The following is a 71,127-nucleotide window of genomic DNA, read 5'->3' on the forward strand; positions in this document are numbered from 1 at the left end:
TTAGTTATGATGGGTTACAACCAGTAGCGCACGCACCTGTTAGCTTTGCTATTGGCTGTGCCTAAAAAAGCATTATTTTCTATCTGCGAAACTAAATGTCAGCTTCTCACACTCCCTTTTCCTTTTTATCAGCATTCTTCCTCTTTATCGGTGTTTCCTGACTTCATCAAGAACACAGGCTGAAATCATCAAGGTCAAACCCCAACTGTAACTGTGTATATGATTCCACATAGGAGGGGTCAGGGGGCTCTAGGAGGGGTCAGGGGGCTCTAGGAGGGGACAGGATGGCTATAGAATGGGTCTGTGGGATCTGGGGGTCTCTAGGATGCATCTGGGGGCTTTAAGAGAGATCTGAGGTCTATAGGATGGGCCTGGGGGGATCTAGGGGTCTCTAGGATGGGTCTGTGGGCTCTAGGAGGGGTCTGAGAGCTGTAAGCGGGCCCTGCAGGCTCTAGTATAGGCCTGGAGGGATGATAAGTAAGTCTGGGGTGATCTGGGGGGCTCTAAGAGAGGTCTGGGGGCTCTAGGTGGGGTCTGTGGGGATATGAATGTCTCTAGAATAAGTCTGAGAGTTTTAAGAGTGGTTTGGGGGCGCTAGGATTAGGCTTGGGGGGTGTAGAATGAGTCTGGGAGGATCTGGGACTCTCTAGGATGGACATGGGACTCTAAGATGGGTCTGGAAGCTCTAGGATGGATTTGGGAGCTGTAGGAGGGGTCTGCTAGGCCTGAGGGGGGTGTAGACTGGGTGTGGGAGGATCTGGGGGTCTCTAGAATGGGTCTGGGAACACTAGGAAGGGACCGGGGTCTGTAGGAGGGGTCTGGTGGCTCTAGGATATGCCTGGGGGTTGTAGAAAGAGTCTGGGAGGATCTGTGGGTCTCTAGGATGGATCTGGGGGCTTTAAGACTGGTCTTGGAGATCTAGGATAAGTCTAGGGGGATGTGAAATAAGTCTGTGGAGATCTGGGGGTCTCTAGGATGCATATGGGGGCTTTAAGTGGAGTCTTGGGTCTCTAGGATAGGCCTGAGGGTGTGTAGTATGGGCCTGGGGGGATCTAGGAGTCTCTCGGAGGGATCTGGGGGCTCTAGGAGGGGTCTAGGTTCTCTAGGAGGGGGCTGGGGGCTCCAGGAGGGGTCTGCATGGGTATTGAATAAGTCTGGGGAGAACCAGGGGTTTCTAGGATGGGTCTGGAGGCTGTAGAATAGGCCTGGGAGGGAGTAGAATGGCTCTGGGGACATCTAGGGGTCTCTTAGAGGGGTCTGGGGACTGTAGGAGGGGTCTGGGAGCATGTAGAATGGGTCTGGGGGGATCTTGGGGTCTCTAGGATGGGTCTGGCAGCTGTAGGAGGGTTCTGGAAGCTCTAGGGTAGGCCTGGAATGTTCTAGAATGGGTCGGGGGGGATCTGGGGGTGTCTAGTATGGGTCTCAGGACTGTAGGAGGGGTCTGGGGGCTCTAGAATAGGCCTGGGGGATGCAGAATCAGTCAAGGGGGGATCTGGGAGTCTCTAGGAAAGGTCTGGGGCCTCCAGGATGGGTCTGGGGGCTATAGGAGGTGTCTAGATATGTGTAGAATAGGTCTGTGTGAATCTGGGGGTCTCTAGGCTAGGTCTAGGGGCTCTAGGAGAGATGTAGGGGTTCCAGGATAGGCCTGGATGGGTGTAGAATGGGTCTTGGAGGATCTGGGAGTCTCTAAGATCAGTGTGGGGCTCTAGGAGGAGTCTGTAGGATGGGCCTGGGGGGTTGTAGGATGGGTCTGGGGGGATCTGGGGGTCTCTAGGAGGAGTCTGGGAGCTCTAGGAGTGGTCTAGTGTTGCAGAGCCCTTCTGTGGACGGCCCAGAGTCATGACCATACACCAATATGGTTAGAAAATCATGCTCCGTTTATTACAAACAACACACAGGTTATATAGCGGAATGTGGCGTGACACGACTACATTCTACAATTGGCTTGCTCAGCGTAAACACACTCTCGTGGGCTATAGTGATAGGGCAGCGCTAGCAGACCACAGGTAATAAGCTCATCCCTTTAGTCTCCTCATTGCGGCCATCGGAGAGGCATCCAGGAGGCGTGCATCTTGGCAGGCTATCAGTCTACATTTCCTTTTAAGGCCATTGAGATAACTTGGAGGACAAAAGTAATCTAGTTGGTAACCTTGTGCTCTGGGGCCCAAACAGGGATTGTCCATACCCGAGAGAATATTATGGCCAGTCTCGGAAAGGAATTCCTCCACAGTCTAGGGGGGTGTAGAATGAGTCTGGGTAGATCTGGAGGTCTCTAGGACGGGTCTGCGGGGGGTGCAGGACGGGTCTGCGGGGGGTGCAGGACGGATCTGCGGGGGTGTAGGACGGGTCTGCGGGGATGTGGATGTCTCTAGGATGGGTCTGGGGGCTTTAAGAGTGCTCTGGGGGGCTCTAGGATAGGCTTGGGTGTGTAGAATGGATCTGGGGGGATCTTGGAGTCTCTAGGAGGAGTCTGGGGGTGTGTAGAATGAGTCTGGGTAGATCTGGAGGTCTCTAGGATCGGTCTTGGGGGTGTAGGATGTGTCTGCGGGGGTGTAGGGCAGGTCTTGGGGGGTGTGGGACGGGTCTGTGGGGGTGTAGGACGAGTCTCAGGGGTGTAGGATGGGTCTGCTGGGATGTGGATGTCTCTAAGATAAGTCTGGGGGCTTTAAGTGTGGTCTGGGGGCTCTAGGATAGGCCTGGGGGAGTGTAGAATGGTTCTGGGGGGATCTCGGAGTCTCTAGGAGGGGTCGTGGGGGGGGTGTAGGACGGATGGGTCTGCAGGGGGTGTAGGACGGGTCTGCGGGGGGTCTAGGACAGGTCTGGGGGCGTCTAGGACGGGTCTGCGGGGGGTGTAGGACGAGTCTTGGGGGTATGTAGATGTCTAGGATAAGTCGGGGGGCTTTCAGAGTGGTCTGGGAGCTCTGGGGTAGGCTTTGGGGTGTAGAATGTGTCTGGGGGGGATCTCGGAGTCTCTAGAAGGAGTCTGGGGGCTCTAGGAGGGGTCTGGGGGGCTGTAGAATGAGTCTGGGAGGATCTGGAGGTCTCTAGGATGGGTCTTAGGGGGTGTAGGATGGATCTGTGGGTATGTAGATGTCTCTAGGATAAGGCTGGGGGCTTTCAGAGTGGTCTGGGAGCTCTAGGATAGGCCTGGGGGAGTGTAGAATGGGTTTGGAATGATGTGAGGGTCTCTAGGATGGGTTTGGGAGACGTAAGAGGGGCCTGGGATCTTTAGGATAGGCGTGGGTGGCTGTAGAATGGGTCTGGGGCGATCTGGGGGTCTCTAGGAGTGATCCGGGGGCTCTTGGAGGGGTCTGGGGTGATCTAGGCATCTTTAGGATGGGTCTGAGCACTGTGAGGAGGGATTTGGGGGCTCTTGGATAGGCCTGGGCAATTGTATAATTGGTCTGAGTAGATCTGGGGGTGTCTAGGAGGGGTCTGGAGGCTCTAGGAGGGACCTGATGAGGTCTAGAATGGGTCTGAGGGGATCTTGGTGTCTCTAGGATGAATCTGGAGCTTCTAGGAGGGGTCTGGGGTATGTGAGGGTCTTCAGGATGGGTTTGGAAGCTTTATGAGTGGTCTTGGGGCTCTAGGATAGGCCTGGAAGGTTGTAGAATGGGTCTGGGGGGATCTGGAGGTCTCTAGAATGGGTCTGGGGGCTCCAAGATAGGCCTGAGACAGTGTAGAATGCATCTGGACAAATGTGGGAGTCTTTAGGAAGGGTCTGGGGGCTCTAGGAGGGGTCTAGGCAAGTGTAGAATGGGTCTCGAAGGATGTCTCCTGAACAATTTATTCAGCCAGTCCCATCCACCATCTGCTTGCAACTCCATCTTTCAGGAGCAGTATGCTCCTGTGTATTCATACAGCACATTCCTTCAAAATCTTCGCCTCCATGTCCCTGCACCAACAATAACAAATCAATCGCAGCTCTATTTTGCAGTGTAGCATGCCCAACACTTCCAACACCAGTTAATAAATCGCTCAGTGCTGTTGGTGTAGCACTGGTTTGCTCACTCAGCCAACATCCCGGATTTGTTAACTTCCTTAAGGCCGCTGCTGCTGCAACCCCAGGTGCTAATGCTGATGCTGCTGTAATTTCTCCAGGCCCCCAAAAGGTGACCTGGTCATCACAACCAAATTCAAATTAATGGCTATTTCGTTTTACTCGCTCCTTTTTATTGTGAATCATCGTGAGGTTGGGAGTTGGCAACGTAAGCCTTCCAAGGCTTCATGGTCCACCGCTGAGTTTCGATGGAAGCCCACCCCATGCTCTATCCCCACAAATCAAAAATATTCCTTCAGGCAAAGCAACTGGCATGTTAAAGGACCTTGAAACGTTAGTAGAAGTGTTAGTTACACCAAGCAGTAGCGTTTCTATGGACAGGTAACATGGCATTCACATTTTGACCCGTCCTTGCGGTATTATATGTATAGTTAAACATTACACAAGCACCCGTAACAACAGATCCCAATAGCTCCAGTTCCTGTGGTTCCTGTGTTACTTGAGGCAATGTGCATGCACCGCATCCCAGTTACCAACATTCACTGAGGGAGCAGACCTATTACAGGGTCCTGGTGTAATCGGACATGGCCACACGTCCAAGGGCAGCCCCACCAAACAGGTAGAGAAAGGGTTTTCAGGGTTCACAACAGAAAGGCATAGAGTTTCCTGCTGCATTACATTTGCCAAGGTTACCCATACATTCTGCTTTGGTTGCGGGATCGTCCATCCTTCAACGAGGTAAACTTTCTACCACAGACCGGACACAACGAGCAGGAACCCACGGGGGGCCACCATCTGTCGATACACAAGCATACCCTCGTGCCCAGGTTATCAGATCACAGGGTTCAGACCACGGACCTGTCTGTAGATCCCAAACCCTAACCTTGACTCCTGGGGACATCCCACAGGTGGTGGTTAATAAGCCAAAAGTATGTATTATCGGGGGTTCCTGAGAATCATCAGAAACCTGTAAGAAATTCAAGACATACATAGCTTTGTTCAATTGAGCCTCTGGAGGGTCCCCTGCCATTCCCCCTTTTTGTTTTTGCAGAAGCCGTTTCAATGTGCCATGAGCACCTTTGACAATACCTTGTCCAGTGGGAGAATGAGGGATACCAGTAACATGAGTCACACCCCACAGCTGTAAAAATGAATTAACCTTTTGAGATACATAAGCTGGACCATTATCCGTTCTTATCTGATGCAGGACTCCAGCAGTAGAAAAAGCCCGTTGCCAATGGCGAATGGCATCTTTGGCAGTTTCTCCCACGTGAGCAGTACCCATGATGACCGAGGAAAACGTGTCAATAGATACATGAACAAATCTTTATCTGCCGAATTCAGCAATATGAGTAACATCTGTTTGCCAGATCTGGAGGGCCCACAACCCTCTAGGGTTGGTCCCATAGTAGTGAGGGACATGTTGGCCTTGGCAGTCAGGACATGCAGCAACAATAGCACGAGCCTCAGCATTGGACAAGCAAAATTGTCATCTCAGGGCACGACAACTCTGATGAAAAAATTGATGAGAAGCAATAGCTTGTTGTTTAATATTTGGAGTGGGTCCCATTGCTACAGCTGATACTAGTGCATCTGCTCTTGCATTTCCTTCCACCAAAAAAAGAGGAAGGGTTGTATGACTCTTAATATGTAATACTTAATAAGGAGAGTGTCACTTTTGAATTTCAGTCCATAATAGTTTTAAAATTCCAGAAAATTTTTCCTGAGTGACATGGCCAAGGACAGCCTTGTCTAACCGTTGCACTAACCCAGCCACTTAGGCCGAATCAGTAACAACGTTAACAGGAGAAGAAAATTATTGAAATACCATAGTCATGGCTCTCAATTCAACAATCTGAGGAGAGCCTTCCTGGTGTTCCACTCTGTTCTGCCATTGATGTCCATCATACCAGGCAATGGCAGCCTTTCCTGTTTTTCCTGAACCGTCAGTGAACACCGTGGGACCAGGCACAGGGTCAGATTGGCTTAATTGCTTTTGTGGCAATCAAATCTGGCCACCCATTTTTATTAATGGCTGTGAGGGCAGGTGATAACTAATTTGACCTGTATAATTTGTCATTGCTGCTTGAAGTGCTGAACTGTTGGCAAGGCACCCTTCAAAATATCCACTTTGTACCGGTATCACAATGTTCTCAGCATCTCTTGCCAACAATTCCACACAACGAGCTTTAGTTTTCATAATAATTTGAGCTAAAAGTTCAAAAAGGCCAGGAGCAGTTTTCTTAGTTTTAAAGGGCAGAAAGGCCCATTCCAAAACATGCAAGGAATCTTGCTGTCATGGTTTGATGTTGGGGGGTGGGGGTTCTGGTGGCAGGAGAGGGGCTTTGCTCCCTGCAACTTCCCTGGTTTTGGAACCGGGTTAGACTTGGTTCTGGCCACCAGATCAGATTCCCATCCCCCTCGGGGTTGAGCCAATAGGGCGCCTCTGCGAATTGCCCTATTTAAGTCGGGACAAAGGAACCGGAAAAGGTGCTTCGCCCAGGATCGAGCAGAGAAGGGAGGAGGGCACTGCCCCCGCTCCCTGGCTCCCGGCCGGGCGGCTGCCTGCGTCGGGCCGGCGCCGCCCACGGAGAATGGCGGCGGCGGAGCCAGCTGGGGAACTCGGGGGCACCCCACTCCCGGGGTGCCCACTGGGCTGAGTTCACCCGGAGAGGACTGAGATCTGAGAGAAACAGCCGCATCGACAGCAGGTCAGTGAGGATGGAGTGGGAGAAGTTTGCCCTGCAGCTGGTGGTGAGATGGCAGGCAGCCCCCCTGCAACCAGGACGGCCTCGGTGGAGCAGAGACCCACTCGCAGCCCGTGGGGAGAAGATGCCTGAGCCTGAGGACGGTTGTGTTGGGGTGCACGACAAGGTAGAGAGGCATCTGGAGTCTGCGTGACGACCCACGCTGGAGCAAGTGGCTACAACTCCCTAAGAATCCAAGACTGTGCTAAAGCCCACACTGGGGCAACCGTGGGGAAGGATTGCATCCTGTGGGCTGGACTCACGCTGGAGAAGTTTGTGGATTTTTCCTCGTGGGTAGGGGATCCACTGGAGCAGGGGGAAAGGGTGTAAGGACTCCTTCTCCTTTAAGAAAGAAGCAGCAGTAACAGCACGGAATGAACTGACCTGCACTCCCCCAGTCCCTGCCCCCTGTGCTGCTGGGGGGAGGAGGTAGAGCCGGGAGGAAAAGGAAAGGGGGGGGCTGTGGGAAGGAAGGTGTCGGTTTTAAGATCTGGCTTTGTTTCTTTTTATCCTCTCAAGTAACCGGTTTTGTTTCCCTTTGTCCTTTTAAGTAACCATTAATAAACTCTTTTGGTTTGAGAAAGCCAAGTCTGTTTTGCCTGGGACCGTGGTTGGTGGGTGTTCCCTCTGTTCTTGTCTCAACCCTCAGTCCCTTTATTTTTTTTTTTTTTATTATAATTTTCTCCTCTCCACTTTACTGGAGAAGGAGCAACTGTGTGAGTTTTAGTTGCTGGATCGGCCTAAAACCACGACACTTGCCAATCAGAATTCCATTGTGCAAGCATTGCAAATGTGTCAGATCATCTATCAGAACAAACACGTGCACTGATACAGTTAAATCAATTCTCCATACATGTTTTTGCATGATTGCCTGTTCCACCTCTTCAATTACTTGTTTTGATTCGGAGTTAGAACTCATGGTGCAGAAATGTTCCCTTTTAACAACTCCAAAAGTGGTTGTAATTTGGAAGACGTCAACCCCAAATAAGGTCGGACCCAGTTAATCATCCCTGCTAGTTTTTGCACATCATTCAGGGTTTTTACGTCTATTTGCAACTGAATTGGTTGTGGCATTACCGTTTGATCTAACACCTTCATACCCAGGTACAACCATGGCTGCTGGTTGCACTTTTTCTGGGGCAGTCACCAATCCATGGTATTGTAATGACTTTCGTGCTTCAGCCTCCATTTCAGCCAGCATTACCTGCGAAGGCGCGGCTAGAAAGATGTCATCCATGTAGTGATAACAATACCCTGATGGAAACGCAGCTCCAACAGGGCTCAAGGCTTTCGCTACAAACCACTGACAAATAGTGGGTGAATTTTTCATACCTTGTGGTAAAACTTTCCAATGAGACCTTTTGGCTGGTTCACTGTTATTCACTGAAGGCATGTGAATGCAAATTTCTCCATGTCCTGGTTAGCAAGAGGAATAGTAAAAAAACAATCCTTTAAATCCATGACTACAATTTCCCATTGCATTGGAATCATAGTTGGTGAGGGCAGCCCTGGTTGCAAGACCCCCATTGTTGCCATCACCTCATTGATCTTTCTTAAATCATGCAACAAATGCCATTTTCCTGATTTCTTTTTGATCACAAACACAGGCGTGTTCCAAGGGCTGTGAGAGGCTTCTATATGTCCTGCAGCCAATTGCTCTTTAACCAGAAGGTGCAGGGCTGTGAGTTTTTCTTGATTGAGGGGCCACTGGTCCACCCAAACAGGCTTTTCTGTTAACCATGTTAATGCCAGTGTGGGCTGTGTTACGCCCTGCAGCACAGTGACCCCTATTAAAAATCCGTTGTAATTTTCACCCCCATTGTCCAAGACAGTCCCTCCCCCACAAATTCAAGGGCGCTGTGGTCACATATGATCTAATAGTGGCCTTCTGTCCCTCAGGGTTACTAATAAGGACAGGCTTGGCGGCCATAAAACTATTAGCAACCCCCCCCAAGACCCATTACTCCCATATTATTTGACACTAAAGGCCAGGTATGAGGCCAGTCATGTTGCGCGATGATGGTGACATCAGCTCCTGTATCCAACAAACCCATTAGTTTTATCTGCGATGGGGTTGCATGATCAAAGTGTGCAAGTAAGTGTGCAAATCATTTGTGGTCTCTTGTTGGTGACAGTCTGGGACCAAAAACCGGATGGTTTCCCCGTAGATCCAAATCTGTTGTTGCTGTGAACAGTCTGCTCTGTTCTAGGAACACAACTCACAAAAGGCATAAGTTGAGCAATTCAAGTCTCTTTAGTAATGGTTACTGGTGATGTTGCAGTAGATACCATAGCACAGATCTGTGCTGTATAACCTTCCATGACCATCCCACGTGTTTATTGGGCTGATTAGAACCCAGGAGGGCTAACTCCACAGGGAATGCACTAGGTCCTCCTCTATTTCCATCACAGGCGGATTCTTATTTACCAGTGCCCCCAGTGCTTTGGTCAAGTCCCCAGTCTCCAACCTCCATTGCTTTTTTCCTAACCACATCCCAAAAACGTATTGCATTCTGTGGCTGAACCATCACTGTAGCAGGTGGCAGCTCCCATGACCGGGATAAGGGAGGCTGACACGGTAGACCCCCCTGTTTTCCCGCCCGCTTTGCAGAAATAGTGGGCATCTCAGCAAAATCTCTCATAGGATCATCCTCCCCGTCACTCTCCGGTAAAGGGGGATATACCTGATCCTGTATTTGTTCGTCCTCTGTCTCCTCAATATCAGAGGAATTCAATGGAGAAGGGAGAGAGCATGTTTCAACCTTAGAAGCTGCATATTTTTCTTTTGCCTCTTGTAGCTGCTGCCAAGGCAACTTGTAGGGTGTAAATTTTTCCGCTGCTTTTAGCTGTTCTGCAGGGGACACATACGTTCCTGAGGATTTTTCTGCCACCTTTAGCTGCTCTGCAGGGGATATGTACGTTCCCAGGGAGTCCGGCTCCACTAAACGAGCAGGTTTCAGCACTCTTTTTCTCGGCTGAGCCACAGGCGGTAACCTCCCAGCTGAGCTGTCAGTCACTTCTGAAGTCTCTCCCACTGATAGGGGGATAGGTATAGGTGTAGGCATAAGACCATATAAAACTATATTAGCTGTTATTTCTATGGATAGGTATGGCAACCAGTCATTATTAGCCCAGCTGGATTGAGTTGAGATAATGAACTAACTAATTAAGTAATCAACTCAAGGTACCGACCCTGCCCACAAGAGGCAGGCCATTTCCTCCTGGCTGCGGAGGATGCTATAGCGTCCTTGGTGCCGCAGCCCAGGCTGGTGAGCAACAACTGGTGACCCCGACGTGATACATCCGTGAGACCCTGGGAAGCCCCGACTCTCTCGCCGAGCCGAGAGCCCTGGCTGCAAAGGAGCCCGAGCCAAAAGAGCCGGAGCCAGAGCCGGAGCCGGGAGCTCGAGCGAGAGTCCTTCGGAGAAGAAGGTAAAGCCGCAAGCCCCGACGTGGTATTCGCGGGAGGGAAGCGTGCTGGAGTTGGATGAATGGGCCGGGTCTCTGCTCACCCATAAAGCCTTTGTGAAAACAAAAAATACTAAAACAAAAAGGGGGAATTATGGCATCAATCATTCTTACCCAGCTGGACTGAGTTGAGATAATGAACTACTAATTAACTACTCAACTCAAGGTACCTATCCTGCCTACAAGAGGCAGGCCATTTCCTCCTGGCTGCGGAGGATGCAACAGCATCCTTGGTGCTGCAGCCCAGGCTGGTGAGCAACAGATAGGTATAAGAATAGGCCTAAGATTACATAGCTCTGTGAAATAGCTCTTTGAAGTGTTGGAAGTTATCAAATACTAATCCCTGCTTTGGAACACTAACTACCCGAAAAGAATGCCGGTAAGAGAGACAAAACAAATGCTAGCAAGGTTGTAACTCGTGACCCGTAGGGAGGAAGAAAAGCCAAAGAGGAGAGATAAGGACTAACAAGAACTGACATTTGCCTTCAAACAATAACAAGTAGGAGACAACCAGGTGTCCACTCAAGGCCAGGCCAGGCTGGAACCGGTTTGGCTCTGCAAGCTCAGCCAAAACAGGAATTCTAGGGAAGAATTGAAAAATACACAGTGAGGAAAACCTACGGCCTTCATCCTGAAGACCCCTGCCCACGACCACCAGGAGGCATGTCGAGGAGGAGCCTGAGGCGGGGGCTATGGAAATGATCTCCTGGGAGAGACTGCCCTTTCGGGGAGGGGGTTATGAGTATGTCGGTATAAATACAAGAAAAACTGCTATGACGGGTGTGCACATTTGTGGTGGAGCGATCCCCCGTGCACCCAGCGCTGCAATAAACACACCGACTGTGCAACTTTCCAAGTTGTGGAGTCGATTTCTGCACGTCAGTTTTGGCGAGCCAGGCAGGAGACTCTCTGCTCGACTGAGGAACCGACTGCGGAGCGGACACTCCTGGGCGTGCCCAGAGAATTTTCCTCGGAGGAGCCTCCTCTCCCAGCCGATTACCCAGAGGCAGACAAGGACTTCCTGAGCCGCGGACAAATGTACGTTCGGGTAAGAAATGTGCGGAGACGTCCGGCATGTGGGGCTGCTGGTAAAATGCGTGGAGATGTCTGGCGTGCAGCGTTGTCGCTGGGCAGGGCAGGGTGGCCTGTGGTAAGGTAAGGGCCCTGGGGAGTTTGCTGCCTTAGAGGACCAGAGACCGGTGAGCTGGAATTCAGATCTGGAGACTGGGCCAGCAAGAACTAGAGACTGGCAGGCCACTAGCGATCTTGCGAGCGGATGGAGCAAACTCCGAGGCTGCCGCTACTTCCCTGAAGGGCGAGATGCCGTTTCGCCGCTTCACTCGGACGCCCGAACACTGAGCCCAACACAGAGGGGTGGGTAAGTAGCGCAACCTCACAGTCATATGGCTTATGGAATATTGGCAGCTGCAGGAGGGTCAATAGCTGGGTTGGTAATTGTCTGTTATCTGCTGTGCAAATGTTCTGTTGTTCCTGTTGTTCCATGTTCTGTGTAAGTAACAAGAGAGGATATTTCATTCCAGCCGCACCTGGCCCTGCACCCCGAAAAGGGTGAGAGGTGTCAGAAAGCAGGGGCGGACGATATGAAATCTCTATATACTGCTATCTATTGTAAAATCTGGTACCGTGTATTTCGTAAAGTTTATACCATTCAAAGTTTATACCATCTAACATCAGCGCATGTGATAAGGCCTTTGATTTTTGTATAAGTTTGCTGGGCCAGCCCTGCAATGTGTGATTGTGTGATTAATCACTGAGTGAGTGTGTAAGCGAGTGAGACGCAGCCTGGCTGCGGGGCGACTGCGGAGTTCTGATCCGCGGTTCTGTGTTCTCCGCGAGGAGAGCGGACGGAGACGAACGAAGCGTGTGGCAAACAAAAATTGTATTATTATTTGCACGAGCAATAGACAGAATATTAGGGTGCAGTTAGAAGTAAAATGGAGGGAGGAAAAAGTAAACCCTATGAAAATACCCCCCTGGAGTGCATACTGAAGCACTGGAATGATATAGTGGGACCAGGGAGTACGGAGAATACAAAGTAACTAATCAAATATTGCAGCCAATGGTGGCCACTTTGTAAGCTAGAAAATGAAGCTAAATGGCCCAGTGAGGGTGGAACACTAAATTATGATACGCTTCTACAATTAATGTTGTTCCTAAGAAGGGAAGAAAAAGGGGATGAAGTTAAATACGCAGATATGTTCTTTGTTCTCTGAGACAACCCTGAATGGCAAAAAGCGGACTGAGACCGCGCCCACAAGATCCTATGGTTTTAGCATTAGAAAAAGAAAATAGAAAGGGGAACAAAAATTTTAAGTTAAAGAGATGTTGTTCTGTCTGTAGTATTGGACAGAGGTGCACCAGAATAAGCAAAATCCACGTAGAAAAATCAGAACAAGATCTGACTGATATTTTTAAGCTCCCTCCTTGGTCACAGAGACCTCCTGCTCCTCCTCCTCCTTCTCCTCCTCCTCCTGATAGCCCAATATCCTCTCGTACTGGGCAGAAACAGACCATAAAAGTAGAACAGGTGGAGCAGCCGGCAGCACAAATTATACAAGCGCCCTCCAGGAAGCCATAGGACCAGAGGTGGAAACAAGAAGGATTAAAGTACCATTTTCTTGTACTGAACCGAAAGAATGGAAAGAAGCTGCTCGGGGATACTGTATACTACTCAGATTCTTAAACTTATAATAAAGCAGCACAACCCTGATTGGGATGGTATGCAATTAATGATAGACTGCTTAACTGTAACAGAGAAACAATTAGTCATAAAAACTGCCAGGGATCTTGCAAAAGATCACTATGAGGCACAAGGGGTGGATGTTAAAGAATATTTCCCCTTGCAAGATCCAAAGTGGGATCCAAATCAATCAGCTGCTGTGGACAGGTTATGGGCATATTGGGAGTGGATTTTAAAAGGAATGGAGACAGCTATTCTCAAAACCATATATTGGGCAAGGCTATATGCAATCAAACAAGATGCCTCTAAATCACCATCAGAGGTGATAGATAGACTGAGAGATGTAATGCGCCGAAATACACCGAGGGGTCTTGAATCAGAAGGGATACAGCAATTGGTATCCCTGTTTTTAGGGCAGGCACAAGGAGATATTAGGTGCAAATTACAAAAGATACGTCCCCCAGATCACAGGAATTTAGAAGTATTATTAGAAGTAGCATGGAGGGTATATATTAATAGAGAAAACAACTACAAGCGCAACCAAAGGAGACTGATAGCAGTGGTCAGAGAGGACGGGGAATGGAAACCCAAACCTAAACTCAAGCATCGACCAGCCCCTCTTGGCAGAGATCAATGTGCTATATGTAAAAGACCGGTCACTGGAAAAAGGAGTGTCCAGAACGACAGCGCCAAGGGAACGCCAGGTGGCACAATAGCCAAGGAAAAGTGATTGCACATGTAAAAGAAGATTGACTAGCAGATCCACTGGTTGTAATGAGGCTAGGGGAGGAACAAAAGGAAATGGAATTTTAATAGATACGGGGGCAACGCATTCAGTTTTAAATCAGGCCTTGATTCCTTTAGGAAATGATTACATTGTAGTAAAAGGAGCAACTGGCCAGAGTGAAAAGGCTTACTTTTTTGAACCTTTAAAATGCAAACTGGGTAAGCAAGTGGGCATTCATAAATTCTTGTATATGCCGAACTCCCCAAAAGCCCTTTTGGGAAGAGATCTATTAGAACAATTGGGAGCCACGATAAAATTCAAAAAAAGGTGAAATTACTCTGGAGGTAAATGATGATCAGTATGTACAAACAATGAGCTTGCTTCTAGTTAGTGTTCCCACAGAAGGAGAAATCAACGTGGAAATCACCGACCAGGTATATCCCGGGGTTTGGGCAACTATGTTCCAGGACGTGCCAGAAATGCCCAGCCAGTGGTAATAAATTTGAAACATGAACACAGAGCAGTAAGAATTAAACAATACCCACTAAAAAACGAAGATAGGGAAGGGATTCATCCAATCATAGAACGATTCCTAGAGTTTGGTTTATTAAGAGAATGTGAATTGGAGTTTAATACTCCTGTCCTCCCAGTACAAAAACCAGACGGCACCTATAGGATAGTTCAAGATCTGAGAGCCATCAACAAAATAACAGAAGATCTATACCCCGTGGTTACTAATCCATATACCCTGTTAACCACCCTGACTCCTGATTTGACTTGGTTTGCAGTTTTAGATTTAAAAGGTGCCTTCTTTTGCCTCCCTCTCCATGAAGCCAGTCAGAAAATTTTTGCTTTTGAATGGGAAAATCCCAAGAGTGGCTGAAAGACCCAGCTCACTTGGATGGTGTTGCCACAAGGTTTTAAGAACAGCCCTATGATCTTCGGGAACCAACTAGGAAAAACCTGGACCTTATTGTGACCAAGACCAGAGAATCATGCATTGTCTGGACTGTAAGTTTACTAAATTTTCTTGGGCTCCAGGGGTACCGGGTTTCTCAGAAAAAGTCACAAGTGACATTACAACAAGTTACATACCTTGGGTATGAAATTAGTGCTGGTCAGCGTTTCCTGAGACAAGCCCGGAAAGAAGCCATATGCCAGACCTCCCCCGACCACAGACTGTGAAAGAGCTACCAACTTTCTTGGGAATGACAGGGTGGTGTCGGCTCTGCATATACAACTATGGCTTGTTTGTTAAACCACTGTATTCTTTAGTAACATCCAGCCAAAAGCACGTCCAGTGGGATACGGAATCGAACCAGGCATTCCATCAGCTGAAAAACGCCCTGATGTCAGCGCCAGCATTGGGACTCCCTGATGTGAGTAAACCATTTTTCTTATTTTCCCACGAGAAGCAGGGAATAGCATTAGCGATACTGTCACAGGACCTGGGACCATACAGACGAGCTGTGGCGTACTTCTCCAAACAACTGGATGCCACTGCAAAAGGATGGCCCAGTTGCCTGAGAGCAGTGGCAGCAGTCATCCCGAATATCCAAGAGGCCCGGAAGTTTACCTTGGGCCAGAAAATGACTGTTCTCGTGTCCCACACAGTATCTGCAGTCCTTGAAGCAAAAGAGGGTCATTGGCTCTCCCCACAGACGTTCCTGAGGTATCAAGCCATCATGGTCGAACAGGATGATGTTGAAATTATGACTGCTAACATTGTTAACCCAGCTTCGTTTCTCAGTGGGAACACTGGAGAACCAGTGGATCATGACAGTCTCGAAACAATTGAGGCCACGCACTCCAGCCGCGCTGACCTCAAAGATGCCCCCACGGAGGGGGTAGAACACTGGTTCACAGAGGGAAGCAGTTATGTTATGAGTGGAATGCAACATTCGGGATACGCTGTCACCACTTCTGAAACGGTAACAGAATCGGGACCATTACCAGCTGACACCTCAGCACAGAAAGCCAAAATCATAGCCCTGACTCGAGCTCTAGAAAGAGCTCAAGGAAAAGTTGTGAATATTTGGACTGATTTTTAAGATGCCTTTGGAGTTGTACATGCCCGCGGAGCATTATGGGAAGAGAGGGGACTGCTAAATTCCCAGGGAAAACTATCAAGCATACGGAAGAGATTTTAAAACTTTTAAATGCAGTACAACTTCCTGAAAGAATGGCAATTATGCACATCAGGGCACACCAGAAGGTGAGAACAGAATTGGAAAGAGGGAATGAACTGGCAGATAGAGAGGCAAAACAAGCTGCTAGCAAAGAGATAAAGGTAGAAGGGGCACTAATCCCCGACGGATGCATATCTTTAGAAGGTAAGCCAGAGTATACAAAAGATGACCGTAAACTCATTACAGATCTAGAAAGAACATATAATGAGGATGGGTGGGCCATGACACCACACAGAAAGCTTATAGTTCTTTCTATATGGTTTGGCCATTAGTCCGAGAAGAACACAAGAAAGGCCATTGTGGGGGGGCGGAAGCATTTTACAAATATCTTATCAAAAGTATAGTGGCTATACCGCTGTCAGACAAGTAACTCAGCAATGTGATCTCTGCCTCCAGACTAAGCCAAAGACCACTGCACAGCCAGAAATGGGCCAAATTGGGAAAGGGAATGCTCCAGGACAACATTGGCAAATTGATTTCTCGGAACTTCCTAGAAAAAGGGGGTATCGATATTTGCTTGTACTCACCAATACCTTTTCAGGCTGGCCAGAAGCCTTTCCGTGTAGAACAGCTAAAGCTCAAGAAGTAACCAAAGTATTACTCCAAGAAAAAATACCCAGGTTTGGAGTGCTGGCAGTAATATCCTCAGACAGACGACCACACTTTATCTCTAAGGTAGTGCAACAAATTAGTCGCCATCTAGGAATAGATTGGCAATTACATACTCCATATCGGCCACAATCGAGCGGTCAAGTAGAGAAAATAAATCATTTGATTAAACAACAAATTATCAAATTGGGTCAGGAAACTAATTTGACTTGGCCCCAATCTTTGTCTCTGGCAATTTTATGAACACGAACTAGACCCAGAGCAAAAGAAGGGCTGAGACCATTAGAAATTTTATATGGGTGGCCTTATGGAATACAAAAGGGGGTGTCTTCAAAAATTGGTGAAGAAATTATGACTTCCTTTATGGTGGCATTGAGCAAACAGCTCAGAAAAATTGAAAAACATGTATTTGGAACTTGAAGCAGAGGTCTAGATGGACCTATACATTATTATGTATACCGTGGGAACTACAGCTGCTCCACGGATCCCAGGACAGAAGATGAAGAAACTGACCTTGGAGAGATTGCTGTGCACCCCCGCAGATCTGAAAACTCCCTGAACAGAAGTGGAAAAAAACTTGCAGGTGCTGGGAGAGCCAGGGAACCGTAAAATAAGGAGGAACTGTATGATAAGAAACTGGACTGTGTTTTTGCACTAATTGTCTGATGTAATGCATTTAGCTTGAGCTATGTAGAGCGCGTGATCACCAGTCATGTATTAGGCTGAGGCGCGTGAACAGCTGTAGTTAACCAGTCACCTAATTGTTTGTGTTGCATGCACTGTTAGAATTAGTATAAAGGTTTGCTGGAACCTGCAAGAGGGGATGGAATTAATTATATAATAAATCAATACTGCTTGAACCTGTGTATGTTGTGTCCGTCTCAACAGCGACATACAGTGACAGTATACAACCTGGAGATTTTGTATATGTCAAGTCTCTTGCAGAAAGAACGTTGAAACTACAGTGGGAAGGACGATTCCAAGTACTCCTCACCTCCTACACAGCAATCAAGATCAAGGAGCAGAATGCCTGGATTCATCACACCGGAGTAAAGAAAGCCCATAGATCTCCATGGAAGGTCACGCAAGTCCAACCAGGGAAATTACTTTTCTCATGATCATAATTATAATTCAGGGGTGGGAAAGCACTTATAGCCAGAATGATACTGAGTGGCCTTGGTCTCAAGCCCATATTAGGTATACTGGATTGATGGGGAAATACTCTGCTCGAGAAGGTTTAAATCTATCTACCGTGGTTGTGTATGGAAGTCAAAAATATTTAAAACAATGGACTAGGGATACAAAGGGAATTTACCAACTTCAAGGAAATGTAGGAGAAAAAAATCAAAGTAGGATGCCGAATGATTAATGGCTCCACCCATCAAAAGGCATCCCAAATTGCTATCTCAATTACTCCCATAAATAAAAGCACAAAGATCTGTGCTTCTGAAGAATTAGATTGTTGGCATAATTTCACACTAGTACAAACCACTGAAGTGGTTTGTCTCTGGGCCGATAGTGCTATTGGACTCTCATTCAAATTTAAAATAAATGCCATAGCTGGGCCCGTTACAACAATGCCCGTTGCAATAGTTACACATCATAAAAAAGATATGTCTATCACACGACCTATGCCAGCACCTAAGCTCGAACCCAAAATTTATGAAATTGGTCTGTATGTAATGAGAAACACAGGACAGCAGCAAGTGTTATTCAACCCAGAATGGTCTCTCAAAAGGGTTATCAATGCAAATTAACATTTCTGAAATCCAACCGTTGTGTTCTCCTTTCTTACGAACCTCCTATGAAGGATGGACTACTTGGCTAAGAAAGAGGAAGGGTATTTCTCAAAAACCAAGAGACCTGACGGGGCTGTTAGGAACAGGGTTGGGAGTTCTGAATACCATAGACTCAGAAGTAATAATGAACAAGCTGGCCACTGTCACTACAGATCTGTCAAAACTGCAACAGCCCTTACAATTATAGAATCAAAGAATCACAGAATGGCATAGGCTGGAAGGGACCTGAGAGATCATCTAATCCAACGTCCCTGTCATGGGCAGGGATGCCTCTCAACTAGACCAGGCTACTCAAGGCTCCGTCCAACCTGGCCTTGAACACCTCCAGGGAGGGGCATCCACAACTTCTCTAGGCAATCTATTCCAAAGTCTCACCACCCTCGTACTGAAGAATTTCTCCCTAAGAGCTAATCTAAATCTTTTCTCCTTCAACTTAAACCCATTTCCCCTTGTCCTATCAGTGGACACTCTTGTAAAAAGTCCCTCCCCGGCCTTCCTGTATGTGCCCTTCAAGTATTGGAAGGCTGCTATTAAGTCTCCACAAAGTCTTCTCTTTTCAAGGCTGAACAAACCCAGCTCCTGCAACCTGTCCTCGTAGCAGAGGTGCTCCAGCCCCTGGATCATCTTTGTGGCCCTCCTCTGAACAAGCTCCAACAAATCTATGTCTCTCTTATGGTGGGGACACCAGAACTGGACGCAGTATTTGAGATGGGGTCTCACAAGAGCAAAGTAAAGGGGGAGAATCACCTCTCTTGACCTGTTGACCACGCTTCTCTTGATACATCCCAGAATGCGGTTGGTCGCCTGGGCTGCATGAGCGTACTGCCGGCTCATGTTGAGCTTCTCATCTATAAACACCCCCAAATCCTTCTCTTCAGGGCTACTCTCAACCCACTCTGTGCCCAGTTTGTATTTGTGCCTAGGATTGGTCCGACCCAGGTGAAGGACCTTGCATTTTGACTTGTTGAAGCTCATGCAGTTGGCACTGGCCCATTTCTCAAGCCTATCAAGGTCCCTCTGGATGGCATCTCTTCCCTCAAGTGAGTCCGCGGCACCACACAACTTGGTGTCATCGGCAAAGTTACTGAGGGTGCACTCAATGCCGTCATCCATGTCGCTGACAAAGATGTTGAACAGCACTGGACCCAGAACAGACCCCTGAGGAGCACTGCTTGACACTGGTCTCCATGTAGACATTGAACCATTGACCACAACTCTTTGAGTGCGACCAGCCAGCCAGTTCTTTATCTACTGAGTGGTCTGCGGGGGAGGAGTGAGGACACTTGATGCGATCAATGTGATCAAACAAGTGAACCTTTAATGGCTTACATTCAATGCAATTTATAATTTTCTAAACAAGGCTTGACTACTTGTGATTGGCTACAATACACGCAATAGCTCAGCCTCTTGTATATGAGTGATTATTTTGCAGTTTATGTCCATATAAGGTTATCCATGATCCTCAGCAGAAAACTGAAAGAAAGAAGCAATGTCATTCTGGGGTCGTATCCAAGGACTGTTCACGTCTTCTGCAGTTCCATTATGTCCCAGCAGGTGTTCTCAGAGAAGGCTGGATTGTTCATGTGTCCGTTGATTTTCAGGAATCCTTCCACAGTGGTCCGTCTGTCAAATCCGTGTCTCTCCATTTTAGAGACAAGGATGTCATGTGGGACAGTGTCAAACGCCTTGCACGAGTCCAGGAAAACGACATCCGTTGCTTTACCCACGTCAACCAGTGCTGTAGCTTTGTCGTAGAAGGTCACTAAATTAGTCAGGCATGACTTGCCCCTAGTGAAGCCATGTTGGCTGTCATCAACCACTTTGTTATTTTTTATGTGCCTTAGTACAGCTACCAGGAGAATCTGTTCCATGATTTTAGCTGGCACAGAGGTAAGGCTGACTGGTCTGTAGTTCCCCGGATTGTCCTTGGTCCCTTTATAAAGATGAGGGTTATGTTAGCCCTTATCGAATCTGTAGGAACCTCACCAGACTGCCAGGACCTCTCAAATATGTTGGCTAGTGCCCTAGCAACTTCAGCCACCAGTTCCTGTGGATGTATCTCATCAGGTCCTATGGACTTGTGCACCTTCAGGTTCTTTAGGTGTTCCCGGACCTGATCTACTCCTAGCCTGAGTGGTTCTTCACTCTCTCGGACCCAGTCAACATCCTCTGTGATTTGGGTGGTGTGGTTGCCAATGAAGACTGAGGCAAAAAAATTGTTGAATATTTCAGCCTTCTCCACGTCCTCAGTAACCAGGTCACCTGTATCCTTCCAGAGGGGCCCCACATTCTCTCATTTTTCTTTTTTCTCTCACATACCTATAAAATCCTTTTCTGTTATTTCTAATATGGCTGGCCAGATTTGACCCTGTCAGGGCCTTCGCTTTTATAACCTGGTCTCTGAGTATATGAGCAACTTCCTTGTACTCATCCCAGGTTACCAGTCCCTGCTTCCATGCTTTGTGTATTCCCCTTTTGTATTTGATTTTAGCCAGGAGTTCTTTGTTTATCCATATAGGTCTCCTGGTGTTTTTGCCTGATTTCTTCCTCTTAGGGATGCAATGCCTTTGAACTTGGAGGAGATGATCCTTGAAAGTCAACCAGCAATCTTGGGCTCCCAGTCCTTCCAGAGCTTTATCCCATGGCACACTACCAAGGAGGTTCCTGAAGCGGCAAAAGTCAGCTCTTCTGAAATCGAGGGTTTCAAGCTTGCTGAGCTTGCCCCTCTTAGCTGCCCTTAGGATCTCCAATTCCACCATCTCATGGTCACTGCAGCCAAGGCTACCCACGAGTTCAACATGACCTACCAGCCCTTCCCTATTGACCAGAATGAAGTCTAACATGGCACCTCTCCTCATTGGTTCCTCTATCACTTGGATAAGGAAGTTATCATTAATGCTTTCCAGGAATCCCCTGGATTGCTTGTTCCCCGCCGTGTTGTTTTTCCAACTGATGTCGGGGTGGTTAAAATCCCCCATGAGGACCAGGGCTTGTGAACGAGCAGCAACTCCTATCTGCCTATGTAGGGCCTCATCCACTTGGTCCTCCTGATTGGGTGGTCTGTAGCTCACCCCCACTGAAAAGTCTCCTACCCTTCCTTTCACCCTGGCCCACAGGCACTCCTTTCATCATCACTTGCCAAGTGGAGCTCCATGCATTCTAGCCGTTCGTTGACACAGAGGGCAACATGTCCTCCTCGTCGCCCCTGCCTGTCCTGCCTGAACAGTTTATACCCCTTGAGTCCAGCACACCAATCACAGGAGTCATTCCACCATGTCTCTGTGATGCTGATCAGGTCATAGCGCTGCAGGCTCACAAGCATCTCCAGCTCGTCTTGTTTATTGCCCAAGCTGCGGGCATTCATATAGAGGCATTTGAGTTGGGTCCCTGATGAGGTACGTGGAGCCCCCTGATGATGCTCAGATTTTTCCACAGTAACCAACCCCTCAACAACCCCTGTGCTCCATCCACAACCTGGCATGACACCTTGATCCCTTGCTAATTCACAAGACTGCACGATCCTGCTAGTGCATTCCTCCCCTACAAGCACTGGCGTACTGCATTCCGGCTCCCTTCCAGTGACCCTGATTTCACCCCTCGTTACTGACTTTAGGAGCTCATCAGTGGTTAGCATTACAAATCTTATCAGACTGGGAACAAACAAACATAAGAGACCACAACATAATTGCAGACGCGATTGATGGGCTACAAGCCAATGTCTTGCTAGCCCTGAGTTGTGTTCAGGCCCAACTATGGATGCAATCAGTAACTGCCTCTATTATAAGAGAAGGAGAAGGGATATTTCCCACTGAAATCTGAAAGGTAGTCTGGGATGGTGCCACAAGTAAAGAAAGAGAGCTTCAATCCTGGTGGAATGTGGTAAATTTTACTTATAACCCCACCACATGCACAGTTACAGCCTTTGTACTAACCATTTGTAATGCTCTAGTAACTGTGGTAAATCCCATCATAGAATGACAAAACCCTGCTTTATCCTCTCGAACATAGAACATGGGCCCAAAGGGTAAGAGACAGATGGCAAACAGTAGATCTAGAATCCTGCATTGTGCAAGAACAACGAGGATTTCTATGTGAAAGTAATACCGTACGAGCTGATCAAAAGGTGTGTCAGTTTGAAATGCACCCTGATGTTGGCTCAAAGACAACCATAATATATGCGGGGAAAGGTTGTGCATGTCTACGAACAAAATGTAGCTCCATATTTATAGAAAGGACGGAAGTAGAAACGAAAAATCATTCAAACTTCCGCATCTGTAATTTCACTTGGCTCGCGGGATGTGACTTCCATTATTCTGCTCCCGTCACATCCCATCAAATTCTAAAGTCAGACTATACATCGATATATGTTATTACCCTCACTTATAGGAACAAATTTAACTGACAAAGAAATTGCTGCAACATCCTGGTTTAATGCAAATACTGGGAAAAATTAGAAATTGCGGACAGAAAACTCTGGTGACAGTTCATTATGATGCAAACAAGATAAAATTGTTAAAAGAGTAGGAAAGGATGGAGAACATAAATGGTGGGAAGCATTTTTTGGATGGTCACCTTCTGCTACAGGAGTCTTCAATCATCTAATACATCCTGTTACAGCTGCTTTGATACTGTTACTAACACTGCTGGTACGTATGGGTTTGGCGTATGTTTAAAAGGGTGTCTTCAACGCACGAAGCGTTGCATCAAGCAGGAAACTTACACAAGCAAAAGAATTTACTTGATTTAATAGAAAAGGGGGGGGCCGATAGGGGGATAGGTATAGGAGTAGGTATAAGACCATATAAAACTATATTAGCTGTTATTTCTGTAGGTGTATTTATGTAGGCGTAAGAATAGGCATAGAACTACATAGCTCTGTGAAATAGCTCTGTGAAATGTTAGAAGTTATCAAATACTAATCCCTGCTTTGAAACACTGACTACCTGAAAAGAAGGCCCGTAAGAGAGACAAAATAAACGCTAGCAAGGTTGTAACTCGTGATCCGTAGGGAGAAAAATAAGTCAAAGAGGAGAGAAAAGGACTAACGAGAACTAACATTTGTCTTCAAACAATAACAAGTCGGAGACAACCAGATGTCCACTCAAGGCCAGGCCAGGCTGGGAACCGGTTTGGCAAGCTCACACGAGTTCTCACAAGCTTGACATGAGTCCCCACAGGGCACTGACTAGGGCATCAAGCTGTGACGTGCTCTGGTGTCTGTGACATCACAGGGACGAGTCCCTGTGGTGCAATCAAAAAGGGCGCCATGCTGGGACGTGCTCTGTTGCCTGTGACATCACCAAGACGAGTTCTCGGGGTGCAGTGACCAGGGGCGTCAGACCAGAATGTGCTCTGGCGCCTGTGACATCACCGGGTCGACCCACCACAGGGCGGTGACCAGGGGTGACAGTCTGTGATGCGCTCTGATGCCTGTGACATCATCAGGACAGGTTACCGTGGTGTATTGGCCAGGGGTGCCAGACTGCGACGTGTTCTGGCGCCTGTGACATCACAGGGATGAGTGCCCACAAGGTGGTGACGAGGGACGCCAGGCTAGGACGCGCTCTGGGGCCTGTGACATCACCGGGATGACTCCCTGAGGGATGGTGAGCCGGGGTACCAGGCTGTGTAATGCTCTGGCACATGTGACAACACCAGGACAAGTCCCTGCGGGGCGGTGACCAGGTGTGCCTGGATGGGACATGCTCTGGCACCTGTGACATCACTGGGACAAGACCCCGTGGTGCGGTGACGAGGGACGCCAGGGTCGGACACGCTCTGGCGTCTGTGACATCACCAAGATAGAGTCCCCACAGAGCGGTGACGAGTGTGCTGGCGCCTGTGACATCACCAGGACATGTCCCTGTAGGACGGTGACAGGGGGGCCAGTCTGTTATGCGCACTGGCGCATGTGACATCACCGGGACAGGTTCCCGTGGGGCAGTGAACCAGGGGTGCCAGGCTGGGATGCGATCTGGCACCTGTGACATCCCCAAAACAAGTCCCCGTGGATTGCAGATCGGGGTGCTAGGATGAGGTGGGCTCTGGAGCCTGTGACATCATCGGGATGAGTTCCCACAGGGCAGTGACCAGGGTTTCAAGGATGTGAAGCGATCTGGTGCCTGTGACTTCACAGGGATGAGTGCCCGTGGTGCAGTGACCAGGCGCGCCAGGATAAGATGCGCCCTGGCACGTGTGACATCACCAAGATGAGTCCCCGTGGGACGGTGACGAGAGGTGCCAGTCTGTGAAGCACTCTGGCACCTGTGACATCATCCAGACAAGTCTCCGTCGGGTGGTGACAAGGGGCGCAAGGCTGGGATGCATTCTGGCACCTGTGACATCACCGGGATGAGTCCTTGCAGGGCAGAGACAATGGGAACCAGGCTGGGAGATGCTCTGGCACCTGTGATATCCCCGGGACAAGTCCCCTTAGGGCGGTGACCAGGGGTGCCAGGCTGGGACGCGCTCTGGCGCCTGTGACATCACTGGGACGAGTCCCTGTGGGTCGGTGACCAAGGGTGCCAGGCTGGGACCCATTCTAACACCTGTGACATCACCAGGATGGGTGCCCGTGATGCGCTGACCAAGCGCGCCAGGCCGAGACGCGCTCTGGCACCTGTGACATCACCAGGACTAGTCCTCGTGGGGCGGTGAACAGGGGCGACAGGCTGGGACAACCTCTGGCACCTGTGATATCACCACGATGAGTCCCCGTGGGTCGGTGACCAACGGCACCAGGCTGGGAACCCTTCTTAGGCCAGTGACATCACCGGGACAATTCTCTGTGGGACGGTGACCAGGGGCACCAAGCTGAGACACGCTTTCGCATCTTTGACATCACCAGGACTAGTCCTTGTTGGGAGGTGAAGAGGGGCGCCATGTTGGGACAAGCTCTGGCACCTGTGACATTACCAAACGTGTCCCTGTGGGACGGTGACCAAGGGTGTCGGTCTGTGATGTGCACAGTCCCCACAGGATGCTGACTAGGGGTGCCTGTATGTGAAGTACTCTGGCACCTGTGACATCACTGGGACGAGTCTCCATGGGGCGGTGACCAGGGGCGCCAGGCAGGGACGTGCTCTGGCGCCTGTGATATCACCAGGATGAGTCCTCGTGGGGCGGTGACCAGGGGCGCCAGGCAGGGACGTGCTCTGGCGCCTGTGATATCACCAGGATGAGTCCTCGTGGGGCGTTGAACAGGGATGCCAGGTTGGGACAAGCTCTGGCACCTGTGACATCAGCAAGACGAGTCCCTGTGGGATGGTGACCAGAGTAACCAGTCTGTGATGCGCTCTGGTGCCTGTTACAGCACTGAGACGAGTCCCCATGGGTCGGCGACCAAGGGTGAGAGGCTAGAACCCATTCTTACGCCTGTGACATCACTGAGACGAATGCCTGTGATGCAGTGACAAGGCGTGCCAGGCTGAGCTGCGCTCTGGCACCTGTGACATCACCAGGACGAGTCCACGTGGATCGGTGAACAGGGGTGCCAGTCTGTGATGCACTCTGTCGCCTGTAGACATCACTGAGATGAGTCTCTGCAAGGAGGTCACAAGGGGCACCAGTCTGGGATGTGCTCTGGTGCCTGTGACATCACTGGGATGAGTCCCCGTGGGGCGGCGACCAGGGGCACCAGGCTGTGACGCACTCTGGCACCTGTGACATCACAGGACAAGTCCCCGTGGTGCTTTCAAAAAGGGCGCCAGTCTGGGACACACTCTGGTGCCTGTGACATCACCAGGACAAGTCCCCTTGGGGCTGTGACCAGGATCGCCAGGGTGTGATGCTCTCTGGCGCCTGTGACATCACCGGGACGAGTCCCCATGGAACAGTGACCAGTGGTGCTAGTCTGTGATACACTGTGGTGCCTGTGACATCACCGGGCTGAGTCCCTGTGGGTGTGTGATCAAGGGCACCAGGGTGGGGCCCCTTCTTAGGCCAGTGACATCACCGGGACAAGTCCCCGTGGGGCGGAGACCAGGAGTGCCAGTCTGTTATGCACACTGGCGCATGTGACATCACCGGGACAGGTCCCCGTGGGGCAGTGAACCAGGGGCGCCAGGCTGGGACGCGATCTGGCACCTGTGACATCACCGAAATGAGTCCCCGTGGATTGCGGATCGGGGTGCCAGGATGGGGTGTGCTCTGGAGCCTGTGACATCACCGGGACGAGTCCCCATGGGAAAGTGACCAGGGGTGCCCCTCAGTGACACGTTCTGGAGCCTCTGACATCACCAGGACGAGTCCCCGCAGGGCAGTGAGCAGGGGTGCCAGTCTGGGATGTGCTCTGATGCCTGAGACATCCCCGAAACAAGTCCTCGTGGGTCGGTGACCAAGGGCACCAGGCTGGGACCCCTTCTTAGGCCAGTGACATCACCAGGAGAATTCTCCGTGGGGCGGTGACCAGGGGCACCAAGCTGAGACACGCTCTCGCGTCTTTAACATCACCAGGACGAATCCTCGTTGGGCGGTGAAGAGGGGCGCCAGGTTGTGACGAGCTCTGGCGTCTGTGACATCACCAGGATGAGTCCCCTTGGGCGCTGACCGGGGCGCCAGGCTGGGATGCGCTCTGGCGCCTGTGACGTCTCCAGGACGAGTGCCCGTGATGCGGTGACAAGGCATGCCAGGTTGAGACATGCTCTGGTGCCTGTGACATCACCAGGACAATTCTCTGTGGAGCCGTGAACAAGGCCGTCAGGCTGGGACACAGTCTGGCACCTGTGACATCACCGGCACGAGTCCCCGTGGCGCAGTGAAAAAGGGCGGCAGTCTATGACACCCTCTGGCACCTGTAACATCACCGGGACTAGTCCCTGTGGTGTGGTGACAAAGGGCACCAGGCTGGGACCCATTTTTAGGCCAGTGATATCACCTGGATGAATTTTCACAATTTTCTCCAAAACCAAAGGTGCTGGAAGAGAAAAATCTTGACATGTTCTCACTAGCTCTTGGCACACAAAGAGAACTGGGGCTCTGGCCTCTACGCTTTCCTCTGTCACCGAAAGCACACTTACCTTTCTCAGTCGCGCAAAAGACAGGCTCCGAATTCTTAAATGTCCAGTGATTCCTCCCAAACGAAAGGTGCCAAGAGGGAAAACCTTGCCTCGTTCTCACTAGCCCTTTGCTCTCTACTAACACTTTGCCTTGTTGTGAATGCAACCAAGAGAACAGGGTCTCTGGCGTCTGCCCTGTGCTATGTCACCTAAAGTACCATTCCCTTGCTCATTCGCGCAAAAGGCCCCCTCCAAATTCTTAAAGGTCCAGTGATGCCTCCCAAACCAGAAGGTGCAAGGAGGGAAAACATTGCCTGGTTTTCACTAGCCCTTTGCTCTCTAGTGAATGGACAAAAAGAGAACTGGGGCTCTGGCCTCTGCACTTTCCTATGGCTCCAAAAGAAAACTTTTCACTTTCTCAGTCGCGCATAAGCCCGCCTCTGAATTCTTAAATGTCCATTCATTTCTCTGAAACCAAAGGTGCTGGAAGAGAAAAACCTTGACTTGTTCTCACTAGCTGTCCTAGTTTTAGCTGGGACAGAGTTTTTTTTTAACAGCCAGAAGAGCTCCGTGTTTTGGTTTTACTCAGAGGCTCACTCTGAGAAGAATGTTGGTAGCAACATTCATAAGAAGGTGGGATGGAAAATCCACCTCCGCTTTAGAGGCCACGGTACACCAGTTAGGAGGAAGAACCAACAGAAATAGAAGTTTCTCCAGTTCCTCAGGACAGCTGTTGCCCCAGTCTACAGTGAGCAGTCCACTAGTCAAAATGGGAGGGCTGATCCTCCTAGCCACCCTGACTCTAATCCTGCTGTTTCCTCTGATGAATATGGCATTAGAGGGGTCCTGCCTCCAGCCAGGTGGAGGAGAGGGATAATCGAGTTTACTGGACTGTGTGGATTCAGTGGCCTGGCACATCATACCCCAGAAAGTATAAGGCTCTAGTGGATACTGGTGCCCAATGCACCTTGATACCACCGAACATCAGAGGGGCAGAATCCATCTGTATTTCTGGAGTGACAGGGGGGTCTCAACAACTGACTGTGTTAGAGGCTGAAGTGAGCCTAACTGGAGAGCAGTGGCAAAAACACCCTATTGTAACTGGCCCAGAAGCACCGTGCATCCTTGGCATAGATTATCTTAAGAGAGGGTATTTCAAAGACCCAAAAGGGTATCGGTGGGCTTTTGGCATAGCTGCAATAGAGACAGAAGAAGGCAGACAGCTGTCTACTTTGCCTGGTCTCTCAACGGACCCTTCTGCTGTGGGGTTACTGAGGGTCGAAGAACAATGGGTGCCAATTGCTACTACAACAGTGCACCGACGGCAATATCGTACCAACCGAGACTCTCTAATTCCCATCCATAAGTTGATTCGTCAACTGGAGAGTCAAGGAGTCATCACAAAGACCCGCTCCCCTTTTAACAGCCCCATATGGCCTGTACGTAAGTCCAATGGCGAGTGGAGGCTGACGGTAGACTATCGTGGCTTGAATGAAGTTACGCCACTACTGAGTGCTGCCGTGCCAGATATGCTGGAACTTCAGTACGAACTGGAGTCAAAGGCGGCCAGGTGGTACGCTACAATTGATATCGCTAATGCGTTTTTCTCAATTCCTTTGGCACCAGAATGCAGGCCACAGTTTGCTTTCACTTGGAGGGGCATCCAGTATACCTGGAATCGACGGCCCCAGGGGTGGAAACACAGCCCCACTATTTGCCATGGACTGATCCAGACCGCACTGGAACAGGGTGATGCCCCAGAACATTTGCAATACATTGATGACATCATTGTATGGGGCAACACAGCAGAAGACGTTTTTGAGAAAGGTGAAAAGATAATCCAAATCCTTCTGAAAGCAGGCTTTGCCATAAAACAGAGTAAGGTCAAGGGACCTGCCCAGGAGATTCAGTTTTTGGGAGTAAAATGGCAAGATGGGCGTCGTCAGATTCCGATGGACGTGATTAATAAAATAACAGCTATGTCCCCACCAACCAACAACAAGGAAGCACAAGCTTTCTTAGGCATTGTGGGTTTCTGGCGAATGCATATTCCCGACTACAGACAGATTGTAAAACCCCTCTACCAAATAATCCGAAAGAAGAATAATTTTGAATGGGGCCCAGAGCAAAAACAAGCCTTTGAACAAATTAAACAAGAAATAGTCCATGCGGTAGCCCTGGGACCAGTCCGGACAGGACAAGATGTCAAAAACGTGCTCTACACCGCAGCTGGGGAGAATGGCCCTACCTGGAGTCTCTGGCAAAAAGCACCAGGGGAGACCTCTTGGGTTTTGGAGTCGAGGATACAAAGGATCTGAAACCAACCATACTCCAAGTGAAAAAGAGATACTGGCAGCATATGAAGGAGTCCGAGCTGCTTCTGAAGTGATTGGTACGGAAGCACAGTTGCTCCTGGCACCCCGATTGCCAGTGCTCGGCTGGATGTTCAAAGGGAGCGTCCCGTCTACACACCACGCAACTGATGCCACATGGAGCAAGTGGATCGCGCTGATCACACAAAGAGCTCGGACAGGAAACCTCAATCGCCCAGGAATTTTGGAAGTGATCACTAACTGGGCTGAAGGTAAAGACTTTGGAATGTCACCAGAGGAGGAGGAGGTGACACGTGCTGAGGAGGCTCCACCTTATAATGAACTATCAGACAATGAGAAGAAATGCGCTCTGTTTACCGACGGATCCTGTCGCCTTGTAGGAAAACATCAAAAATGGAAAGCTGCTGTATGGAGTCCTACTCAACGGGTCGCAGAAGCTACCAAAGGAGAAGGCGAAGCAAGTCAGTTCGCAGAGGTGAAAGCCATCCAACTGGCTTTAGACATCGCTGAACGAGAAAAGTGGCCAATGCTCTATCTCTATACCGACTCTTGGATGGTAGCAAATGCCCTGTGGGGATGGCTACGGCAATGGAAGCAGAGCAGCTGGCAACGCAGAGGTAAACCCATCTGGGCTGCCCCGTTGTGGAAAGACATTGCTGCTCGAGTAGAGAAGCTGATTGTGAAAGTACGACATGTAGATGCCCATGTACCCAAGAGTCGGGCCACAGAAGAACATGAAAACAATCAACAGGTGGATCAGGCCGCCAAGATTAAAGTGGCTCAGGTGGATCTGGACTGGCAACATAAAGGTGAAAAATTTCTAGCTCGTTGGGCCCATGATGCCTCAGGCCATCAAGGAAGGGACGCCACATACAAATGGGCTCGTGATCGAGGGGTGGACCTAACTATGGACACTATTGCAGAGGTGATCCATGAATGTGAAACGTGTGCTGCAATCAAGCAAGCCAAGCGGTTAAAACCTCTTTGGTATGGAGGGCGTTGGTTGAAATATCAATATGGAGAGGCTTGGCAAATTGACTATGTCACACTTCCACAAACTCGCAGTGGCAAGCGTTACGTGCTCACAATGGTGGAAGCAGCCACTGGATGGCTGGAAACCTATGCTGTGCCCCATGCCACCGCCGGAACACTATCTTGGGCCTTGAAAAGCAAGTCTTGTGGCGGCATGGCACCCCAGAAAGAATTGAGTCAGACAACAGGACTCATTTCCGTAACAATCTTAAAGACACCTGGGCCAAAGAGCATGGCATCGAGTGGGTATATCACATCCCCCCCCATCACCAGCTTCTGGGAAGATTGAACAATATAATGGATTGCTAAAAATCACACTGAAAGCAATGGGTGGTGGAACCTTCAAACATTGGGATACGCATTTAGCAAAAGCCACCTGGTTAGTCAACACTAGAGGATCTGCCAATCGAGCTGGTCCTGCCCAATCAGAACTTCTATGTACTGTAGAAGGAGATAAAGTCCCTGTAGTGCACATGAGGAATATACTCGGGAAGACAGTTTGGGTTATTCCTGCCTCGGGTAAAGGTAAACCATTTCATGGGATTGCTTTTGCTCAAGGACCTGGGTGCACTTGGTGGGTGATGCAGAAGGACGGGGAAGTCCAATGTGTACCTCAAGGGGATTTGATGTTGGGTGAAAATAGATGATAAAATTAATTGAATTGCGTGATATTAATTGCTGAATAACCCTGTCCCTGCATACCATCATCGCTATGGTTGTCACATTATACTAATGCCATTATATTAAGAATCATCCAGGTTAATGAAGAATGAACTTCGGCAGAACCAGAACTGATTCCAAACACTCAGCAACTTCCTTGAGATCAACATCTTCAACCTGCAGACGGTGGCTGGATACACCAACTACGAGCTCCAGACACCACATGCAACAAAGACTACATGTCATCCGTTCTACCGACTGAGTGATATCCACGTCATCTTTCCTGCCCTGAGAGATTGCTGTAACAGATGAAAACACATTTTGGAGGGATGACCCATGGGTAAGGGAATAGTATATATGTAAGGTTTGAGCATGACGTGCATGGTATGGAATAAGGGGTGGATACTGTCCTGGTTTTAGCTGGGACAGAGTCAGCTCTTCTTTTTAGCAGCTAGAAGACCTCCGTGTTTTGGTTTTACTCAGAGGCTCGCTCTGAGAAGAATGCTGATAGCAAGCTGATGTTTGAGACTCCAAGGACTTTTCAGTGTGCCGGAGTGCAGAAACACGGCGGGATAAGGGGGGAGCATAGCTGGGACAAGGGGCACACGATTCCCCTTGTGATTTGTGATGGAACTTAAGATTGAGGCCAAACTGGCCAATTAGTATTCCTTATCATGCAGCGTCATGCCCAGTATAAAGGTGAGGGACAGCCGGACAGACGGGCTTTGGCACTTTGGATCTTTCGCCGCTTTTGCTCTTTTGCGCTTGCTGCGCTTTTGCTCTATTGCCTTTTTTTCCCCCTCTCTCCCAGCACTCCCACTCTCAGAGCACTCTCTCTCTCTCTCTCTGCCCCTCTCTATTTCGGGGCCTCGCGTTCGTCCGGGATTGCAGCTTCGGGCTAAGGATAAGAGGGGGTGGTGAGCATCTACACTGTGTATTAAATCATCTGTATTAAATTGTTCTTATCTCAACCCACGCGTTTCCCATTTCTCCTTTAATTCTCTCCCTCATTCCTGGGGGTGGGGGAGGGTGAGTGACCGGCTGTGTGGGTTCGGTTGCTGGAGCGGCCTAACCCATGACAACTTTCCACGCTACTTCTAAAAGTTTAGACAATCTCCTTGAATCATCTCCATCTAATTTTTGTAATTTTCGTCGTATATCTGGAGCAAAATGAGCTGTGAATGTGTAAGCGATTTGTGCCACATCCCTCTCTCTTTCAGGATCCAATTTAGTATATTTTCGAACATAATCTCTCATAAAATTCCCAGGGGGTCTTATTTTTATCCTGAATCACCTGATACAGTTTAGACATATTTTGAGCTGTAGGGATAGCATGTCTCATTCTGTAAATTAACAGTCTTTGATACCTTGTTAATAAATCTCCCTGAACACAGATATTAGGGTCCCACCTAGGATCTGCAGGTGGAAAATAATCATCTATGTGGCCTATCTGTCCCTGTTGCACATGAAGCCGTTCCACCTCCTCCCTTGCCTTAGCTGTTACCAGGGTCTTTTCATCAATAGTAAGCAAAGTGTCCAAGATTACTTGTCAATCATTCCCATCTGGATCCTGAGTCCTTATGAGAGTTTCTAATACCTTGGTAGCTTTTCCGGGATCCTCCCTATAAGTCCCAGCAAGTTCTTTCCAAACTTTTAAATCCATTACAGAGAATGGTACCTTTACTGTTACTGGCCCCATGGGCCCGACAGCCTGCCTTAAAGGGGCCTGTATTACTCTGCCCCTTAATCTCTTCGGGTCCTTCCCACAATCGGGCCGAATTCACCTCCTTGCTCGTCAGAGCTAATCTCCCTGTCAGAATCAGAGTCAACTCCAGCTGATGCTTCCCCTGACCCCGGATCTGCCGGACGTACCTCTCGAACCCCCTTTTGTCGAACCCCCCTGGTAGGGGAGTGTAAAAAAGTTGACGAGCAAATGTCATTTGGGTCCACTGACTTTCCATTGATTGAGTAATGCTGTGCTGATCGGTTGTTCAAGTTTTGCTTTCTCAGCGAGTGTGCAACCAGTGATTTGCTGGTTGCAACACCAAACGTGAGAAGAGAAAAACCTTGTGTGCAGCTGGGCTGGACACAGGGTTTCAGAACTGGACCACAGCATGGAGGTTGACCTGGGAAGCCAGCTTGCACTGCTGCTGGGCAGCATCTTGAAGGTGAGTGCTTCCGAGTTGCAGGTGGAAGAGCTCCTGCCTGGCCTGGAGCATTCGAAGGCTCACCTGGAGCCCTTGGCATTGCAGGAGTTCCTCCAAAGCTTCCCTGCCAAGCTCCTCATGACAGACCTCTACAAGGACTGGATGGCAGCGATGCAGAAGAGCAGCAAGGAAGAGAAAATGGAAGAGCTGAAAGCCTAAGCGTGGGCAGCAGCCTGCCTGTTGAGCAGGAGCCCTGACCGCTGGCCCAGAGCCCCTGGGAAGTTGCACAACACAGCCGCTGCCTCCCACCTGCCTTGGGCAAGCCTGGGGGACAGCAGTGGGCAACAACTGCTTTCTTCACCTTGTGTTCCTGTTCCCTCAGGGTGGCTGGGAAGTTGCCCGCAGCCAACCTCCTTCTCCTCAAGCAGCTGCTGTCCCTGCACCAGCATATCGGCCACAACACGTCCACCAGCAGAATGGCCTCCAGCAACCTGGCCATCTACATTGGGTCAAACCTGCTGAGTCCAGCCAACGAGGACCACCTCCTGCTGGAGGCCATGCTGGAGGTGACTGAGAAGGTACGGTCTCTTGAGCAGCCAGCTGCAGCCTTCCTGGCCCATCAGAGCTTGGCTGTTGAGAGGTCCTTGGCTGCCTCTTCTCTGGAGCAAATGCTGGCGGGGTGGCTGCCTGGAAGAGCAGCCCCACAGCCACAGCCTTCTGCGCAGAGGCGAGGGGCAGGAGCGGGAGAGGCTGCTTGCTGGTTTCAGGCAGCTGGCTGGAGACCAGGGGTTTGGTGTGTGCAGGTGAACGTGCTGGTGGAGTTCCTGATCGACAACTGCCGGGAACTCTTTGGGGAGGAGACGGCCTTGCTGTCCAGTCCCTCAGCTGAGGAGTCACCAGCGCTCAGGGATGGATGCACAGATATGAGGAGGGGCTGAGGGCTGTCAGAGCTTGAGCAGACAGCTGGTCTAGGGCTTTGGGTGGGTTTTGCCGCAGCCGTTGTCCACTTCCCAGGCGTCACTTTGCTGCATGGGCTTTTGCTTTCCAGAGCTGCCTTTGGGAGAGCAACGTGGCCCTGCAGGTGAAGCAGGGGTGGAGCAGCAGGTAAAAGCCTTCGGGGACGCAGCACCGTCTCTGCCCGTCCTCCAGAAAGCAGCAGGGGCAGACACGGTGGTGGGATCGGAAGGGGCAGAGACACAGCACTGCGGCACAATGAAGTGGGCAAGTCTTTTCTTGCCCAGAGGGGGACTGCAGGCTCCCTGCTGAATGGTGCCCCCTTCCAAACACGCTTGGTGTTCCACACCCGTGTGAACATGGTGTTCCAAAGTGAGACCCTTGGAAGAAAGGGCTAATGCCAACCAGCCAAAGGGTTCTTCTCTGTAGAGCTGAGGTAGCAATTTGCCAAACACCTGCTCACAGGTCCAGGGTGTCCCTTGCCACCTGCTGACACCAGAAACTGAAAACAGAAGAAGAAGAAAGAGAAAAAAGACCTGGGCAGAGGAGAGGGAGCATCAGCTGGAAAGGAAGAGACCGAAGAGAGAAGACAGGCGCTGCAGAAAAAGCAGGAAGATCCAGAAGGTCAGGAAGCCCAGGTGTGTAGCAGGCCCTGCTGCCCATTTTCCCCAACTCTGAACACTGCTCTGAGCCAGCCCAACTCGCTGGTGAGGGATGGTGCTCCGCGGGGTTGGGAAAGAACTCCATGGCAGCTCCCCAGCGGCTCCCGACAGAGCCCCGCTGTGTGGCACAGGGCCACTGTGCATCTCTGCACGCGCACCGGTCTCTACGGCACCATGCGTGGGGACAAGAGGCCACAGCCATCCCATAGTCAATGCCAGCAACAGCTCTCTCCTCTGGGCCATGAGCAGCTCCTCGTGAGCGGCGTTCCCCACAGCCGGGGGAGCCCCGTGGTGCCTGGTCCTGCCTTTGTGGGTTATCAGGGCTTTGGACTCTGTCGTTGCAGGTGCCGCTGTCTGGCTGCTGGCTGAACCGCTGTGACTCCTGGGCGCTGCCTCCCTCTTCCCCCAGTAGATGTTCACAATAAAATGATCTTTTCTCTCTTCTCACTGTGTCTGCCATAGAATATTCTGGGCTGTGGAGATGGCTGTTTGGCAATGGATCCTAGGGGAGGAGTTTAAGATTGTCCCTTGTCCCAGCATCTCAGCTGTTGTTCCTGTTTGATGAAAAATACCACGACTCAGCTGACTAAATACAATTAATTAAAAACAACTCCAATTCCCATGTGCCTGGATTTTAAGAAATATAATTAATTTACAGTGAAATTGATTTGCATTCTTAGTTTTGAAAACACATGGATAGAATCATAGAATGATTAGGGTTGGAAGGGACCTCAAACATCATCCAGTTCCAACCCCCCTGCCATGGGCACGGAAACCGTCCACTACACCAGGTTGCCCAAAGCCCCATCCAACCTGGCCTTGAACATTTCCAGGGATGGGGCAGCCACAACTTCTCTGGGCAACCTGTTCCAGTGCCTCACCACCCTCAGAGTGAAAAATTTCTTTCTTATATCTAACCTAAATCTCCCCTCTTTCAGTTTAAATCCATTGCCCCTTGTCCTATCACTACACACCCTTATAAAAAGTCCCTCTCCAGCTTTCCTGTAGGCCCCCTTCAGGTACTGGAAAGCTGCTATAAGATCACCCCGGAGCCTTCTCTTCTCCAGGCTGAACAGCCCCAACTCTCTCAGCCTGTCTCCAGAGCAGAGGTGCTCCAGCCCTCGGATCATCTCTGTGGCCTCCTCTGGACTCGTTCCAGTAGCTCTGTGTCCTTCTTGTGTTGGGGACTCCAGAGCTGAACACAGTATTCCAGGTGGAGTCTCACGAGAGTTGAGTAGAGGGGCAGAATCACCTCCCTCGACCTGCTGCCCACGCTGCTTTGGATGCAGCCAGGACATGGTTGGCTTTCTGGGCTGCCATCACATGTTGCCAGCTCATGTTGAGCTTCTCACCCACCAGCACTCCCAAGTCCTTTTCCTCAGGGCTGCTCTCAATCCATTCTCCGCCCAGCCTGTACTTGTGCATGGGATTGCCCCGACCCACGTGCAGATAACATGTTAAAACTTCCCTCTGCAGCTGCAGGGGTTTGGAATATACTTTTTTTTAAATAAAATATGAGACCTTTTTCTGCTGGGGCTGTACTTTGAGAAAAAAAAGATAAGGGTGATCCATGAGCTCCCTCAGTTTGATCTCTCTGGCACACAGAAGGTGGTGGAGATAAGTGGTATTTTTCTTCAGCACTTTTTCTTTTTGGTGTTAAGGAACTATTTAAGGTGATGGACTTGAAGCTTCAATGGGAATGTGCATTGTAGGAGGTACAGAAACCAACCAGCAAAGCACAGTTTTTCTGCAAGTGTAAATTGGCAGTTTTTTTAAAAAAATGTTCTTTGAAGCAGTCACATCATATACTCTGAGCAGAGCAAGGCTCATGTAATGACTTGAAGCATTTTTTTCTTTTCTCACCGTTACAGAAAAAGGAAGTGGTTGCTTTTACAATGTGGAGCAGCTATTAAATTAAATTAAATTACTAGATCTAATGTGTCTGGATTTGTAGAAAGCGGTTTGACAGTTTCCCTTGATAGATTGTTGTAAACGTTCCCTAAATACGAGTGAGGTGGTACATTATTAAGATGGTTAAGGAATTGGTCAGAAACCAGAGACCTGAATTAAAGGTGTCTGTTGTTCACAGGAGTTGGTAAGAAGTGAACCCCCACTGGGCTGTAATGGTGTCAATGCTGTTTAATACTGATTTTCATGTTTTAAGCAGAGCTGTGGCACGCTCCTTCTTCGTCGTCGTGGGTGTCACCCGAGAGAGAAGCAAAGCTCAGAGAACTGCAGCATTAATGGGCTGGAGCCCAAGGTCTCGAGGCAGTGGGTCGGGCCACACAGGATTATTGGCACCAGCGAAGGGAATGGCTGCATGGACAGAATTTGAATATGAACCAGCCAGAGCATCGCCAGCCGCTGACACACGTGGGAACGCAGAGCTGACTGTGAAAGGACAGACAGCAAAACGACCCAGCCTGCGCTGCGGGAGGCGTTTCACAAATGTGAGCAGGGCCAGCATGTCACATTTGGGCAGAGCTGCCAAACGTAGAAGGCGAGTTTTTGGAGCTGCTGTACTGATGAAAGGCTGACAAATGAAAAACATGCTGTCATGGCAGCACCGAGTGTCACACGTGTTGTCCTCCGTTGGCTCAGGCAGGCGACGGCAGCCCTGCCCACCATACCCAAGCGCTCACAGCCGGCTGTGGACCCTAAAAGTGAAGCCAACCTCTGCACGTGATTTAGATGGAGAAGACCACTAAGCTCAGCCTTCCACAGGTACTCTCCTAGGAGTCAGGTGCAGTCTAACCCACTGGCAGAGCTGGCCCATCACAGAGCTGACTGAAATCCAAGTGAGGTCTGGAGATCACCACTGCTGGATTTGGTGGAGCCGGATCACGGTGCCTGTGACGGCTGTGCTGCTGTCAGGCAGCTGTGTGTGTTTCCATACGGAGCTATATAGGTGAGGGAGATTTGAAAGGAGTGGTTTTTGCTTCCTGTGTTTGCAATTGAAGGATGGGATCCGACTAAAGGGGTGAGTCCGGGAATTACGGTTGTGATGAAACATCTCTGTCCGGAATCATGGGGGGTTGCTCATATACTGGGGTGAAGAGGTGGAGGGTCAGAGGTACATGTGCGGCAGGGGCTGTGTTAACCCCCCCGCCTCCTGCTGCACCAGTGACCGCCGGTGGAGGTGCTGTGAAAGGAACATCAAACCTTTAAGAAATTACATTAAGAAATTTAATTAAGAAAGAAAGAGAGATACGGGAGAGGGCTGGTGCTGGAGTGGGCAAGTGCAGGTCGTGTGTCACGGAGACCCGTGCTCCACACCTTCTCTAGGAACCTATCGATGGCGGTTGGGGCGCCGAGTGTTGGAGCGTTTGGCCAGCCGGCACGCCGCCGCCCTCTTGCTCTTCTTCCGTGGGACGGTGTCCTGTGTCTTGCGGGTACCGACTGGCGCGGGGCGCTTGGGCCGCTTGCTGCTCGCCTCTCCTGAGCTGGGCGCCACCCGGCAGGAGACAAAGCCCGGCGGCAGCCGCAAGCGGGTCAGAACCACCCGAGGCTGTCTCCGCGGCACCTCCTCCACCGCTTGGGCCATGCAGGGTGGCTGATACTGAGGGGCAGATGAGGGACTCAGCAGAGGACTCTCCAGAGCATCCTTCAGGGGAGTCTCCAGAGAACCCTCTGGGTGACCCTCCAAGGGACTCTCCACCAAAGTCTCCATGGAACTCACCGTCAGCCGGGTAGGGAGGACCGCTGTCCCCTCTGCCACGTACTCTGAGAGGTCAGGGAGCCTGTTGAAGAGGGCAGTCAGGCGGGGGCTGTCGGGGATGCTGTCTTTGCTGTCCATTGTGTCGAGCCAGGCGAGCGTGTCGCTGATGTCCACCATGAACAGCTCCTCATCCTCGAACTGCAGGTGGTCCCCTGCCAGCTCTGGAATGGCCTTGGCAAAGGCATCTGGCCCCAGCTCAGGCAGGTCCAGAGACTTCTCCAGGGCTGCCGGGCTGGTCCGCCCTGCTGAGAAAGCAATCAAAAGCAGCCCAATCTCAGGGCGGTGCAAGCTTTCCTGGGCATGGGACGCCCACCCGCAGGCTCTGCTACCCTCCAAAACTCACTGTTGGGCACCCTGCAGGCGATCTGCACCACCTGTCCTGAGGCCCCCCAGAAATGGGGTGAGGCTGTGCTTAGTGTAGTACACAATGGGGACCCTACTGTAGCCTACAGGCAGATGGAAACACACGTGAACCACCTTGTCCACACTTACTGGCAGCAGATCTCCTGGCACGAAGAACAACCGTTTGCCTACAGCAGGTGAACCGAGTGGCTACCAGCAAGGACAGGTAACCCTCCTCCCTCAGAGGAGTGCTGATTCTCCCGTACCACCCAGTGCTTCTCAAGCCCACCCTGGCCCCACGTGGACTGCCCTGCCTCACCAGGCCCACCAGCCTTGCTGAGCATCAAAGGTGGCAGCAATGGATCCTGATGCAGCGGTGTGCCCAGCAGCTGCTGGAAGCGGTTGGGTGGGTGACTGTTCACCTCCGGGCCAGCCGCCAGCATCACCGTGTTGGTGCTTGTCAGGTGCTTCAGGAGGTCAGGGCGGTCGATGCGGAAGTGTGGGTTGTGGAAGTGGTGCAGGGGTCCAGCAGAGCTGCCACCATCGACACCCATCAAGCCTGGCTCCGCCCCCTCCACACTGCTCTCCAGCCCCATCATCGACTGGCGGAAGCTGTGGAGATTGAGCTGTTGGATGAAGCTGCTGAAGCTCTTGGTCTCGAGGAGGCAGTCAGCTTCTGCAGCCGCGTCTGGCCCCATGGTGCGGCATTGTTCTGCCACCAGCAGCTCATGCTTAAAGAGCAGCTGGTTGATGAGCAGCCCCTCGCCGCGGGCATCCCAGCAGATGGAGTGGATGTATGGGCTGTTCACCAGCAGCCACAGCTTAGTTGGGAAGTTGTTCAGCTCGATGAGGGAGGGCAGTCGTATCCTCATGGTAGTGGAGGGGAAAGGATGCGGCAGTGAAGGAGAAAGGATGCGGAAACAACCACTCGAGGACGCAACGGCGCAAGGACGTGGCAGCGACCAGTCCAGGATGCGGCAGCAACCAGTCCAGGATGTGGCAGCGACCAGTCCAAGACGCAGCTGTGACCAGTCCAGGACACAGCAGCAACCAGCCGAGGACGCAGCAGCGATCAGTCCAGGATGCAGCAGCGACCAGTCCAAGACGCGGTTGCCACGGGCACTGGACATGCTGGCCGCTCGTGCAACAATGGTCACTGGGCGACAGTTGCTCCGCCCCACAGCACTGGGATTGACCTTTGCGCTGCCCCACCCTGCTTGGCCCCGCCCTGCTTGGCCCCGCCCTTCCCCTTGGCCCTGCCCCCCATCCCATCACCCCATTACCCCCTCTGCACTGGTGCCCTAGTGTCCTCCCTAGAGGACTGAGCGTGCGAAGTAATTTCCATGTAAAGCAAGAGAAAATTAACTGACTGTTTAAGAGAATAACAATGACTACGGAAACACGTGATGGACACGCGTGATTGTGGTGTATAATGAAGGTTCTGTCCAGGGGCTGAGGGTGCAGCCAGGAGGAGATATCCTGCAGCCAGGAGGAGATATCCTGCAGCCAGGAGGAGATATCCTGCACCCAGCACCGCAATAAAGAACGGCGCTTTCTAAAACTCCAATATGTGTCTTGGAAAGTTCAATTTCAATTGCACCGACTTTTCGGGAATCAGTTTTGGCGACCCAGATGAGACCCTCTCTGCTCGGCTGCAGGACCCATTGAGAAAAGCACTTCCTTGGTGCCCCCAGGAAATTTCTCCAGAGGGACTCCTCGCCTCAATCGGATCTCTGTGGGAACAGACAAGGACCATCTTAGAAAAGGAATTGTTTTATTCCTTGGGTTGGGGACCGGTTCGCTGGGGAGCTCTCCATAAGCCGCGAGGTGAACCTTGCGCAGGACAGCATGCACCGGGCAGCTGTCACCCTAATGGTGTGCCCTTAATCAATTGGGATTGTGGGTGCGAGTCCCACCAGAATCCATAAAAAATCAATTTTGACTGTGGGATCGAGTCCCACTGGAATCAGTAAAAGACGATTTCAATCGTGGGTTCTAGTTCCACTGGAATCAGTAAAGGCAATTTTGATTGTGAGTTCGAGTCCCACCGGAGTCGGTAACTATCTGGAAGCTGAAATATTAATGACTGAAGCCCGTGTGACTGTTTGTGTGATTAATTGTTTGTACGATTGGATATTGTTGTGGTTGTTAAAACTCGTTTTTGTCCTGTTTGCGTGTGAGTGACTGAGACGTACTTGTAGCACGAAGCGAGTGCGGAACCGTGATCCGCGGTTCTGTTCTCCCACGAGGGAAACTGCCGGAGATGGATGAAGCAATTGAAAAATGAGAGTGAATGAGTTATTTTAATAATAATTAGTTATACCTAGGAAGTGTGATTTTAATTTTAGTCATTTGTTTGGTAACAACAGGATTGAGATGATAATAATAATCCAGTAAATAATGGGTAACCAACAGAGTGGGGGAATTTTGAAGAAGAGTCCTGGCACATTGGAAAAATATTGGGGGTCCCCCGGGAGGAAACGTAAATAAGAAAACTTTGGTCAAAGACTGTAATCGGTGGCGGCTGTTCTATAAATCGGAAGATGAGGAAAAATGGCCGAATAATAATACTTAGAATAATACTTATAATGCTTATGATACTTATAATGGAATTGTAACACTTTATTGCAATTGATGCTGTTTCTCAGAAGAAATTCTAAATGGAATGAGGTGGTTATGCTGATATGTTTTTCACTTTAAGAAATCATCCTGAGTGGCAAAAGGAATGCGGTATAAATTTGCCCAGCCTTGTTTTGGCATTAGAAAAGAATAAAAAGAAGGATCCATTAGGAATAGCCAAAAGGTTGGAATTAATAATTGATAATCAAGACCCAGACTGGAAAGATACAGACATGATGTCAGGTGCAGTGAGTGAAACTGAGGAACTAATTAACTCTCAAACCCGCCTGAAATCATGTGCAGGCTGAAATGACAGCCGGAACGCTGGCGGGGGAGTCGATCCGTGTGTTCCCCTGACTGCCCCGCACTGGGATCCCAATGATAATACAGAATATTGCATATTAAAGCAATATCAAAATGGGATAAAATTTGGATTAGAGGATGTAACCCCGAAGGCTGTCAATTGGTCAGCACTCCATGCTGTAAAGCAAAGGCAAACTGAAACCCCCACGGAATTCTTAGACAGATTCCGATTGGCGATGCGTAAATACACCACCTTAGACCCCTCATGTGATGCAGGCCAGCAAAAATTGGTATCGTTGGGTTTGGGCCAGTCATCAGAAGATATTAGAAGAAAGCTCCAAAGACTAAAAGAGCCTGAAAGTAAAGTAGAATTCCAAGTAAAAGATGCCAAATGGAAAAACAAACTGAGGGTGCCTCAAAGATGGAAGAAATCCTACATCAAGTGCACCCAGGGGTATGGGCTTCTGGGATTCCAGGTAAAGCAAAGAACGCTGTACCGATAAAGGTGGAAGTAAAACCTGGTTCTCGTGCGGTTAGAATAAAACAATATCCTTTAAGGTTGGAAGACCAAAGGGGCATAAAGGAAACGACTGAAATTCCAAGAGTTTGGGTTACTGATTTAATGTGAACCGGAACACAATACCCCAATTTTACCAGTAATAGATGTAGAACTGTGGAGGATCTGTATCCGGTAGTAGCAAACCCGCACACCTCATTCACCAGCCCGAAGGAAACGTGGGCACGGTTCCCAGTTTGGGATTTCAAGGATGCGTTCCTGTGCCTCGCCTCGGCCCCTGAAAGCCGCGATCGATTTGCCTTTTGTCACCGACAGCCGGGACAGCAACTCCCGCCGCGGCTGGCGCTGTGGCACCGCGGCATTCCTTATCCCGGCGGTGCCCGGGGGGGTCTCCTGCCGGCGGCACCCCCGGCCCCGGGGCGGACCCTCCGTCCTGCCCCGCAGCCACGCGCGTTCGTGACGTGTTCGCACCGTCACCGTGACTCTCCGAAACAGCCCGTTCCTTTTCTCTCGCTTTACGCGGAAATCGCTCCGCGCCCCGCCGCCGCTTCCCGCTCCCGCCGGGCCGGGCCGGGCCGGGGCAGCCCCGGGAGGGGCCGTGGGGCGGGGGGGCCGGGGCCGGTGCGCCGGAGGGGAGACAGCGGCGGGGGCCCCGCGGCGCCGGGAGCTGCAGCCCGGGCGGGCGCTGCCGGGCGGCCGCGCTGCTCCGGGCAGAGTCTCTGCCGCGGCCGCGGCCCCGGGCGGCCCCTGCCGGTGCCGCTGCCGGTGCCGGTGCCGGGCGGGGCTCCCGCCGGGCCCGATCCCCGCGCGGCGGGGCGGCCGCTCCCGAGCGCTCCTGCGCGGTGATGCCGCCCCGAGCAGCGCCGTGACCGGAGCCGCGACTGCGGGGCGACCCCCGCGCTGCGGGGGGGGCGGGGCGGGGGGGCGGGGCGCGCGTGCGGAGCGCGGGGGGGTCTCCTGCCCGCTCGGGGTGGCGGAGGGGGCGCAGGCGCAGACCGCCCCCGGCACCGGCACTGGGCATCCCGAGCGCGGAGCCCCCCGAGGCGCCCCCGGCCCGGCCTGGCCCCTCAGCCGGTCCCGCAGCCCCCGCCGCCCCGGGGCTGTCCCGGCAGCAGCGAGCGGGGCCGCGGGCACGCGCTGTCCCCCGGGGGCGCAGGAGACGATCCTTGATTGTCAGCCAGCTCTCCTTGGCCCCTCTTCTCTGGAGGACAGTCTCTCATGGGATTCTTCCGTGCGGATCTCTGAACAGACCAGGGTCAGCTCTCCTGAAGGCCAGGGCTGTGATCTGCTACTTTCTCACACAAAGGGCAAGCCCCCATCTTGCTTTCCCAGCATGTCCTCCCAAAAAAGCCTGTATCCACTCGTTGCAGCACCAGGGTCGTATGAGTTATCCTGGTACGACTCTGTGATCCCAATGAGCTACTCAAGCCCTGTGACTGCACACAGACCTCCAGTTCCTCTCGCTTGTTCCCTGTCCTGCACCGGTGTAACAGCCTCCAGCGCCGGCCCCTCGCTGGTCACAGGATGTGCGCGTTGTGGGTAGAGGTGGGATTTGTGACCATCGCTTTCGGGCGATGGCCTGGTGAGGTGTGTGCCTCTGCCAGTGCACCGCTGTGCATCGGTCATCGCAGCCGTGACAGGACCTGTTGTATTCCCGATCTGCTGTGCCTGCAGGTTGCGGTGGCTCCAGCTCACCAGTGTCTGCTGCAGGGACCTGGCCGCAGCGCTGAGCACCAGCCAGAGCCTGTGGGAGCTGAACCTTGGTGGAGACAGCCTGGGAGACACTGAGATGAGGCTGCTCCATGAGGGGCTGAAGCATCCCATCTGCAGGCTGGAGAAACCGTGGTGAGGGACCCAGGGCTGCTCAGGGCACTTCTCCTGGGCAGCACTTGATGGGGCTGGGGCCAGGCAGCAGCTGCCTGCAAGGGGATGTGGAGAGGCTGCTGGAGAGGTGAGCCTGCAGCACCGAGTTCCTGCTCATCTCGTTCTCCCTGCCTGCCTGGGGAGCAAGAGGAGTTCGTGAAAGAGGTGTCCCTGCAGGCATCTTCTTCCCTTGCCCTGGTCCTACACCCTTGAAGTGGCTTTCAGATGTACCCTGTGGAGTGGAGTGGATGGATTTTCACTTGATGCCCAAAGATGTTCACTCAGAGCTCTAACTTTGCTATTGCTTTGGTCCAGCCATGTCAAGTCAACTCCCAGCCACGTCAGCATCCTAGCACGGAGAGTCGTGTCCCATCTCTAGAATTGCCACTCAGATATTTAGTTCTTTGTTAAGGTTGTTGAGAGGGTGAACTGCATTGCTGTTTCACAGTGTAAGATCTGAGGTTGGCCATAGATGGTTGTCCTGTCCCCAGCCAGCAGGGAGCAAAGACTCCATATCTCCAGCACTGGGAGATCTTTGTGTTGCGAGAGTGGGTAGGCTGTGTCTCTTCTCAGTGAAGAAGGGTTCTGTTATGAAGGTCCTTATTCTGAAGGAAGGCCAGGGTCTGTTCAGACCACGATCATTCATGGCGCTGCTGATGGAGTTTTCCCAAGGCTGCAAGGTCTTGCACTGTGCTATTCTGGCTGGAGAATCAACTAAGGTAGGCATACTGCTTGTTTCCACCGAAGCACAGTTGAGTCTCAATTACTTGCATGAAGGGTGTGCTGATTGTGGTTTGCATGCTTCGAACAAAGAGGAGTTTGAGGGGAGCAGAAATCCTCAGAGAAGCTTGGCCTTTTAACCTCCCCACTCGCCTCCCCATGACAGCTCCTGAGCAGGGAGAGCAGCAGTTGGGGAATGGGGATGGCAGCAAGAGAGGGCTCTGGCAGGCACTTGGGAGCAGGGTTGGGTGAAGCAGAGGTGCTACTGGTCCCTGGTTGTGCTGTGCATGGGGGTGTCAGGTGGTGGTCAGTATCAGGCACGTTTAACAGTTCTTCTCTGCTTCCCTCCAAAGGTTGATCAGATCTGGATTAAATGAAGGAACACAGCAGAAGCTGGCTCCCTGGAAGAGGAGAAGCCCAGGTGGAATCAATGTCACATTTCTTGAGTGGGGCGTCAGCAGGTGTCATGGTTTGATGGGGGGGGGGGGGGGTTCTGGTGGCAGGAGAGGGGTTTTGCTCCCTGTGACCTCCCCGGTTTTGGAACCAGGTTAGGCTTAGTTCTGGCCACCAGATCAGACTGCCATCCCCCTCGGGGTTGAGCCAATAGGGCGCCTCTGCGAACTGCCCTATTTAAGTCGGGACAAAGGAACCGGAAAAGGTGCTTTGCCCAGGATCGAGCAGAGAAGGGAGGAGGGCACTGCCCCCGCTCCCTGGCTCCCGGCCGGGCAGCTGCCTGCGTCGGGCCGGCGCCGCCCACGGAGAATGGCGGCGGCGGAGCCAGCTGGGGAACTCGGGGGCACCCCACTCCCGGGGTGCCCACTGGGCTGAGTTCACCCGGAGAGGACTGAGATCTGAGAGAAACAGCCGCATCGACAGCAGGTCAGTGAGGATGGAGTGGGAGAAGTTTGCCCTGCAGCTGGTGGTGAGATGGCAGGCGGCCCCCCTGCAACCAGGACGGCCTCGGTGGAGCAGAGACCCACTCGCAGCCCGTGGGGAGAAGATGCCTGAGCCTGAGGATGGTCGTGTTGGGGTGCACGACAAGGTAGAGAGGCATCTGGAGTCTGCGTGACTACCCACGCCGGAGCGAGTGGCTACAACTCCCTAAGTATCCGAGACACTGGTAAAGCCCAAACTGGAGCAATCTGTGGGGAAGGATTGCATCCTGTGGGCTGGACTCACGCTGGAGAAGTTTGTGGATTTTTCCTCGTGGGTAGGGGATCCATTGGAGCAGGGGAAAAGGGTGTAAGGACTCCTCCTCCTTTAAGAAAGAAGCAGCAGTAACAGCATGGAATGAACTGACCTGCACTCCCCCAGTCCCTGCCCCCTGTGCTGCTGGGGGAAGGAGGTAGAGCCGGGAGGAAAAGGAAAGGGGGGGAAGGTGTGGGTTTTAAGATCTGGTTTTGTTTCTTTCTGTCCTCTCGAGTAACCGGTTTTGTTTCCCTGTGTCCTTCTAAGTAATCATTAATAAACTGTTTTGCTTTAAGAAAGCCCAGTCTGCTTTGCCCAGGACCATGGTTGGTGGGTGCTCCCTCTGTTCTTGTCTCAACCCTCAGACCCTTTATTTTTTTTTTCCTCCTCTCTACTTTACTGGAGAAGGAGAGACTGTGTGAATTTTAGTTGCTGGATCAGCCTAAAACCACGACAGCAGGGGAGGTCTCTGGCCTCATGATGTTCTCACAGAGACAGGCTGAAAGTTAAAAATGAATCAAGAATGAGGGGATGTTTGCTGCATTTATGGCTATTCCCTTTAATGCCAAAAAGGGGTTACCGGTGTGTCTGGTTGGGACGTCACTGCAGGCTTGGCTGACTGTCATGACGAGGGTGAGAGATGCTGCTGGGGACTGAGCTCTGCTCAGGCATGACGGCGGCTTGAAGCGGTCCTGTCTGGCTCTCCATCAGGGCAGGAGGGGAGCAGAGGGAGTTAGGGTAGAGATGCAGAGAGCAGCACGGAGTGTATGAGCATAGACCCTCCTTGAAGCTCCTGAGCGCTCTGTACATAAGGGTGGGTGTTTTTCCTGTTCCAGGGCTCACTGAGGAAGATTTTGATAGTTCCGGTTTGACAGCTCCAAAGGAGGTTCCTTCTGTCTCTTTTGTTTGCCTATGCTTTTATCCAAGAGAATTTCTTCTGATTTTGCATAAAAGGCCTGACTTGGGATCTCCTCAGGTTGGGACATTTCCCTCCCTTCCCGTAGCTGATGCCAGTCTCTGGACTCTCCTAGTGCCAGACAATCCCCAGGAATGGCACCCAGGGAATCTAACCAGGCTCTGGTTTTCAGTCAACAACAAACAACATCACAGTGGCAAAGTAGGAGTTCCCTGAGCTACAGAGACATCCTCTTAACTCCCTTGGACTTGCAGTGAATCCCTGTAAATACATGTCCACGTTCTGCCTCCTCCTGCCTTGCTCTTCTTCTGTGCACGGAGTGACAAGGTTAAGGATCGGCTCTGCTGCAGGGGGACTTTGGCATGAACAGGCAGCAGTTTGTACCTGTAACCACATAGGTAAGCCAGGCGTGCCTGAAGGTGCCTGGGGGAGGACAGGACTCACAGGAACACAAAATCATGGAATAGCTGGGCTGGGAAGGGACCAAACCCCCTGCTCATGCAGGGTCAGCTAGAGCAGGTTGCCCAGGTCATGTACCATCAGTTGCTGGATTTCTCCAAGGATTGAAAATCCACAGCTGCTCTGGGCAGTCAGGTCTGATAATCACACTCACAGTAAAAAAAAGGTTTTTCTTACGTTTGCACAGTCCGGAAGTGCAAAGTCCATCGCCTGGGGAGGTATAACTCCATGCACCAGTACATGCTGGGACAGACCGTTGGAAAGCCGCGTCTGAAGCCCCCTGCGAGGCTGCAGGCTGAGATGGGGGAAGTGGGGATTGTGTCTCAGCTGAGACTGGTCCTGGCACAGGGCTGCACCGTGGAGCGCTGCCCCTTCGGTGTGTCTGCGACCACGGGTGGGCCAAGCAGCAGGAGCAGGGAACGGGCAGGCATGTGCCCTCCCTCGGGCGAGGTGCCCTGGGCTGCCAGGGCAGCGGGGCAGCAGTGGGGACACGGGATGGGGAAGAAGAGCTGCTGGGCTCGGAGTGCCGATGCGGTGTGGCCGGGACAGTGGTGCCGTCTGACGGTCTGGAGCTGTCCCAGCAGAGCACCGGCCTGGCAGAGGGGCCGGGGGAGCCAAACCGGGACCTGCTGGAGCATGCGGGGGTGAGGGGATGGACCCTGCTCTCTGCTGCTCCATGGGCGTGTGTGTCACACAGACACAAGCACAGACACACAGACACAAGCACAGACACAGGCACAGGCACGGACACACACAGGACACACAGACACACGCTTGCACACACACACACACACATGGCCCCTCTGTCACCCGGACCCCTGCCCGGCCCCCGGCCCTCTGACCCACCTCACTGGCCCCCAGCTCACCAGCTGGCCCAGCACGGTGCTCACTGCAAACAGCAGCACTCGTCCACCCATCCCATGGGCACCCCGCACTCATGGGTCCCCCCAGGCACCAGCACAGGGCCCTGCCCGCCTGATACCCCAGCCCGGACCCGAGCCCTCCTTGCTCCCAGCTGGTCCAGCCTGAAGTTTGCTGGTGAATACCCACGCACACCCCCATGCACACACGGTTTGGGGGGACACAGCCTCTCGCCCCCCAGCTGCCGACACCAGGCACACGAGCTGTGACCCGCGGTCCCACTCCAGCTGACGTGTGGAGCCCCTCACTCATGCAGTCCCCCCTGGCAGGTGGTTTTGAGGACACAGACTGTTCCTGCTGCAGTGGCTGGAGATTAAAGATGCCCACTTGCTCCAGCAGCAGCACTGGGAGCCCACTCACTCCATGTATTACTGATACCTAGAATTTTAGTAATTAGAATTTAATCAATAGTTTGTAATTAATATAGTTTGCAATTGATTTTAATAATATAAAGCTATAATAAATATTTCAATGAAAAGTATGCTCGTACAGTAACCAGGTGCTGCTATGAAATTCCTTGTATAATCCTGTACTAAGACCGAAGGGATAAGTTAGAATCATGTAGGAATTAGATAACAAGTACAAGTTGACCTACCCATTGATTTATGATACTTACATAGAACTAGAAGAATGCATGTAGCTATCAAGGTTTGGATTAATGAGAATGAAGAAGGCCAGCCGTAACGATTTATGGGTACCTGCCAAGAAACCATGAGGTAACTACCAGAAACGGTGAACTTAAGCAAAAGGTAATTCCGGCAGGGGGAGATCGCGACCACCGACTCACGGACCACCTACCCATATTACACCCCAGACTCATTTCTAGATGATTCTAACTTTTATTGCGCAGAATCGGAAATAGGAGGAGAATATGCTAATGATTTTTGGGAAATAATATGTTTATGTATGATTACCTAATGGATTTGCATGCGTAAGCTCTATATAAGAAGTTTAATTTTGGTGCAAGGTGTGCACGCTAGGAGGAGATATCCCCCGTGCACCCAGCGCCGCAATAAAGAAGTGTCTGCTTATCTACATCCCATTGGTGTTGATAAGTTTCTTATTCCGTATTTTTGGCCACACATGGCTGACACCACAGCCCAGGGGCACCCACACCCTGATCTGACCCCTGTACTGGCACCAGTTTTCACTCTCAGACCCAGATCTCAGCAGCAGCTGGCACTTAGTCCTTGCAGTACACATGGACATGGGGTACAGAGATAGATAAGACAACGTTTTAAGAGACAGGTATAAAAAGACAGTAAAAATACAGAAGACGACAGGACAGCCTGTGATGATCAGCAGCAGGGCTTGTCGGAGGAGGGGGCTGACTGCCCAGTTTCACCCACAGCTGGCCCCTTTTGCCCCTCTTTCTGTCTGTTCTTTTGCTCATCCACTTTCCCCGCTCCTTCCCCCCCATCCCCCACCCCTTCACCAGTTTGCACCCACTGAACCCCCTACACCACCGACCCTCCGGTGCATCCTGACCAGCACACTTCAATACAACGACAAAAACTGATTTAGTGCTAAAATGTCCCAGATGTTTCCTTTACGTGCAGACAGCCCTTGCTGCACTGTATTTCTTTTGATGATTAACCCGTTTCTGTTTCACAGGAGTTAAAGCCAGGGCTGTCTAAGTGCGTGCTTGCTCCTTAAAGGGCCAGTCCTGAAAAACCTTAAACCAAATTTCATCGTACTTTGGAAAAAGTCAGCACAGGGGACCTTTCTTCTAAGGCACAATGGAGAAGCTATCTTCCGAGCTTTGCGCGGACTCCTTAGGAAGTTGTACAAGCCAAAATCATTACCGGATGCAACTGAACGGTTTTTATTGGTTCTCAAGCTCTGTATATCTGTCCCTTCTTTTTCTTTATAGTTCATGTTAGATAACCGTAGAAATGTAACTCAGTACCTTTTTATGACATTAAAAAACCGTATTTGATGTGAATATATACAGTAGTCAAAAATCTGCAAGACTTTGAGGAGATATGGTTTTATAATTAAAATGATTGAAAATTTTAAATGGAGTAATGTTTGTGATAGCCAAGAATTAGACAAACTACAAATATATCTGAAATTGTTTTAATTGAATTTTAAAATATTCTTTCCCAGCAATAGCTTCAGTAACTTGCGCTACATCAATCCCTGCATAACATTCAGGCTGCTTTCCTTTTCTAAAATAATGGCTCATAGAGTTTGTTTATGAAAATTAAAAAAGCCTCAAAAAACAACACTCCAGCCTAGGTTAGAATTGCGAACATTAAAGCAATTAAAGCGGGCGGCTGGAAACAGCGCCGGAGAACGGGCAGCTGCGGGGGCCGAGAGCCGCTGGGCCCGGCCCGTGCGGGGCGGGGAGAGACCGCCGGGGCCGGGGGGCAGAGCGGGCAGCGCCGGGGGGCAGAGCGGGCAGCGCCGAGCGCCGAGCCGGGCAGCCCCCCGCCCCGGCCCGAAGCCGCTCGAGGCCGAACGCAGGTCATCTCAGCGGAGCACCGGCGCTTTTCGTGCTGGAACACGGAAGGGAGGCAGGGCAGGGCAGGGAGAAAAAAAAAAAAAAAACCCCACTCTCTCGTCTCACCCTCCATCCCTGGCGTGTGGTCTTTACCCCTTCGTTTTGGGAACCCCTCCCTTTCCCTCTCTCCTCTCAGGGAACGGCTAGGAACTCAAGGGGTTAAATCAGGCGACAGCTCCTAACAGCTCACTTGTGCAAGTCAAAAACTAGGAGAGTCTTTCCTAAGCCACCTGTTTACCCACCACTTGATTTTTCCTACTCAAAAAGTGCAGTCCTGCAAAATTTCAGAAACCGGTAAAAATACCTACTAAATTTTAAAACATCCACCTATGTCACCTTCATAATTTTGCAAATACGTAAAAATCTTTTAAAAAGCAGTCAAGTATTCCTTTGGCCAGTCATATCAATTTAATAAAGTGATTTGATACAGCAGCCTTCATTCTTAAAATATTCCAAGGAGTTGAGTAATCGGAGTGATTAGATTCCAGGACAGTACCGATTCTAAGCAAAACAAGTCAGCCGCTGTGTGTAAGCATCAACGCTGAGCCGTGGATAAGCAAGATTTACTAGAAAGAGGATTTTCTACTGCATAATAGAGGCTCTCCTGACAAACTGGTACAAACATGTTCCTTGTTGTGGTAAAACTCAAAGAGAACTTAGCTTAGTGCTCCTTCACCTTCTCCAGCTATCCTATGCGAAAATCCACCCACGTTGAAACACGCGGCTGTACAAACTCTAGCACGGTCAGAAAGGCCAACGGCAGGTTCCCAGCACTTTTAGTTCTTTGCTAATTTGGGGCTTCGATGTACCTGTTTCTTGTGGATACTAAAAAGCTAGAAGCAGAGACATTTTCCAGCTGCGGCAGCATCCTGTGAAAGTTCTCCCATGCAGGCCAGCTGAGAAACACCTGTAGCTTGTTACACTGGGAAAGTTGTTCTGAAATGGGTGTCGTAGCATTCAGCCAGTCACTCTGGGAGGTGGATGGTCAAGCGACCAATAGCCTTGGCCCATCTTGTGAACCACATGATATACACGGATTTGTAATTAATTAAGGTCGGGCTTTTCCTCCAAAAAGCAGGGCATTTCTCTCCTGAGTGCCGGAGGTGCATCAATCTGCTTTTGAGCTGCAGCCTGAAGCCTTCTCGTGAGCAACAGTTTCTTAGTTTAATGCCCATTAAAGTGGCCTGGAAAATCCATACTGCTGTGAATAGGATGTCATCAACGTCTCTTCATACTACGACGCGCTATGTCCAGCAGTTAACAGTTGTGAAGCTCTGGAGGATCACAGGGAAGTGGCACATTAGAACATCAATGCTACAGGAATTCTTAGGAGAAAATACAACAGCGCAGAAGTAGTGAGGCAGTATGCTGCAAAATGTGGCATTTATTAGAAGCAGAAGGACCTCCCAGCCTCAGAAAGGATCATGCACCACAAAAACCAGTTCTACTTAAGATATTCACAGAGCAGCATGACACACCACAGTATTTAAAAATTGAGTTGATCTCATGGCTTTCAAATGTAAAGTCTTGTTACCTGTAAACTTATCTTTTCATATTTGCCGAAGAATATGCAAGATTAAGAAAAGAATTTTTTTACATATGTTTTCAGACTTGCATAACGAAAAATGAATTCTGAAGACAGAAAAAAACCACCCATGACTCAAACTTCAGAAGGCATAAAGAAGAAAAAAAACACAACAGAACATGTAGTATTTCTTCTTCATCTACTCAGTACTTCAGCTATTTCCTTTTTGATATTCTGTTCTCTAACTTGTCCCTCTCAAGACAAGCCAGTTTTCAGCTTTCTTATCTCAGCACTGTATATCTCCAATCATTGACTTGCTATTTAAATTCTGATTTACCTGAAAAAAAACAAGGGACCCTCAGCAGAAGAGACTGGCACCAGCCTCTCGATTGCTGACCATTCACCTCTACCGATGCACACAGTCATCTCCTTCCCATCCTTCTGCAAGGGAAAGATTCTGCAAAAGCCTGGGAAGGTGGGGTAGAGAAGACTGAAACCTTCCCTTGCTAGGTGCCTTCTTGAAGGCCTACAAGGATGTCTCGAGGACAAAAAACAAAAAAGACCCACAAGACAAGGGAAGTGTAGAGCAGAGGCCATTTACCCTCAGAAACTTACTGTACCTGGGCTAGCTACAGGGCCGGCGAGGGAGCCATTTCATCAGTCCCTGGGGCTCTTGGACAACAGTGCTGCAGTATGAGCTTCAGTCTGGAGGCCGGAGGAGTTCCCAGGGGAAGGCAGTCCAGGCTGCGGGCTCAGGTGAGTGCCCAGGCAGCAGGGACACTTCCTCACCAAGCACCACCAAGTCCACTACTGAACCTTTGGGACAAAAAACAGACAGTGTCTCAGGCACAAACAGAGTAGGAAAAAGGGAGCAGGAAATCCAGCACTGGAGAATCCAGGTCCGAAATGTGATTCAGGATCAAGACGGAAACCTGAAGCCCCCAGAAGCCCTTCTGCAATACCAGCTGGCTGACACTGCTGAGAGTGACCAGAGGCTTCCCAGGCTGCCTCCTTCAGCTCCTGCTTTTAGAGTGTCCTCAGCTGTCCTCCTTTACCAGCCACCTTCCAAGCCAAACGCTGGCGCTCAGGGTTTCTTTCTCACCAGGCCGACTGAGATTTCGCTTGGCCTTCCGATGCCAGGGCCGTACAGAGCTCCGTCAGTGAGATGCCGACAGAGGAGAACGGGGCCAGGGAACGAGCACCTTGGTTCGCAGCGAGGCTGTGCACGACCACAGCTCTTTGGCCAGCTCCATCCGAGCTCCCTTGCTCGGGAATGCCTCGCAGCTCACGTCGCAATCCCCTTGAAGAGCACTACCTGTTCCGACCACGTCCAGACCTCACGTCTGCCCTGTCGCAGCAGTCAAGAACAGAAGGACAGAGTGCTGCCACCGAGTTCTCTTTTGGGCCCGCCATCCCTCCTTTCCTTCCTCCTTGCCTCCTGGTGGGCAGAATAGCTCCAGGGCCTCCCAGGTGCCCCTGCCTTCCTCAGAGAGGACAGCTGCTCCCTGCTTTGAGGGATCGATTTCCATGCTGCCTCGAGGCCTGTCAGGAAGGTGCTTCACACACGCACCGTAAGACCACCTGTAGCTGGCCTGAGGAGCAGGGGGTTGTTCTCACCTGGATGGCCGCCCCACGGGCTCTCCTTCGCCCTTTGGTCACCGTTACTCTTTGATTCAGCCTTCTCGCTCTCCGCCAGCTGCCACAGGGCTGTTCAGCCATCACTCTGCGATCAAATCTTTTCCCTTTCTGGCACTGGAAAGGTACTTGCTGGTCTCCAAACAGAGAGGAATCCTGTCGGAGGACTGACATTTCCCAGGCCCCTTGTTCTCTACCTGCCGTAGAGCATGTGGGATTTTTCTTGCTCCAAAGGGCATATGACAGGACTCAAGCCCCCAGTCCCAGGTCCTGCTCTGACTCTCCTGAACTCTGTGGAGTAAATTCCTTAGCGGGGCTTTGGCGTCTCTATTCAAGAGGATTTCTAAGCTTACACTGCGAGAAGGGAGTCTTCAGTTGGTAGAGCTGCAGTTATGTTGGGGAACAGGACCTGGACGTGGGGAATGGAGACTGCCCTTTGGCTACTGTAGAAACACAACCTATGGAAATCTTCATGTCACAAACCCGGACGTGCCACTGAACTGAACTTGTAATAAAAAGTAGCTTTGCCGCTTTCCACACTTCTCACTAGGCAAGGAGGACAACAAATTGGTTCTAGCGGTGTCCAGAAGGAGAGAGAGTCGAAGCACGTCAGAAGGTGCTGGGGCCAGGATGTGGTGAAATTTTTGAGCCACGAGGGCCATGCCAGGTGGCAGGCATGGGCCACGTTGCCGGGAGACAGGTGGTGCTGCTGACTGGGCTGTGGTGGGCCACCCGTCTGTAGGCAGGGGCAGAAAGCCCCGGTCCTGGTCCCGGGTGCCAACTTCCCCCGGGGAAATGGAGCAGGCTGCAGCGCCAGCGAGGCCCAAAGCACACGGCCATGGTGCCGGGCAGCCGGCCAAGGCCAGCCCGCGAGGAAGGAGGTCTGGGGAAGGTGCTGCCAACCCCCAGGGAGAAGACAACCGTTGGGGCCCAGCCCCTAACGCTGCCCCTCGAGAAAGGGAGAGGAGGAGGAAGAAGCAGCCGACAAAGGACCGTGGAATGTCCCAGTGTAGAGGTTAACATGCAGCTTTATTGTGCCGGTGGAGGGGGATCAGGGCCAGCACTCGGCGATGGTGCATGGCTGCTCCTGCGTCATCTTCCACGCCGGCTGTAGGGCTTTTGGGCCCGCCGTCGCAAGCTGTAGGAGTCTCGTGTCCGCACGGGCCCAGCGGGGCTGGAGCTTCTGTTGCCCTGAAGCGCTGGGGACCCAGAGGAGGGCCCTGATGGCAGCTGGCCGGTGGTGCTGGGGCTACTGGTGTCAGGTGTCAGGGAGCTGTGGGAAGGCCCCGATCCTGACTTGCCAGCAGCGCAGGGGCTGGCCAGCTCTGAGCTGGCACTGGAGGCTGTAAGGGGAAGCAGGATGGTCAAGGACACAGCCCCCCAGGCCCAGGGCAGGATATGCCAGAGCGGTGCCCCCAGCCCTCCGGGAGCAGAGAGGCTCTGCCGAGCCCAGCCTGGGCACCCACTGCCAGGCCTTGCCTGGTGCTTTGCCTCTTACCGGTGCCCGGGTGAGCACAGCTGTGGCACTCCCAGCTGGCCGTGCTGTCCCTCAAGGCGGAGCAGCGCCTGTGGGTGCCCTCGGCAGCGCAGGAGCAGCACAGGAGCAGTTGCCAGGGCCTGGGGAAGCAAACGGGTTCGTGGCTGTGAGGACAAAGTGACCGCAGCACAGGACTGTCCGCCAGAGCTCTTGTTCTGTCCTCCCACTTCGAGGCCTCAGCGAGACGCAGATCCCGTGCAGAGCCCCGGGGTGCAGCTTTGGCAACTTACCCCTCTTCCTCTGCCTTCTCCCTGCCTCCTGGGCAAAGGCAATCGCTGGCATCACAGCGGCTGTGCCTCTCATATAATTGTCTGTAGGCAGCGTCGTCCACCCATGATGGTGGTCTTTTGGCAAAAGAAGGGAAAATTGATGAGCCCCACATGCCCCAGCGTGAGGCAGATGCAGAGTGTCCCTGCTCTTCCCTGCCTGCCATTTCCAACTCCTTTGTGAAGCTGGAACCTAGGCTCACAGGACAGTGGACAGCCAGGACTGGTGGGGCAGGCCCTGGCATGGCACAGCGCTTGCACCCTCCTGTCTTGTCAGCTGGGAAGGAAAAAACTAACCTCCTGGGGATTCGGATCCCTATAGTGAGCATCTCCATTGGAAATCGATATTCATTTTGACAATGTGGGCAGCAGAAGCAGGAGAAGCCAGCATGGAGAGCCTGCTTCTGTATGCAGCCCCTGTGGAACCAGGCGTGCTTGCAGGCTGGGCACACCACGGTGCCATAGGACTTTCTGTCTCCTACAGGCTCCAGGCAGATGAGGCAGGTGGTGTTCCCTTCTAGAGCTGCCTCCACTGCCTGCTCTGGGCAGTGCTCATGGCAGAAGGACCTGGGGGGAAGAGGAAAGGGATGGGCAAGGTGAGAAATGCTGTGTCCTGTGCCGATGATGGTGAGGAGGGGAAATGATGTGTGAAGAAGCGCCACGGGTTGCCTGGCTCTGCCCATGCCTATGACTGGCCCCTGGGAAACGTCACTGAGGGTTCCTTTCTTGTTTGGCTGATGCTGGCAGGAAACGGGACTGAATGTAGAGGAGCTTTGCCTGTGAGGGTCAGCTGCGCTTACCTGTAAAGCCCAAAGTACTGGGTGACGCATTCACCCTCCACGGCACAGGGGAGGTGGAAGCTGCGGTTGCAGTCCGTCTCCCGGCAGGTGATGGTGGCTCCTCTCTCGCCACAGACGAAGCAGTTCTGGAAAGGGCACAGCAGCCTCCATCAGCAGCAGCTCAGGGCCTCCGTAGCCAGCCCCACAGCTGCAGGTGGGTGCAGGATGGGGCCGCTGCTGGGTCACAGCGCCCAGATCTGCCTTGGGGACGAGGCTCCTGTGCTGGAGCCTCTGTGGAGCTGCTGGGAGCAAGACTTTTGTCCCACAGCTGGTTGCAAGGGCTGGCGTTTCTTTCTCAGGGTCTGGGCTAAGCTCCCGCAAATCTCTCTAGGCACAAACTTCCCTGTTCTTGTCAGGTCCTCACCTTCTTCGCAGCCCGCTTGATCGTGTGTCTAATATCCTCAAGGCGAACCCCATCCTTACAGCCTTGCTGAAGAAGCCCATTGGCAAAAGACTGCAGAAAAGCAAAACGAGAAGGAGCTGATGAGGACAGTGTGGCAGGGACTGCCTGTCGGAAAGCTGGAGGGAGTCCCAGAGAAACTCACCAGGCAAAACTCATGGGCACAGAGCCCTCGTTTCTCCAGTTTGCGCCCGCAGAGATCCGGGTCGGCCTCTGCCCGGCGACACAGCATGCATGCTGGAGGGGAGAGAGCCAAGGGCACCGGGAATGAGCACCTCTGCGGGCCGGGGAAGCGTCCCTGAGGGATTGCCCCAGGGACCTGCTCCATCCCTGCGTAGCTGGCTGGAGGCCTTGGAGAGGAAGGGGCATTGCAGGCACGGGTGTGCCAGCAGGTTCCCACTGCCCAGCCTGGGCCCCGCCTGCTGAGGGACGGAGGGACCCAGCCCCAGGGCAGTTGGGCAGCTCCTGCCTCCCCCTGGCACCGCTCTTGTCCCCACGCTGGCCGCCCCGACCGCCCCTCTGCCAGCCTGCGGGAGGGCTACTTTGCTCTCACCCTGCTCCCTCGAGTCGGGGGCCTTCCGCTTCCTTGCAGACATGGTGTACGTCGGCAGCGAGCGTGTGGGGAGTCCCTGTCCCAGCAGCGCTGGGGTGTCTCTTCCAGACGCTCCTCTGCTGACCCTGAGGGAGAAGCGGGACGCGGGTGAGGGAGTAGTGGGACGCAGGGGAGCTTGCAGCACAGACCCAGGGCCCCGAGGCGTGCAGCTCCGTCCTCCCTCAGCAGCCCCGCGGGAGCCCCGTCCCTGCCCTGCTCCCTCCTCACCTCACCAGGTCGCACTGACGCACGGCCTGTGCCCGGCGTTCCGTTACGTGGCTTGGCCCCGCGGGTCACAATGGCCGCGGTGACATCAGCACCGCTGGCTCACATGCGCCCCAAATCTGGACAGGGATGCCCTCGGCAACCTGCCGCCCACGCGGAGACGGCCACCCCCTCACAGGATGTGTCCTGGCACATTGGAAAGATATTGGGGGTTCCCCGGGAGGAAATGTAAATAAGAAAACATTAGTTGAATACTGTAACCAGCGGTGGCTGTTCTATAAATTGGAAGATGGGGAAAAATGGCCAAATAATGGAACTTTGAATTATAATACTCTATTGCAATTGATGCTGTTTCTCAGAAGAAATGAAAAATGGGATGAGGTGGTATGTGCTGATGTGTTTTTCACTTTAAGAGATCATCCTGAGTGGCAAAAGGAATGCGGTATGAATTTAGCCCCTCAGGACCCCTTGTTTTGACACTGGATCAATTCCTAGGCCCAAATACTTATACCTGGGAAGAAATACAATCCATTTCAGGGATTTTGTTTACTGCTGAGGAAAGAGGGATGATTAGACAAGCTGGAATGAGAATTTGGGAAAGACAGAATCAGGCAGGACCCCGGGGAGATCAAAAATGGCCAAATGTGGATCCCCACTGGGATCATCAACAACCCCAAGGGAGACAGAATATGAGAGATCTGAGAACACTAATCATACACGGAATAAGGGAAGCGGTTCCCTGAGGGCAAAATATTAATAAAGCATTTAATGAACAACAAGGGAAAGATGAATCTCCAACAGAATGGTTGGAGAGGTTAAGAAAAAGCCTACAAATGTATTCTGGAGTTGATCCGAATACAGTGGCTGGGATGGCACTACTTATAACAACAACTTGTAGCAAAATCCTGGGGGGATATAAGAAGAAAATTAGAAAAACTAGAAGACTAGCAGGAAAGAGGATTAGAAGAATTGCTTACAGAAGCCCAAGTCTATGTTAGGAGAGATGAAGAAAAACAGAAAGCGAAAGCAAAAATCGTTGTAGCAGAGGTAAGAGAGAGTCAGAAAAACCAGACTCCGTCTAGGGAGAAAAAGGGAAAAAAAAAATAGAACATATACCCCGGGAGCAGTCCTCTAAGAAAAGGTTCACAGTTCCCATCTGTTATTACTGAAACAAGAAGGGACATGTTCAAAAGAACTGCTGTGAGCGGGAACGAGATGAGAAAATTTTTAAAGAGGAATAGGGGTGTCAGGGGCTGTATCTTCTGGGGACTTCAACATCAACAGAGCCCTTGATAAAATTATTAATAGGTCTCCATAAAGAGGAAGTTTTATTTTTAGTGGATACAGGAGCTGAAAAATCAACCATTCAAAAACTTCCAAAAGGAGTAGAAAAAGGGAAGAGTTATATGTCAGTAATAGGAGCAAAAGGAGAGCCTTTTAAAGTACTTATTTTGAAAAATGTAGAAGTGGAAACAGAAAAGAAAATTTGCCTTAATGATTTACTTTTGCTCCCTGAAGCAGAAATTTTAATTTCAAAACTTAATTTTGAAATTAAAATTGAGCATTCAGAGTCAAGGGGATAAATTGCAGATTAAATTATATTCTTTAACACAGGAGGATGAAAAAGCCATAAATTCCTCGGTATGGTATAAAGAAGGAGAAATTGGAAAGGTAGAAATGGATCCTGTAAGTGTTAAAATAATAGATCCACATCGCCCAATTAGAATCAAACAATACCCTATACCCATGGAGGGTCGAAAAGGATTAAAACCTGTGGTCGAAAGACTTTTGGAAAAAGGAACTTTAGAACCATGCATGTCACCTCATAATACACTCATCCTTCCCGTAAAGAGACCGGATGGGTCATATAGAATGGTACAAGATCTGAGAGCCGTAAATCAGCGAACCATCACTAAATTTCCTGTGGTAGCAAATCCTTATACTTTACTGAGTCATATATCCCCCAAACATACTTGGTATAGTGTTATAGATTTAAAAGATGCCTTTTGGGCCTGTCCTCTGGACGAGGGATCCAGAGATTATTTTGCCTTTTAGTGGGAGGATCCCAAAACGGGACGAAAACAACAATTAAGATGGACTGTGCTACCACAGGGGTTTACAGAATCACCAAATCTATTTGGACAAACTTTAGAAAAAAATATTACAAAATTTCACATTACCAAAAGGGGTAAAATTAATACAATATGTAAATTATTTATTAATAGCAGGAGAAACTGAAGAGGAAACCCGAGAAGCCACTATTAAATTGTTAAACTTTTTAGGAGAAAAGGGACTAAACGTGTCCCGATTGAAGTTACAGTTTGTAGAACAGGAAGTGAAGTACTTAGGACACTGGATAAGTAAGGGAAAGAAGAAGTTAGATCCTGACACAGTATCTGGGATTTTATCCTTAAGACCCCCACAAACTAAAAAGGAAATCCGGCGAATATTAGGATTACTAGGATATTGTAGACCATGGTTTGAAAGCTACAGCGAAAAGGTAAAATTTTTCTATGAAAAATTGACTAATAACCAACTTAAGTGGTCTACAGAAGATGACAAAAAATTTGAGGAAATAAAAAAGACATTAATACAAGCGCCTGTATTGAGCCTCCCAGATCTAGAAAAACCTTTCTATCTTTTTGTGAATACGTCAAACCAGACAGCATATGGAGTTCTTACTCAGGACTGGGCAGGAATTAGAAAACCCGTGGGGTATTGTTCTAAGTTACTCAATCCAGTAAGTAGAGGATGGCCTCTTGCCTCCAAGCTTTGGTTGCTACAGCACTATTAATAGAAGAAGCCAGAAAGATTACTTTTAGTGCTCCTTTACAGGTATACACCCCGCATAATGTTAGGAGTGTTTTACAACAAAAGCAGAAAAATGGTTAATGGATAGCCAGATCCTAAAATATGAAGCAATATTAATTGACTCCCCTGACTCAGAGCTGAGGGTGACCTCTGCTCAAAGTCCAGCACAATTTTTGTTTGGAGAACCATCAGAAGAATTACAACATAATTGTTTAGAAGTAATTTCAGCACCCACTCGAAGGGATGCGGGTGTTCAGGTCACAGGCTGTGAGGAATGTCACAGCTTATCCTTGGTAGCTGGGAGCAGCCCTGAGGATGGCTGTGTGAGGTGCCAGCAGGTTGATGACCTGCTAAGCCGGGTGGCGCAGCTCCAGGGTGAAGTGCTGGAGCTCAGGGGGGAGGTGAACAGGTTAAGGATAATTAGGGAAAGCGAGAAGGAAATTGACAGCTGCCATAATCTGGTTGTGGCAGAGCTGAAAGAAGAAGCGGAGAGGTGAAAGGGGATCAGGGAATGTGAGGAATTAGGGGACAGGGGGCAATGGCACAAGGTCCCTGCTTGGCGTGGCAAGCGCAATTGCCTGGCAATTCCCCTGCTCCCCCAGGTGTCCTTATGTAACAGGTACAGTGCTCTGCGAGGGGAACTGGATGACAGGGAGGGTGGTGGCTGTCCCTGCTTGGAGGTGTCTCCAAAGCCGGATCAGACTGCCATCGGTATTAAAACCTCATCGAAAGAAGAAAGCATAGACGAGGGCCCACGCAGAGGGTTGCCTAAGGGGAGTCAGTCTGCCCCACGATTTCTGCCTGCCCCTGTTAAAAGCAAAAGGAGGGTAATTGTCATAGGTGATTCCCTTCTGAGGGGAACAGAGGGGCCAGTATGTCGACCGGACCCAACCCACAGGGAAGTCTGCTGCCTCCCTGGGGCCCGCGTCAGGGACGTCACTAGGAAACTCCCTGCTCTGGTACGGCCCTCTGATTATTATCCATTACTGGTCATGCAGGTCGGTACTGATGAGCTAACAGAGAGAAGTCCAAAGGACATCAAAAGGGACTTTAGGGCATTGGGGCGACTGGTCGAAGGGTCAGGAGCCCAGGTAGTGTTTTCTTCAGTCCCTTTAGTGGCAGGAAAGAACATAGAAAGGAACAGAAAATCAGATTTGATTAACAGATGGCTCAGAGGCTGGTGCCACCGACGGAAATTTGGTTTCTTTGATCATCAGGAGGCTTTCGCTGAACCAGGTCTGATGGCACCGGATGGGACCTGCCTTTCTCAGAGGGGAACCAGGGTCTTAGCTCAAAAGCTAGCAGGGCTCATTGGCAGGGCTTTAAACTAGATTTGAAGGGGGAGGGGAGGAATATCAAGAATGGTAAAGATATGCTGGAAGTACCTGTAGAACAGAAGAAGGGAATTCCAGCCGCTCCAGCCAAGAAGTCAGATTCATACCGCTGTCAGCATGGCACCAGTGCCAGCACTGAGGGTCCAGAGGCTGGGGAAGGATCGCAGGTATGTTCAAACGAACTTACACTGCCGTCCAAGAGAACCCCTGTCGCTCCAGCCAGCGAGTCGGCTTTGTCGGAGGCCCAGCTGAAGTGTATGTACACCAACGCACGCAGCATGGGAAATAAACAGGATGAGCTGGAGATGCGTGCACATGAGCAGGGCTACGACCTTATTGGCATCACGGAGACGTGGTGGGACGACTCCTATGACTGGAGTGTCAACATGGAGGGGTATAAGCTTTTTAGAAAGGACAGGAAGGGGAGACGAGGAGGGGGTGTCGCTCTCTATGTCAGCAACCGGCTGGAATGCGTGGAGCTTCGCCTGGGGTCGGAGGAGGAGCTGACAGAGAGCTTATGGGTCAAGATTAGAGGATGGGGACGGATAGGGGGTGTTACGGTAGGGGTCTGTTACAGGCCACCTGGCCAGGAGGACAGAGCAGATGAGGCGCTTTATAGCCAGATAGGAGCAGCCTCGCAGTCACAAGCCCTGGTCCTCATGGGGGACTTCAACCACCCTGACATCTGTTGGAGAGACAATACGGCAGGGCACAGGCAGTCCAGGAGGTTCCTGGAATGCGTGGACGACAACTTCCTCCTGCAGGTGATAGAGGAGCCGACAAGGAGGGGTGCCATGCTTGACCTTGTGCTCACCAACAGGGAGGGACTGGTGGGCGATGTGAAACTTAAGGACAGCCTTGGCTGCAGTGACCACGACACGGTGGAGTTCAAGATCCACGGGGCAGCAAGGAAACTATACAGCAAGCTCTGTGCCCTAGACTTCAAGAAGGCGGACTTCGGACTCTTCAAGGACCTGATGGGCAAAGTGCCGTGGGAGGTGGCCCTGGAGGGATGAGGGGCCCAGGAAAGTTGGTCCACATTCAAGGAGCACCTCCTCCAAGCTCAGCAGAGGTGCATCCCGACGAAGAACAAGTCGGGCAAAAAGACCAGGAAGCCCGCGTGGATGAGCAAGGAGCTCCTGGACCAACTGAAAATGAAGAGGTTAGCCTACAGAGGGTGGAAGCGGAGACAGATAGTCTGGGAGGAATACAGAGAAGCTGTACGAGTGACCAGGGATCAAGTGAGGAAGGCTAAAGCCCTGAAGGAATTGAATTTGGCAAGGGATATAAAAAGCAATAAGAAATGCTTCTATAGGTATGTAGGGGACAAAAGGAAGTCCAAGGAGAATGTAGGCCCCCTCCGGAAGGATACTGGTGCTCTGGTTACCCGGGACATAGAGAAGGCTGAGGTACTCAATGACTTTTTTGCCTCAGTCTTCACTGATAAAGCCTCTTGTCTTACTGCCCAAGCTGTGGAAAGAACTAGCAGGGACTGTGAGGATGAACCACCGCCCACTGTACTTGAAGAGCATGTTCGGGAACATCTGAGGAACTTGAAGGTGCACAAGTCCATAGGACCTGATGAGATCCATCCGCGGGTCCTGAAGGAACTGGCGGATGAAGTTGCCAAGCCACTGGCCATTGTATTTGAGAAGTCGTGGCGGTCTGGCGAGGTCCCCGATGACTGGAAGAGAGGGAACATAACCCCCATTTTTAAAAAGGGGAACAAGGAGGACCCGGGCAACTACAGGCCGGTCAGCCTCACCTCTGTGCCTGGCAAGGTCATGGAGCAGATTCTCCTGGGAACCATGCTAAGGCACATGGAGAGCAAGGAGGTGGTGGGTGACAGCCAACATGGCTTCACCAAAGGCAGATCGTGCCTGACCAACTTGGTGGCCTTTTATGATGGGGTGACAGCATCGGTGGACAAGGGTCGACCAATGGATATCATCTACCTGGACATGTGCAAAGCTTTTGACACTGTCCCGCACGACATTCTTCTCTCTAAGCTAGAGAGGCAAGGGTTTGATGGATGGACCACTCGGTGGATAAGGAATTGGCTCAATGGCCGCACTCAGAGAGTAGTGGTCAACGGCTCGATGTCCAAGTGGAGACCGGTCACGAGTGGCGTCCCTCATGGGTCCATGTTGGGCCCGACCCTCTTCAACATCTTTGTCGGTGACGTGGACAGTGGCATGGAGTGCGCCCTCAGCAAGTTCGCCGATGACACCAAGCTGTGTGGTGCTGTCGACACACTAGAAGGGAGGGATGCCATCCAGAGGGACCTCGACACACTGGAGAGGTGGCCCGTGTCAACCTCATGAAGTTCAACCAGGCCAAATACAAGGTCCTACATCTGGGTTGTGGCAATCCCAGGCACAAATACAGACTGGGTGGTGAATGGATCGAGAGCAGCCCTGAGGAGAAGGACTTGGGAGTATTGGTGGACGAGAAGTTCAATATGAGCCGTCAATGTGCTCTTGCGGCCCAGAAGGCGAACCGCATCCTGGGCTGCATCAAGAGGAGCGTGGCCAGCAGGTCGAGGGAGGTGATTCTCCCCCTCTACTCTGCCCTCGTGAGACCTCACCTGGAGTATTGCGTCCAGTTCTGGAGTCCCCAACATAAGAAGGACATGGACCAGTTGGAGAGGGTCCAGAGGAGGGCCACGAAGATGATAAGAGGGCTGGAGCACCTTTCCTATGAGGACAGGCTGAAAGAGTTGGGGCTGTTCAGCCTGGAGAAGAGGAGGCTCCGGGGTGACCTTATAGCGGTCTTCCAGTACCTCAAGGGGGCCTAAAAGAAAGATGGGGAGAGGCTGTTCAGGAGGGCGGTTGTCATAGGACAAGGGGTAATGGTTTTAAAATAGAGGGAGGTAGATTCAGATTGGATATTAGGAAAAAATTTTTTACCATGAGAGTTGTAGAACACTGGAACAGGTTGGCCAGAGAGGTGGTGGATGCTCCATCCCTGGAGACGTTCAAGGCCAGGTTGGATGAGGCCCTGAGCAACCTGATCTAGTTGGAGATATCCCTGTTCCTTGCAGGGGGGTTGGACTAGATGACCTTTGAAGGTCCCTTCCAGCCCTAACCATTCTATGATTCTATGATTCTATGGATTGAAACCGAGACTAAAGTAAGACCAGATTTAAAGGATACTGAATTAGAAAAAGGAGAAGTATTGTTTGTAGATGGCTCCTCCCAAGTAGTGGAGGGGAAAAGAAAATCTGGGTATGCAATAATTAATAAGAACTTAGAACTGGTAGAATCAGGACCCCTGAGTCCATCATGGTCAGCTCAGGCTTGTGAGCTGTATGCCCTGTGTAAGGCCCTGGATTTACTAAAAGGAAAAAGCAGGACCATATTTACAGACTCCAAATATGCATATGGGGTGGTTCGCATTTTTGGAAAAATCTGGGAAGAAAGGGGTTTAATTAATACTCAGGGGAGGAATCTTATACATCAAGAATTAATAATAAAAATTTTAAAAGCATTAAGAGAACCAACGGAAATAGCAGTGGTACATGTGAGAGGACACCAAAAGGGATTAGATTATCGAACCAGAGGAAATAATTTGGCAGATAAAGAGGCCCAGAAAGCAGCCTTGAGGACTCAGATCGCTAAAATTAATGCTGTGCAAACAAAGGAGGATATCAGCGAAGAAAAACAAGAAGAGAGAGAGAAGAAGTCTACTCCTGAGGAATGAACGATATTGGAAACAATAGGGGGTAAATTAGAACAAGGGAAATGGACACTGCCCGATGGGTGAGAAATGTTGCCAAAAGCTTATGCCAGACAAATATAGGAACATTTGCATGCACCAACACATTGAGGTACAAAAGCATTAAGTGATCACTTCCTTAAACAATTTGGCTATATTGGGATTTTTGAAATAACAAAGCAAATTACACAAAGCTACTTAACTTGCAAAAAAAAATAAATAAGAAAGTGTTTCGACAAGTGGCTTCAGGAGGAAGAAAAATCGCTTACAGACCTTTTGAGAGAATACAGATTGATTTCACTGACCTGCCTAAGGTGGGAAGAACAAAATATTTGTTAGTAATAGTAAATCATTTAACACGATGGGTAGAAGCTCACCCTGTAGCACGAGCTACAGCACAGATGGTGGTAAAAATTTTTTTGAACACTTGATACCTTGATATGGGATAATCCAGTACATCGATTCTGATCAGGGCACACACTTCACTTCTAAAATAATAAAACTGTTATGTCAATCACTAGGTATTCAATGGGAGTACCACACTCCGTGGCATCCACAAAGTTTGGGAAAAGTGGAAAGGATGAATCAAACAATAAAACAACAATTGGCTAAATTAATGATTGAAACTCAAATGCCTTGGACAAAGTGCTTACCTTTGGCACTTTTAAATATAAGAACAAAACCACACAGTGAGACTGGATTATCACCATATGAAATGTTATATGGTATGCCTTATTCCCAAGGAATGCCCTTGGGAAATAATGTAATTGAGGATCATAATATCCAAAAATATATAATCATTATTGGAAAAAGATTAAAAGGGTTAAGAGAAATTGGAATGATTGCTCAAACACCACCTTTAGGGTTTGCAATTCACCAAATAAAACCAGGAGATACAGTTTTGATAAAAACGTGGAAGGAAGAAACCTTATCTCCCCTCTGGGAAGGACCTTTTCTTGTTTTGTTAACCACAGAGACGGCTGTGAGAACTGCTGAAAAAGGATGGACACACGCGTCGCAAGTGAAAGGTCCAGTGAAGGAGTGGAGAATAACATCTGAACCAGGAGAAACTAAGCTTACCTTCAGAAGAACTTAAAGGGACCTCCACTGAAGGAATATAAGCTAAGTTACTGTGGGAATTTCATAGCGGTAACTCCAATAAAGCTTAGCAGGAGGTCATATTTCTATAAGCCTCTGGAGAGGAGTTGGCACTCGTGCCTGTTCATTGTTTAAATGATGTTGTTTGTTTGTTAAGGTTGAGTGTTCAGCGTGTTCAAAGTGTATCTACATAATAGTTCAAGTTTTTCGGTGCGTTGTATAATATACCAATTAAGAAAAGAGCTAACCTTGTAACCCTGCAGGTGCTCAGAAAAAGACCACCCCTTCGAGATTAAGGAAGAGGGCAAGACCGGATAGGGAATCAGTGGTGCGGCTTAGAAGGTCTGCCGAGGGCTGCAACCCCTTCGGGCTGTGACCGCCGACCACTATGGCCCTTACCGGACCTCTTCTGATCCTATTTGGGGTGAGTTTCTTGACTTTAGCTGCAGCAAACAATTGAGTCAATGTGTGGTCACTACCAGAAGGGGACGGGTAAGCTCCCAAACCTTGGTATATCATACTGTTTACGAATGCAAAACTCAGAAAATAGGAAGCTGCATTTATAACCTGACTCAATATGATTTATGCGAAGAAGGAAACAGAACCCTATGCTATGATCCAAAGGAACTCCCTTATCAATACTGGATAGAAATAAGGACAAATTCAAAAGAAGGCAGACTGATTGGAACAAGTAAAGTAATAATTGATTTAAATACCGTGGTATCGATAACTTTTGACACCTGTGACGCTATTGATGACGACCCGTATAGTAACTGTGGACACATGGGCTGGAGAAAATATTACAGTCAAAGTGAAAAATACATATGTCCCAGACCTAAGACATCCCCACCTTCTAATTGTTATATCAGCGATTGGGATTACCTTGCCAGGAGCGATTACTATTGTGGAGGTCCAGGATGGAGTTGTGCCTGTTGGAGTACCGCTCCCTCATGGGATGGCCCCAACAATGTAAGAGGACTCAATTAAAAGCAGAAATTAAAAAAGGAATGGTTGTCTCCAATTGTACAGACCATTCTTGTAACCTAGTTAACCTAACTATTATAAATCCAAAACAATGGAAAGACCAGGACGTAAAAATTGGACTGTTAATTTATGGACCTGGAGAAGATCCAGGAGTTGTTTTACACATAATAATTAAAGAAAAGACAAGGGAATCAATACAGCACAGATTATTATTCAACTCATTCTATCATGAAATGGAGACAGGAGTAAAATATGAAATTTCCACAATAGCTAAAAAATCTATTTGTAAATCTTGTTGAGAATATTGCTAATGTTTGTGGAGGAAGAAATCAAGGTGAATGATGGCCATGGGAGGCAATATAAGTAATTCCCAAATATGGAAAAAAATAGAAAAGGGAAATAGGAAACAACAATGGGTACTCCAGACAAGTATAACTGGAAGGAGTTGCTGGCAAAATCTAGAAGATAATGGAAAACAAGTAGGTAACCTGGAGTGTGAGGGAGGTTACCTATGGAATAAAACTCGGAATAATTGGAATAAGTGGGGAAACCCACTGGAAATGAATAATCAATTTAAAAATTGGACCAATGGAACAAATATACCAAATGGGTGGCCAGCTCCTGAAGGACATTATTGGATTTGTGGCAAATTAGCTTATACATTTTTGCCAAGGAATTGGACAGGGTCCTGTGTATTAGGAACTGTAAGACCCAGTTTCTTCCTGTTACCCATAAATCGGGGAGAACGGTTAGGAGTTCAGGTATATGCAGAAGCCAGTGAGTTAAGAAAAAGATGCTATGAGCAGAGCTTGCAAATTGGAAATTGGAAAGATAATGAATGGCCACCTGAGAGAATCATTGCCTATTATGATCCAGCTACATGGGCAGAAGTATGGCAACCAATCATTATTACCCAGCTGGACTGAGTTGAGATAATGAACTAATTACTAATCAACTCAAGGTACCGACCCTGCCTACAAGAGGCAGGCCATTTCCTCCTGGCTGTGGAAGAGCAACACAGAAGAGGGATCCTGGGGCTTCAGAACCCCAATATATGTGCTTAATAGAATAATAAGATTACAAGCCGTAGTGGAAATAGTGGTAAATTAAACCGGAGATGCACTTGGATTAATTGCAAAACAAAATACTAAGATGAGAACTGCTTTGTATCAAAATCGCTTAGCTCTAGATTATTTACTAGCACAAGAAGGAGGTGTTTGTGCAAAGTTTAACCTTAGTAATTGTTGTTTAGAGATCGATGACGAAGGAAATGCTGTAATTGAACTCGTGAAAGAAATGAAGAAAATTGCACATGTCCCAGTTCAAACTTGGAATGGAATCAATCTAGGAGGATTATGGGAAAACTTTATGGGCGGTGATTGGTTTTCTAAGATTGGGATAGTTATACTGGGGATATGTGGAGGATTGTTACTAATTCCATGCTTAATACCTTGTTTTACCAGACTAATACATTCGGTTATACAAGGAATGCAGATATCTTTAGTACCTGTTGATCCAGAACTGGGGAAGGAGAAAACCCACTCCCTGATGGTAATAAGAACGAAAGAAGATCCAAAATTAATACCAATTTGGCAAGTGCTGACCCGATTGGAAACAGAAACACGAATCAATACCATAAAAAAGAAGATGGGGAATTGTGAGGTACGTACATCTGATTCGTGTCAATATGGAGCAATGTTAGGGCAGCACAGCGAAGTGTGATCTTCTCTGTGAATGTGATTTTTAACCATTCTGTTTGTTCTTGTACAGCCACAGGTTCTGACGAAGCAGGACGGTACGTGTGTGTGGCTCTCCTTTCTTAAAGGGACCACCCAGCATTTTGGTGTGCCAGCCTAAGCCAGTTAATGTTGTTGCTAACCGCATGGTGCTGTGCAGGAGAAGCCTGTAAAGCGCATGTGTAAAGTCCGGCATCACCCTGGGGACAAGCCAAGGAAGACCACTGACTTCATCCAACGACCACCAGACGAGAGTCGGGAAGACCCCTAGAGACGAAGGGAGCATGCGCCAAAAGAGATACGCCTCATTTACATAAACCAACCCCTTCATTAACATGTATTAGCTGAAGAACAAAAACCAGAGACCGGAAATGTATGCGCGCGTGTCTTGGGGGAGCGGATGCTCCCGGTGCGGCCAGCGCTGTTTTGTTTTGCCGTTTATTCTTTTAAATTTCCCCAGCACTGTTTGCTTGCCCTTATTCGTTTAATAAATTGCAGATTTTGATTGCAATCCTGTTCTGGACTCAATCATTCATAACAGAGGTCTGCCCTCACTCCAGCTGCTGGCACCAGAGGCTGGGGGTGCCCACGCCTTCAGTCGTACTCCAGTAGCTGGTCCCAAACTCACTTGGCCTGGGCAGGAGGTGCAGGTTGACCCTCTCCAGAGCTATGCCTGTAGTTTCTCAACGGCCTGTCAGGGAGTGACTGCAGACCTCTGGTCTTTGGCATTGTTTCCATTACCTGTCTCAACAGCTTTGTGTCTCTGTTTGGTTTGTTCCTTCCCCCTTGACTTACTCCTTGGCTCAAGGTCCATGAGTGGAGCCCTGACAACAGCAGGGACTCTCACTGCCCACAGACCCTGACAGGACGTGGTATGAAAAGGCCAGTTCTATGTCTTTTTGTTTCAGAGTCCAAAACCAACTATCCCACCACCCCAGAAGGCCACACGCTACCGAGAAGTGCCCATAGCACAAAGGTTTCTTTGGTCAGCGCGCTTTGCTGAGTCTCGTCATTTCGATGGGCTCGATGACGATGAGTCTTCCCTGTTCTGTGGTGCATTCAAGCCAAAGGAAGTTTTTCTTTTAAATCTGTTGGAGGGAGGAGGTGGTGTAAGAATCTTCTGATCCAATTCAGTAAAATTTTGTTTAGTGTTATAAATTCTATGCCTGTTTTGTGACCCGGTTCAAGTAGGACTAGCAAGAAGAGGTGTTGTGTAAAATTGGAATAGGAATGTTTTCTGTAGAGGAGACGAAAATGGTTTGGTTAAACTGTTAAGGCCAAATAAGCTGTAAAAGGAGGTCATCTCATGATAGGAGCCAAGCTCTTATAAAG

General features: G+C 50.4%; 2 protein-coding genes and 1 pseudogene across 2 annotated transcripts; 1 reads left to right on the plus strand and 2 right to left on the minus strand.

Moving 5' to 3' along the window:
* Positions 1-3,790: 3,790 nt before the first annotated feature.
* Positions 3,791-32,960, minus strand: LOC147527373 (uncharacterized; annotated as a pseudogene).
* Positions 32,961-33,375: 415 nt separating this feature from the next.
* Positions 33,376-34,346, plus strand: LOC104381206 (T-cell activation Rho GTPase-activating protein-like). The gene is given in 4 exon segments (XM_086624339.1): positions 33,376-33,429; positions 33,514-33,629; positions 33,791-33,986; positions 34,212-34,346. Coding segments are annotated over 4 exon segments (501 nt in total).
* Positions 34,347-55,348: 21,002 nt separating this feature from the next.
* On the minus strand, positions 55,349-57,894 carry LOC104381938 (E3 ubiquitin-protein ligase PHF7). Its single transcript, XM_086624343.1, has 8 exons — positions 57,852-57,894; positions 57,444-57,535; positions 57,263-57,352; positions 56,860-56,984; positions 56,357-56,626; positions 56,024-56,137; positions 55,755-55,873; positions 55,349-55,599 (listed from the first exon to the last, which is right to left on the minus strand). Exons 1-8 carry the CDS (start codon positions 57,892-57,894, stop codon positions 55,349-55,351), a joined length of 1,104 nt encoding a protein of 367 aa, XP_086480469.1.
* Positions 57,895-71,127: the final 13,233 nt, after the last annotated feature.

Source organism: Tauraco erythrolophus, chromosome 20 (genome assembly GCF_009769465.1).
Source record: "Tauraco erythrolophus isolate bTauEry1 chromosome 20, bTauEry1.pri, whole genome shotgun sequence".
In the NCBI taxonomy this organism is placed as follows: Eukaryota; Metazoa; Chordata; class Aves; order Musophagiformes; family Musophagidae; genus Tauraco; species Tauraco erythrolophus.

Excerpts from the sequence above, each read along its gene's own strand:
- LOC104381938 (XM_086624343.1), bottom strand. The coding sequence starts at position 57,894 with ATGTCTGCAAGGAAGCGGAAGGCCCCCGACTCGAGGGAGCAGG. Across the intron at positions 56,985-57,262 it reads TCAAGCGGGCTGCGAAGAAG|AACTGCTTCGTCTGTGGCGA; the intron begins GTGAGGACCTGA and ends TGCCCTTTCCAG. Across the intron at positions 56,627-56,859 it reads CAGTACTTTGGGCTTTACAG|GTCCTTCTGCCATGAGCACT; the intron begins GTAAGCGCAGCT and ends TCTTCCCCCCAG.